Below are 72089 nucleotides of genomic sequence, written 5' to 3'. Positions count from 1 at the left end.
GAGGACCTGGACATTGACATTGCTACACCTGAAGGGGTGAAAAGACTTGGAGATGTCAAGCGCCAGTTCATTCTATGGCAGAAGAAATTTATCAAGTTTCCAGGCGAGGCGCCAACAAGTCCACCCCCCTACGGTGGTGGTGGTGGCGGTGGCGGTGGCGGTGACGGTGGCGGTGGCGGTGGTGGTGGTGGTGCTTCACCTAATACACCTCCTTCACGTCAGCCGACGCCGCCCCCCAGTCCTCATCCGGCGGGTGATCAGACACCGGTACTGCCCCCCAATCCACCTCCGGCGAAGAAGCAGAAGCAGTCCTGGGTTATTAACCCGGACCCTTATGTACCTAGAACCACAAAGATACCAGAGCCATCACTGAAGCCTCTCCCCACGAGGCCTTGGGAACGTAGTGCCGAGGAAGTCGACGCACACGCGGCTGCTGATTTAGAGAAATGGAAGGCGGCCTGCAAGAAGAAAAGAGAGCCCGAGCCCAAGCCAGTATTTTCTGATGAGCAAAAGAAGTGGGCTAAGTCATTTTTGAACACACCGTCCCAAGCCGCGAAGAATCTGCCTGACGACTATGCATGTGAACTAAAGAATCAGGCACGCATATTCAAGGAGAAGAATGAGAGGCCGATAAAGCGGAATTACAAAGTGCACAAAGCGGGAAACGAGTTGTTGCCCAGCTCGGGGAACAAAGTAAACAATCGATTGCCCCGCTTATAGTGACAGCCGCCGGTCCGGATGCCCCCGAAATCATAGAAGCTGTGGCAGCACAGGGATTGACTGTAACGAGTGCCAGAGAACAAGCGGCCAACTTAGGTATTACTCTTCGTGAACTGTTAGGCCTTGATGAGGCGCCAGTGAAGGAGGTAGTACTTACATATGTGAAGAATGGGCCTCTCGTCGAGCCTGCGCAGGAAGAGGATCTACCTCCACAAATGAAAGGTCTGCTGAACTGGTACAAGGGTTACATAAAACATAAAAACGCCAAAGATTATATTTATGCGGAAGTTGGATATGAGCATCACTTCAAACAATACTGTGTACAAATTCATCTGAGTGAATTGTTCCAGCTTTTCAATCTGCGCGAGCTCGACAAATCTATCATCAGTTGCTACGTTCTGTAAGTGATTTATTTCTACCCCATCTCGTTCATATTGCCTGCACTATATATATATATGTCCTAACTATATTGTTGTGTCCGCTATTATACATGCAGATTGAAGATTAAGGAATGCAGAGTAAGGAGCATCCATGATGTTGGGTTCATTGACCCACACATCGTTAATGGATATACGTTAAAGCATCACCCCGCCGACGTGGAGAAAGACCTGTGGCGGTTTCTTGATAAGCAGGAACTCAAAAGTGATATTCTATTTCCTTACCATTTTGGGTGAGTGTTTATGTCTTGAGCACATTCTCTTTTGTTTACTCCATGCATGGTATGTGGCCGGCTAATCGATGAGTTATGCATGACGATCGTGCATGTATCGTGTCCGCAGGTTCCACTGGATTCTGCTAGTAATTAAAATTGACAAATCAGAATGTCTCATCCACGACTCTCTGGATATGGATAAGGCGGAGTGGGCCGACATGAGACAAATGATTCAAAAGTAATTGTTTTCATTCATTTGCGCTCTATATCGATCGGCCTATTTCCTTCATTTCCTAATTAGGCTTCAAGTAATTAACTAATAACTCTCTTGTTCATTTAATTTTCTTTGCCTCGTAGGGTTTGGAGACGGTTCTCAGATACAAAGGTCGGTGAATTCAAAAAAGAGCTAAATTTCATGCGGTCAAAGGCTAAGAATGGTAGCGATATGCAGCCACCGGGAACCAATCTGTGTGGATACTATGTCTGTGAGATGATCCTGAGATACACCTCTGAGCGCGTTCCGAGTGATCTCAATGCTCAGAGGAATCACCTCCGGTCGATGCTTAGTCCAGAAGCTCGCTTCCGACCACTTCAAGAGGAACTAGCTGGATGGTTCAGGAGGGAAGTCCTCCATCCTAAAGGTGAACACCATTGCGACGACGTAGAACTATACATGCATTAAATTATGTATGGAAACTTGTTCAAACTTGTATATGGTCATCCGATGATATTGAATATATATTGTATATTCCTCTTGAATTCTTTTTGGTTATAATTTCAAATTTGTTTGAAATTGTACATTCATATGCATGTATATATGTAGTACCGTAGAATATGTAAAACTCCTTCAAAATTACAATAAAGCACAAAAAAATAAAACAATATACAAATTAAACACAAAATATGTTTAGGGGGGGGGGGGCAGGTTTAGGGGGGGCCGAAAACCCTAAACCTGCGGCGGCCTTTAGTCGCGGTTGGCCAGAAGAACCGCGACTAAAGGTCCTCCGCCCGGACGGCCGCCTGGCGCCCACGTGGACGGGCCTTTAGTCGCGGTTCGTAAGGAACCGCGACTAAAGGGGGGGGGGCCTTTAGTCGCGATACTTTGGTCGCGGTTGCGCAACCGCGGCTAATGGCAGTTGCGAACCGCGACCAAAGGCCCTTTTTCCACCAGTGACATAGTTTGAATCATTTTTTATTTTTTATCCGTTCAAACAATCAAGTCACCGTCATGCACCATTATTGCAGTACTCTTAACAAAGGTATTTGTGTTCAATGTTTGTTCTCGTATGTATTTAGATAAAACTTATTATATGTGCCATGGAATTATGTTGAATTGAAGTTAGGCATTCATTATAGATACATGTCTGAGCAACAACGCTTGGAGCAAGAACCAGAATCAATACATCAATAATCAATTAATACGGAGGATTATAAATCTAAAGATTGTCTTCTTATTAAATTATATTATATTAACAAAGAAGGAAATACAAATTATGAAAACAATCCCTAGGAAAATAACTCTGCCATTACGAAAGAAAGGAAAATAAGTTTGCAATCTTCTAGAAACACGGTTGGTTTTTTGTTAGTGGATGGTAACTAGATAATCAGATGAATTTAAAGTTCATGGTAAATATATTCATAAAGAAATTAAAGCATGATGCCCATATGTATTTTCCAGGATCACTGTACTAGGTCAAAATTGTAATTACTATTTGTTTGACATACTGTTAATGAGGATAAATGTTTTTTGTTTCTCTTTATAAAGTGAATTCATTTTTATTTGTGTCGGATTTAATATTATGTGGTTGTTCCTAGGTAGACCCTAATTACTAACTTGACTGCATCGTCCAATGTTTGAATTCTAGAACTAATACCAACAAGGAGCCGTCGAAATGTTGACTTGCATGCTCAACTAATATAACATTCGCCCAACTCAAAGACTGAAGTGTAATTTTGATATGGTCATTCATATGGTGGTTTTGTAGGAAACCTGACAATCACTTTTCACATGCTAAGACGATTAATATATTTTTGCATATCCATTATGGTGGTTATAAAACATAATATTTCAGGACGTAATACAAATTTCAATAATTTTATTTACCAATCACTTTCAACATGCCAAAAGATGATGCCCTCGCATTTGCGAGGGCCACTTTGCTAGTTGCTACAGTAGTAACAAGCACCTTGACTCAAATATAAAACAAAAATTGCAGAAAAAAATAATGGGTTGTCTCCCATAAGCGCTTTTCTTTAACGCCTTTCAGCTAGGCGCAGAAAGTGTAAATCAAGTAACATCAAGAGAAGAAGCATCAACATCATAATTTTCCTTAAAAACACAACTTGTTGCAAAAGGTATCTTAGATGCTCCATTATCTAAATTTCTCATAGTGGTACTAAGGGTTTTATCAATTTTAAGCTCATAATGATTCTTTGGCTTTGGCATCTTAGGGACATACATGAACTTTTGCTCCTTACCCACATAAGCTTTCTCCTTAAACTTAAGAGAAGAAAAAGTTGAACCCAAGGTTCCCATAGCTTCTTCAAGTTCACCAATCCTATGGGTTTGATTATCATGGATAGCACAAGTTTCTAAGACAGCAATTCTTTCATTAATTCCTCCTAGGGATTTATCAAGTTTATCAGTATTATCAAGTAATATTCCCAATTTAGTCTCAACACTTGGAAGACTTTTCTCTATGGCCTCCAACTTTTTCATGACATCCTCAAGAGAGATTTCAATTTTATCTTCATTAATAGGTGGTATTCACCCTAGACTCTCAATGATGCAACTAGCTTCTAAAGCAGGAGTACCTAGGAAATTACCCCCTGTAAGAGTATCAAGAACATACCTATTCAAGCTAGAGATACCAACATAAAAGTTCCTAAGGAGGGTAATAGTCGAGTGTTTCTTAGTGCACCTATGATGAGCATCACTAATTCTATACCAAGCATCTTTAAAACTTTCTCCCCCTTGTTGCTTAAACGAACGAACTTCAACTTCTGGACTACTCATTTTAGCAATAAAAAAGCAAAATCGAATTGAATAAAGTAAAACAAGTAACTAATTTTTTTGTGTTTTGATATAAAGAAAGCAAACAAGACAGAAAATAAAATAAAGCAAGACAATAAACAAAGTAAAGAGATTGGGTGTGAGAGACTCCCCTTGCAGCGTGTCTTGATCTCCCCGGCAACGGCGCCAGAAAAGTAGCTGCTTATGACGGTAAAGCACACGTCCGTTGGGAACCCCAAGAGGAAGGTATGATGAGTACAGCAGGGAGTTTTCCCTCAGTAAGAAACCAAGGTTATCAAACCAGTAGGAGATGAAGACCACGTGAAGGTTGTTGGCGAAGGAGTGTAGTGCGGCGCAACACCAGGAATTCCGGTGCCAACGTGGAACCTACACAACACAATCAAACTACTTTGCCCCAACTTAACAGTGAGGTTGTCAATCTCACCGGCTTGCTGAAAACAAAGGATTAAACGTATGGTGTGGAAAATGATGTTTGCTTGCAGAAAACAAAAGAGAACAATGATTGCAGTAGGTTGTATTTCAGATGTAAAAGAATGGACCGGGGTCCACAGTTCACTAGTGGTGTCTCTCCAATAAGATAAATAACATGTTGGGTAAACAAATTACAGTTGGGCAATTGACAAATAGAGAGGGCATAACAATGCACATACATATCATGATGACTACTATGAGATTTACTTAGGGCATTACGACAAAGAACATAGACCGACATCCAGCATGCATCTATGCCTAAAAAGTCCACCTTCGGGTTAGCATCCGCACCCCTTCCAAAGATTAAGTTGCAAGCAACAGACAATTGCATTAAGTACTGTGCGTAATGTAAACAATACAAATATCCTTAGACAAAGCATTGATGTTTTATCCATAGTGGCAACAGCACATCCACAACCTTAGGGGTTGCTGTCACTCCCCCAGATTCAATGGAGACATGAACCCACTATCTAGCATAAATACCCCCTCTTGGAGTTACAAGTATCAACTTGGCCAGAGCCTCTACTAGCAACGGAGAGCATGCAAGATCATAAATAACACATATATGATAGATCAATAATCAACTTGACATAGTATTCCATATTCATCGGATCCCAACAAACACAACATGTAGCATTATAAATAGATGATCTTGATCATGATAGGCAGCTCACAAGATCTAAACATGATAGCACAAGAGGAGAAGACAACCATCTAGCTAATGCTATGGATCCGTAGTCCAAGGATGAACTACTCACGCATCAGTCCGGAGGCGGGCATGGTGATGAAGAGATGATTCCCCTCTCCGGCAGGGTGTCGGAGGAGATCTTCTGAACCCCCCCCCCCCCCCCCCGAGTTAGGGTTGACGGTGGCGGCGTCTCTGGAACTATTCTGGTGTTTTGGCTCTCGGTGCTAGGGTTTTCTGGGACGAAGGAATAAATAGGCGAAGGGGCAGCGTCGGGGGAGCCATGGGGCTCCCTCCCCACGTCTTGGCGCGGCAGTGGGGCCCCCCGCGCCGCCCTATGGTGTGGGCCCCCTGCTGGCATTCCTCGACTCTTCTTCGGTCTTCTGGAACACTCCGTGGAAAATAGGGCCGTGGGCTTTTGTTTCGTCCAATTCCGAGAATATTTGTAAACCAGCTTTTCTGAAATCAAAAACAGCAGAAAACATGAACTGGCACAGTGGCATCTTGTTAATAGGTTAGTCCCAGAAAATGCATAAAAACATTATAAAGTGTGAATAAATCATGTAGGTATTGTCATAAACTTAGCATGGAACATAAGAAATTATAGATACGTTGGAGACGTATCACGAAGTGTCTTGTACTAGGTCACGGTCGGGCTTTTATACTGCCTCACTCGCCCCGGATAAGGAATGCTATCCACCGTTCAAATCCGCCCCAGAATCGGCACCTGGAAATCAACGGCCCGGATTTGCGGCGGAGTTAGCTGCGCGGCCGTTAACTAGCCGTTACTCGTCACGTCAAGCATCAACTGCAGCGCAATGGCTCGCGCCTCGGTCAATGTGAAACTAGTCGTTGAGACTGCCACGTGTGTCCCCTGGAAAATTCGCGCCGACTGACATGCGTCGACTGGCTTACACCGACTGGCTGACACCGAATGGTTCTCCCCAACTGACATACACCGACTGACTAACATCGACTGGCACGCACCGACTGGACAACTCCGACTGGCTCATTTCGACTAAAGGTTGGAATCTTGTTTATTTCTTCTGTTTCAGGAGCTCGCCGATGATCCACCTCGACCCATCGCCATGCCTCTTCGTGCCTTGCCTCAATCTCATGCCGAATCCACGACGAGCTCGGGGACTACTTATGGGGATATGACCAAGGGGGTGTACCTTTAGTCTCACTTGTCGCAGGAGAGAAGGCCCAAGAAGGGGTCCAGTCGGTTAGGGCGACTGGGCCTAGAACCCTGGAGCGACTGGGTTTAAACCCCAGGGACGGCGAGTGGATCAAAGGCCCACGCGACTGAAGCTTAGTTTCCTTGGGCGTGGGATAATGAATCCCGGCTATATAGCAAGTGATATGATTAGGACTAATCCGCTTGTAACCCTAGATCGGGGGTTCCTACATAAACCCCCGAGCTAAACCCTATAAGACACACAATCCGAGATCGCATCTCACCACCATTCCTCTCAGCGACAAGCCGACTGAGCCCCCCATTGTAATCTCCACGGAGTAATAGATCTAGCAGGACGAGGCCTTTTAATCTCCGGAGGGGCTGAACCTGGGTAAAACCTTGCGTCTTGTGCACCTCGCTCCGCAGATGGCTACGTCACCTTGCCCACGCATCAACGAAGTACTACACCATGTAGCATCTGCCGTGGTCACATCCACGACATGTTGTGTACCTGAGAATGAACAACATGCTATTATAAGAGATTGTTATGATAGTCCCTATGGAGGGGATCATGCAGGAGATCGAACAGGTGCAAAGGTACAATGTGGTTTTTATTGGCCTACTTTATTAAAGATTGTGTTGAATATGTAAAGAGTAAGAAATATTGGTAGGAGAAATGAAATGCCTATGAAATTAATTGTTTACTTGCATTGCTAACAATGCACATCGTTTTCGCAGATTGCAACAGAGAAGACGCAAATAAATAAGGTGATGATAGTCATATGATTGCAAACTCATAAGATTTAGTTGTTTACTTGCATTCCTAACAATGCACATCTTTTCGCAAATTATAAGAAGCCTAACCTGAAAGAAAATATTACTCCAAACCAGCAAACACCTCTATAGAGCCCTGCAAACAAAATAGTTGCTGCGCACAACACGTTACAAAATTCCCGAATGTATAGAGCATTGGTAAGTCACAAACATGTGCAAATTGGTACTAGTACATACTGTTTTTTGCTTCACTCACACTATAGCCTAGCTGCACCTTCTTCTTATGTTTCACTATGTGTTGTTGCTGCGTTGACTCACAACTACTGTTTTGTCTTCAGCCACACTAACACCTAGCTGCACCTGCTGCTTATGTTACACCATGTGTTGTTGCTGCGTTGACTGATAACTTCAACAAACAACAGATATGTGCTAGTTAGGGACATGAACTTAACTTTCCTTTATTCTTGATTGCAAGATGGACAAGCAAATGCAAATGGAAATGGAAATGGAAATAATTAGATGCACTCGATTTTACATAACCTACATTAGGAGAACTACGATATATTTGAGTTTTATTTGATCCATATTAGCTATGAGAATTATGATTTGTATGAATATACATATTGTACGTACGGTTTTGAATATTTTAATGCAATACCCGTATTTTTTGTTTCCTCTATTTTATTTTTATTTTTGACGTGGCAATAGGTTATTACAACATAAAATGTAGTGTTGCGTCAAGTCTCAGACGCTACGACTACCTATTTTGTTCACATGTTGTGATAACTTGGCACCACGAACAAGGATTTTATTTAAATAGTTTTTCTCCACTAGCATTCTGGCCGTTGTGATAGAGTGGCGCAACGAATAGTTTAAACTATCGCTCTTGTTTGTAGCTACTAATATTTAGGCCGTTGCGACTACTATTTGGCGCCACCAAAATAATTTCTGCTGAAATAAAGTATCGCCACGGAAGTTTCCATTGTCGCATTATTTTGTCGCTTCAACTAATTTGGCCGTCACGATACCAGAAAATTCTTTTACCACGACTGAGTTGTTTGTGGCTATTCATTTTTTCCACGCATATAAGGTTTGTTGACATAGTTTCTTGCCACCAAAATATTTTTTGTTGAAATAAATTATGGCCACGGATTTTTTCATTGTCGCAGTAGTTTGTCGCTTCAACTAATTTGGCCGTCGCGATACCAGAAAACTCTTTTACCATGATTGAGTTGTTTGTGGCCATTCATTGTTTCCACGCATATAAGGTTTGTTGACATAGTTTCTTGCCACCAAAATTATTTGTGTTGAAATAAATTATGGCCACGGATTTTTTCCATTGTCGCATTAGTTTGTCGCTTCAACTAATTTGGCCGTCGCGATAATCATAGATGACGGATAAATAATTGTCATCCATTGTAGGTTTGACAATGACAAACAAATGTAATCTGTCACCAGAAAGTAATCTATGACGGAGATTCCATGACGAACCTAATGACGGACACATTTTGTCATCCGAGAGTAATACATGACAAATTTGGTATATTAGGTGACAAAAGTTGTTTGTCATTAAAAATAATATGTGGCGTAGTGAATTATTATTTGCCACTTAAGCCATTTGATGTGTGGGGTTTTGACTTTATGGGACCTTTCCCAGCCTCAAAGACAAACCATACTCATATTTTGGTTGCAGTGGATTATGTTACAAAGTGAGTGGGAGAAATTCCAACCATAAGTGCAGATCATGCCACAACAATGAAGATGCTAAAGGACATCATTTTCCCCAGGTTTGGTATTCCCAGGTTTTTAATTACTGGTGGTGGTTCTCACTTCATGCATGGTATTCTTAGGAAACATTAGCAAAATATGATGTTAATCATAGAGTTGCATCTCCTTATCATCCTCAAACAAGTGGACAAGTTGAACTAAGTAATAGGGAAATTAAACTCATTTTAGAAAAGACAGTTAATAGGTCTAGGTATGATTGGCCACTTAAAATTAATGATGCATTATGGGCTTATAGAACTACTTTTAAAAACCCTATGGGAATGTCTCCTTATAGAATTGTTTATGAAAAAGCTTGGCATTTACCTGTGGAATTAGAACATAAAGCTAGATGGGTTGTTAATCAGTTGAACTTTGATTTTAAAACTGCGGGAGAGAAGAGAATTCTTGATTTAAACCTGCTAGATGAATGGAGAAATGAAGCTTATGAAAGTGCTAGGATGTTTAAAGAGAAAGTTAAAATTTGGCACGATAAGAAAATTAAAAGGAAAGAATTCAAAGTAGGTGATCAAGTTCTATTATACAACTCTCGTTTCAACTTTTCTGTAGGAAAGTTGGCTTCAAAATGGCAAGGACCAACTGATACAGGAGGTGTACCGTTCAGGAGCTATCCATCTTCACGGTGATATGAAAGGTAAACCCCATGTAGTCAATGAATAACGCCTAAAAAATTATATTGCAGGAAAGAGTTTCATCGGAATGGTGCAAGAGTTGAATTTATGGACACCAGAAGAGGTAATTGCGAAGAATTCTACAGTTTCAGAAACCCTAAATCAATAAAAGGTAATTTTTGTGTTCGCAGCTGACAAGGGATTAACTTGTCAATGCCTACAAGTTGTAGACTAGGGTTTTGTTGGAAGTAGAGGGCAAGTAGATCTCGAGGGTTTCAGCCGGAAAAGTACCCGACTGCTATGAAAACTAGGGTTGTGTTGACAATGATTCGATTCTCTCTTTGTCCCTCGACCCCCCCCCCCCCCTTTATATAGGAGGCGGAGCCGAGGGTTTCGTATTACACAAGTTTACAGATTGCGGGAGACTCTTTGAGTTCAACCCGTAAAATTACAAATCTCTTTATTCCTAATACAATTCTATCTTTCCTTAACAATAACTAATTGGGCTTCCGAACTTCATATTCTTCGACTCGTGGGCCTTCAGTAAACCTCGGGTACCATCTTCGGCAGGCCCATCGGGGATGCCTATGTCAGCAGCTTTCTCGGAATTACGTAAGATTTTACGGGAGTAATTTTTATGGAAATTAACGTGTGGGACAAGAAACTTGGAAGGAAAGGAGCGCCTAGGAGGAAAAGGGAACACCCCATGCGGCTAGATTCCCTGGCCGTGTGCGCCTACCCCTTTTTCCCTTCGGAGTCCCGTTCCGTCTCGTTTTGGACTCCGGCGCTTCGTTTTGACCTAAAAACCGTCGACATATACCCCTTTTTGCTGATCTAATCTCGCACCGAGAGCTTTTGAGCATCTTTGTTTTCGTTGTTTCTGTTTGTTAGGGTTTTAGCCATGTCTTCGGGAGACTCTTTCAAATGCTCCTCCATGGACAAGGATGATGATGCACTCGATGGGAACAGACCCACGTCCATGTGGAGGAGGAATAGGAAGAGGAAGAATGACGAGAGTGCTCCTCGGCAATGCCCACCATGAGGGGCTTAGGGTTGACGAAATCCTGCAGGCTAGCACGAGACATCGGATACCAAACAAATGGGGAGAGAGATTTACCTAGGTTCGGGGCCCTCGATGAGGTAAAACCCTTACTTCCTGCTTGTCTGATCTTGATTATTGAATATCGGGTTACAATGGGGAAGCCGATAGGCTGCTATGTTCAACTCGCCGGGAGGCAAGGATTCTATGGTTTGTTCTCTAAGTTGTGGTGGTTACGTACTGTTGTTGTGTTCTTCGGCAGGCCCTCTCCTGGCCTTTATATAGCAGGCCAGGTCCCGATAGTCCTGTCCAAACTCGACTAGGTTACAATGAAATCTAATAGTCTTTCCTTTAACGATGTCTTCTTGTCTTGTTCATCAAGAATTCATCTTCTGGTAGGCCTCCTTTGTTGGAATCGACGTATGGTCCACCTTAGTCTTTGGGCAATCTTCATGGACCTCTAGTTGGGCCAAGGAAGGTAGCCTAATGTCAGGTACTTGAAGGGTAATGCCCACATCATCTTCTCTGTCCACAAATAAGTATTTTTTTTTAACTTGAGAGCTATGAGCTAACCTCGTCGACTGTTGGGTTGTAGGCTAGCTAGCTCGAAAGTGACTCTTTTGAGATCAACCGTGATGTCATAGATCATAATGCTCTGATATGCTTATCATGCTAACCTGTAGGAGCCCCACACAAGTCGATGGAGTCACGGTTAGACAACTTGAATACATAGTGCATGCAGCAATAGGCTATAGTATTATTAGGATGCATCTCCCATATGTATCATGATCTCTTTATCGAAAAAAATGTATCATGATCTCTATTTGTTCTATAACACGTATTTGTGCTTTATTTTATCTGTCCTTATCTTTTTTATCCCATTTGTGCATGCACGACTTCAAGTAAAACCTTGGCTCTAACCTATTTCCATCTATTTATAAAAATCCACAAAAGATGACTGGTCCAGGAAACAAGTAATTCTATAAAGTTCGCAAACACTCGTTCATAGTGATCTTACCCAAACAAGTACTTTTAGGTACTCGTATTCGAGAAACAAAGGTCTTTAGAGAAAAATAAATCGTATCATACTGCTATATGGCTTGGGTCAGGGCCAGAAGGGATTCCAGGCTCCGTACTAAGGGAATGCAATTACACATATATTTAATTAATATATTTTCTTTATCCCGTAAAAAATATATAATGTACTGCACACTGTTTGCGGTGTTAGGCGTCAAAACTTGCGTTTCCTTTTCTGAATCGTCAAAAGTTGTGTTAAATCTCTGTCAAGAACTCAAGGTGCTACTAAAATGGTCTTATGTGCATATCTGCAGTTAAATTAGGTTTTAAACCAAAACCTAACTGAAATTTAGGGTTAACTAAATTCTCCGTTTTCTAGTTCTAAGTCACTTTGGCGTCTCATTAAAGGCGAAAGATTTTTCAGTGGAAGACGATGTTTCCGTCGACAGCGAGGCGTCTGTGGTGACTTCGTCAATCTCAAGACCCGTCGGATGAAATTTCTTGGATGCAGTCTCTCGGAGGTGCTCATATGGGTAGGGTGTGTGTGTGCGTGCATTCATAGGGGTGAGTGTATATACGTATATGTGAGCGTCTACGTCTGTATTCTCAAAAAAAAAGTTTTATGTCCTAATTTCGTTTTTTTTTTGGAGAAAAGTCCTAATTTCAGTTTCGAGTATTAAATACTACGTTCAATACAAGGCTTAAGGCTTTTTTTTTGGAAAAATCAAAGCAAGTAAAGTTTGATTTTTTTTAGAATAATCTATCAATAAATATGATATTTTGTAGATAGCACATTAAAATATATTTCATTATCTATCTAATAATATTAATTTTGTATTTGACATGTTAATGATTTTTTCTAAAAAATTAGTCAAGCTTAACATAGTTTGACTTTCTGAAAAAAATATTGGTATTAATCCTTGGGATGGAGGTAGTATTCAATAACCATATTATCTCTTTCCTGAGTGAAATGAAAACAAATTCTTTTGTTCAGACCGAACGCCCCCCTACCCATATGGGCCACCTGAGCAAGTTTGTTTATGGGCATCCAGGCATCCGAGCCCGTCATATTTGGGCCTGAGTGCTGAGTAAGTTATTCTCTTCCGGGTATGGCCCATTTGACAAAGCGCGTGCGTGTGCAGTGCGCTCCTCGTCCTGCCACGGCTTCCTGGAGCACGGCGGTCACCATCGCCTGGCCTCGCCGTCGCCGGCCACCACCACAGACAGGTACTGACACTTGCCCTCACAGATTTCATACTTATCCCCCGTACTCTCTGTTCTATTTTGTCAGATCCCGCCCTAGATGCTTCTGGGCCTTAGATAGATTGCGAGGTTCTTGGCTTCTTGCTAAATTAGGGATAAGATCCCACTGTTTTCTTTGTGCTGGTTAATTGGAGCCAAAAAGCCATTTGCGGGTTGAGGGGGAGCGAGCCAAGGAACCGGCAGAGCAGCAACTAGGGTTGTTAATTTGTTTAGGTAGGAGGGGGCGTGGCCATGGCCGGGGAACGATCTGTTCCGCCGGCAGCGGCGAGGGTGGTGGTGGCGATGAAGGGCCACCCTGGCTCCGGAAAGTCCACGGCGGCGCTCGCCATCGCCTCCGCGCTCCGGTGCCCGCTCCTGGACAAGGACGACGTGCGGGACTGCACCCTGCACCTGGAGGGCGCCGCCGGCGGCAGCGGCATGCTCAACGAGCTCTCCTACGCCGTGCTGTGGAGGTTGGCCGAGAGGCAGCTCCAGCTCGGCTTGTCTGTCGTCCTCGACTCCCCGCTTTCACGTCGTGCGCATCTCGACATGCTGGCCCGCCTGCCCGCCACACTTGTTGTCGTCGTGGAATGCCGACCGGGCGACGAAGGTGTGTGGCGCCGCAGGCTGGAGGAGCGTGGGGGTGCTTTGGCCAATGGTGGTGGTGATGGGTGGCATAAGCCAAAGACCTGGGCCGAGCTGGAAAGTCTTGTTGAGGGTTACCAAGGTTGCACAGACTATGAAATTGGGGATGTTCCGAGGATCGTCGTAGATACAACAGACCCGGCGTTCGGTGCAGAGGAAATTGCTGCCAGGGTTGTGGACTTTATTAGGTCTCTTCTACCCCGTGCATATTAGGTATGCTGTTAACTGTTGCAACTGTATTGGTGAAGATAAGGTTCATGTGAGAATCAAGTCAAGTTTTACATAAGGATTTCATGTCTGAATGTTGAAATGATGTACGTACTGTATAGGTTTGGATGTACATATGATTTCCTTTTTCATTTGTCCCTCCTCCATCTTTTCTTTTGAACCTCTGATGGTAATATTCGCCCTCTGTTTATGGTTGTAGCTCAAAGGTGCCCCGAAATGATCCACCTATGTATGTTACTGATTTTGAAGCGCTTTTTGGCTTCCTCCAGTGAAATGGCATCTCCATAAAGGAGATTACAGTGCTAGATCAGTACACAACAATTTCCCCATTGTAATACCTGCTTTATCTCATCATTTTTTTATTCTAACATGATTCCTGTAGAGGACTCCATAATGCATTGCTAGGAATTAGGAATCTTTGTGGAAATTGTTAACCTGTTATTGTCAATCAGGGTTTGCTCCTGTTTATATCAATCCATCTTTGTGTATCTGCTGAAAGTAAAAAAAAAAAAATTCATATGTAAGCGTACAGTCATAACGTTTCAGTGGCTGTTTCACAACAAAAGTTGATGACAAAAGAATATCCAAAAAAAAAAATTAATTTCACCGGATTCTGAATGCGTAACAATTTGCGTTCTTCTCGGGTTCTTGATGGACATAAGACGTTAGCAGCTTTTAACTTTAATGTTTGGTACCGTTGTCAAGTTGCATAAGGCTGACAAGAACTTGTTTGCTACAGCACTATGCATTTTTATTGTAACACGATTCTGTAGAGGCCTCCATAATGCATTACCAGCAATCAGGGATCTTTGAGGAAATTGTTAACTTGTTATAGTCAATCAGGGTTTGCTCTTGTTGGTATCATTCCATCTATGGTTGTGCTGGAAATTAAAAAAAAATCATCTGTAGACATACAGTCGTAACATTTAAGGGGCTGTTTTAGAAACCGAAGTTGACGACAAGCGACTACAACAACAACAACCAAGCCTTTCAGTCCCAAACAAGTTGGGGTAGGCTAGAGTTGAAACCCATAAGATCTCGAAGCCAAGTCATGGTTCCGGAACGTGGATAGCTAACTTCCACGCACCCCTGTCCATGGCTAAATCTTTGTCGATATTCCAAACCTTCAGGTCTCTCTTAACGGACTCCTCCCATGTCAAGTTTGGTCTACCACGACCCCTCTTAACATTCTCGGCACGCTTTAGCCGTCCGCTATGCACTGGCGCTTCCGGGGGCCTCCGTTGGATATGTCCAAACCATTTGAGACGATGTTGGACCAGCTTCTCTTCAATCGGTGCTACCCCAACTCTCTCCCGTATATCGTCATTCCGTACCCGATCCTTTCTTTTGTGGTCACATATCCATCTCAACATGCGCATCTCTGCTACACTTAACTGTTGGATATGTCGTCTCTTCGTTGGCCAACACTCCGCGCCATACAACATCGCAGGTCAGATAGCTGTCCTATAAAACCTGCCTTTTAGTTTTTGTGGCACTCTCTTGTCACAGAGTACGCTAGAAGCTTGGCGCCACTTCATCCAACCAGCCTTGATTCGGTGGCCCACATCTTCATCGATATCGCCATCCTTCTGCAACATGGACCCCAAATATCGAAAAGTGGCTCTCTCCGGTACCACCTGCCCACCAAGGCTAACCTCTCCCTCCTCGTGCCTAGTAGAACTGAAACTGCACCTCATGTATTCAGTTTTAGTTCTACTAAGCCTAAAACCTTTCGATTCTAGAGTTCGCCTCCACAACTCTAACTTTCTATTAACCCCCGTTCGGCTATCATCGACTAGCACCACATCATCCGCAAAGAGCATACACCATGGGATATCTCCTTGTATATCCCTTGTGACCTCATCCATCACCAAATCAAAAAGATAAGGGCTCAAAGACGACAAGCGACTATCTACAAAAAAAATTAGTTGTTCACAGATCAGATGTTCAGATTCTGATTGTGTAACATACTGCTTTCTGCTTCTGGGGTTCACGATGGGCATAGACGTTAGCAGCTTTCAATTTTCAGTGTCGTACCATTATCAGATTGCATAAGTCTGCCTAGAACTTGTTTGCTAACGTCTTATGCCCATAAAAGTATTTCTTTTGTTTTCCTCCTGTGCAATGACTTCTCCATAAGTGAGATTACAATGCCAGATCAGTACACTGTACACAATATATTTTTCCATAGTGATAGCTGTTTTATCTCATCAATGTTTATTCTAACCTGATTCCTGTAGAGGACTCCATTATGTATTTCTAGGAATTAGGAATCTTTGTGAAAACTGTTAGCCTATTATTGCCAACCAGGGCTTGCTGATGTTGATATCACTTCATCTTTGTGTTCATGCTGGAAGTAAAAGAATGATCATAATATGTACACTTACAGTCATAACACTTCAGTGGCTATTTTAGAAACCAAAGTTGATGTCAAAAGGATAACTACATTTTTTTTACTTCATTTCATCACAGCTCAGATGCTCGGATTTTGAATGCGTAACACACTGTTTTCTTCTTGTGGGGTTTGCGATGGACATGAGACCTTAGCACCCTTTACTTTTCATGTTTGGTACGATGGCCAAAATTGATACATCTGTGAAGGACTTGTTTGCAACAGCACCATGTACTTTATCCTATGATAAAAATCCTAGTCATATCAAATAAGCTATACTTCAGTTTTCCTTCCAAAAAGATAACCAGATCATGTTATTTTAGCGATTCCGGACTTGTTTGATTTACACAAAAGGCCATACTATTTATTTTTACTTCATTCCGTCACAGCTTAGATGCTGAGATTCTGAATGTGTAACATACTGCTTTCTTCTTCTGGGGTTTGTGATGGACATGAGACCTTAGCACCCTTTACTTTTCGTGTTTGGTACGATTGTCAAAATTGATATATCTGTCAAGAACTTGTTTGCAACAGCACCATGTACTTTTTCATTTGATAAAAATCCTAGTCATATCAAATAAGCTATACTTCAGCTTTTCTTCAAAAAAGATAACCAGATCATGTTATTTTAGCAATTTTGGACTTGTTTGATTTACTGAAAGGCCATACTATTTATTTGTACCTCAAAAGTGTTTTATTTTGTTTTTCCATCACAAAGGAATTGTTTATTTAGAGAACTTAAGTATGCATTATTGCTGTCTACATTCATCTGGATACAACGTGGATCATTAGCTTAACCATTCTATCAAGCGCTAGTGTAATTAAGGTCTGTTAGAGTTCTAGGATGTGTAATGTGGACAGGTAAGACCATAAGAAACCAGGCAAACAAATTAATGCGGGCAATGCTTTTGTGAATACCTAGCCCCAAACTATGCATTCCAGTAGTAAGTTCATCAGAAATCAAGCAAACAAATTGATGTGGGCAATGCTTCTGTGAATAAGTAGCCCCAAGTATGCATTCCAGCCCAAGCAAACTATCAGTCCAGTGCCGTGTTGTTGGTTCGGTGTACTATCTTGTAATGTTGAAACTGTATTAGTGCATTTCTTGTTTGTGGAGATCCGACAGAGACCAGAAATAACTTGTTTATTGTGTTTTATCAGTTCTGGGTCCTAGATGGCATCTTCTACTCTAAAACCAGGTGTGCCTGTTACTTTGCAAGAGCTAGAGCCATCCTCAGAGATGTTCAAGCAAGGGGCATCCCTCCGAGTAACAGGAATGTATGTGCAGTGCTACTTTTTTTGAAGCCACCCAGCGAAGCTGGTGCTTCTTTTGACTTCTGAACATTATTACAAGTTCAAACTCTGCTAACATTCTTTCCTTGCAATTATTTAGCCTCCATTCATATGATGTCGACTCTGCGGTTGCCGTTATTCAAGATGGCAGCGCGAAGCTCAAGGTCGACACTCAACACCTGAGAGACATCAGTTTCCGCTGTAGTTCGACATACCAGTTCATCGGCGAACTCCTTATCCAGCCAAACAGCGATGTAGTTATTTCTCCTTGTCCAGCTTTTCTCAATCAATCTGTCTTGTACCATTGGAATGATGCTATATCATTTTACCTCGAACAGGCAATTCTACAAGCACGAGTGGGCAGGAATGTTGACGGTCTCGACCTGAACCTTTACCAGCAGTCTTTGATCATCCGACGGCAACATGAGGCCAAACTACTGAGCTCCAGGAGGGCATGATGATCCAAAGCTGTGTAACCAGGCTGACCACCTTAGCTCAGTTCTTGAAGTGTGTAGCACATGAGAGCAGGATCACCTAACACGTGCTGCTGTGCTTCAGTTCGGTAGATCATTAGTGCAAACCTACAAAATAGTAGTACTGTACTAGTAGTTGTTAACTGAATCCCTGAGCACGGGTTATTCCTCTAGACCACCTCATTATCAAGGCTTTTAAGCTCTGCAGCCTATGAGCTCATATTATTTGAGGGTCCACATATCAATTTCAGATTGTTCCGTGGGCTGGCATTCTCTTGCAGCAGAGGTGATCACAGATCGAGTGACATCCTATTATTGTGAACAGGTAGGAACCTGACAGTCTGTGTATCGAGGAAAACTGCATGGATAGATGGATCCGAATATGCCAGGCCTACCTACCTTTTAACTTTTCAATCTATTTAGTTATGCTGCTTCAAACTACAGCTGGAGCTTTGGCATGATCATTGCGGAGCAATTGTTTTTATGTGATTTTTGTCGGCAGTCTTTGTAGTATGATGTAGTATAATATAGATAACACTGTTTTGTCGGTTGGGCATGTTTAACACGATGGTTTGTGTGTCTTTCCACCCCTTGCACATGGAAGATTGATCGTATTCTCTTAAATATTCCATGATGATTGATTATAATGCAAGTTCCTACCAGGTGCTAATACAATTTGTTCTATATATCAAGGGTAGGATCAAACAGGCACAGGGAGAGGCAGAATTATTGATTGGTCCATGAACGCTACCCATTTTGGGGGAATTCCTCTTTATCAAAAACCATGTAACATCATAAACAACAAACGAAAGAACCAAAAAGAAGAAGAAAAAAATATTTTTCTATACATCGATGTTGACCTCCAGTATAAACAAATTTGCATCCACATTTTCCTCTACTAGTTTCGTGACGGCCCAACAACCAGCAGCTCTGCGGTCTTCCTCCTCGTGGCTCAACTCCACGCATGATATTTGGTTTCTGTTCATCTATCACCCTCAGGAAGCGCAGGAGCAGGTATACATACATATGCGTCCACCCGCTATTGCCATCATCAGCCCTCGTCTAGTACTCGCAGCTGGTGAAGCGTGATCGGCGAACGAAGACGCCCATCATCTGGCACGCCCCTTCCAACAACCTCCCTGAAAATCAAAGAGAAGAAAAGATGGTCAGACAATGAGCATCACAAACTTGTGTATAAACAGTGGCACCAGGCAGATACCAACAGTATTAAAAAAAAGGCTAATGAGGTGCATAGTTGTGTCTATGACTTCCAGTCGTTGGTGCTAATCGGTGGTGTGTACCCTTCTCGCGTGTGTACAGGTGACTTGTCACACATCAGCATTGGATGCCCAATGATCCCGTGCTGGTTGGAGACAAGGAGTGAGCACCAAACATACTCCTCCCATCTCTATGTCATGCTACATTGCTACCTTTTGTTTTATGCCTTGCTTCCCTTCTTCCCTAAAATTGTTTTGTCCGAAATGTTGCAAACATTCCAGATTTCCAGATGGTTATATAACTAGCTACATGGCTCGCTTCAGCCTCCAGCAGAAAATAAAATACTCCCTCACTCCGTCCTAAAAGAGGAATTTGCATATTTGTCTGTCTAAATTTAGAGAAATATGAGATTATTTTTTGTTGAGACAGACACCGACAACCTCAAGGCGGGGCAGAGCAAAAAATATTGCACGACCACTGATGAGGAGGGCCCGCAAGCCAGCCAGTACGGACAGCTGTAGTGGCAGCGATGATCTCCTCGGTGCGCGGGCCACAGGATTGATCCCGTGGGACTGACAGCATGGGGCCAGCTAGCTCAGCTATGCTCCCATGTCCCATCACTACCACTTGAGGTTGAGCCGTCGATGTCAATGCACAGCTCAGAGCTCGCTGTCTCCCCGTACAAAGCGGTGCGCGCACCCACACGCACGCGGTTTCTTCAACCTCCCGACGCACCGTTTTCACCGAATCGAATGACGTGCTTCAGTAAAATTTTCATTCATCAGCATCTAGTACTACGCCGTTCTCTTCGGTACCAAGTCACGGCTCTTAACTTCACCACTAAATGCCGCCGGGACCACCGGAAGCTTTTGTCTTTCTGTCCCACTAGTGGCTCGACGTGGAACTCTACGGGTTAATTAACGCCACAGATTGTGCTGCTCTTTGCTTGCATTGCCGGCAATGGCGAATGCGACTAGCAGGACGAGCAGCCCGCGATGGCGACCCGCCACCGACACACCCGCTCAACTCTACTCTACATTTATTACCGGGTTGATTTATGATACCATAGTATCTTAAGCTAACTAATTAAGTAGTGTGAATAACGCGAGCAGAGGTTAGTGTGTACTGACCTCGTCGGAGCTTGGACTTGGCGGTGCCGGTGACGGCGGGGGCCCTCCTAGCGGGCGCGGCTTCGACAGCGCCGCCGGTCTTGGCGGTGTCGTCGACAGGCGGGAAGAGCACGGCGTCGATGCCCTGCACGGAGATCCTGCCGTCGGTGTAGATGTCCGGGTCGAAGAGGTAGGCGGAGCCCTCGCCGTGGCCGAACTTGACGGAGCCGTCGGCCTCCCTGGCGGTGACCTTCTGCGGCAGCCTCAACGTGTCGTACCTGACAGTCCCGAACCTCCTCACCGCGTTGTACATGCTCTCCTCCGTCTGGTACTCGGGCACCATGTGGTAGTAGAGGATGTTCTCTGGCGACCCTGGCTCGCTGAGCTGGTCGGTGGTGAGCCGCGCCATGGCCTCGTCGTTGGGCGCCAGCACCGTGAGCACGTACCCCTCGGACACCAGCCGCCCCATCTCGGTGGCCAGCGAGGTGAGGTTCACCAGGATGTCGGCCAGCTCGTTGTACCCGCCGTAGAGGACGAGGGTCTGGATGAAGTCCTTCACCTGGCTGTGCCCGTCGAAGTGGGCCTTCCCGGAGTTGGGCCCGGGCGCGGGCGCCGGCGCGATGGAGGGCCCGGGCGCCATGGCGTCCCACACGGGCAGCACGGGCGGCGCGCCGAGGGGCACGGGCGGGGCGGGCTTCTTCAGCCGGTGCGTCCTCGGGTCCACCTCGGGCGCCCCCGTGGGGAGCACCGCCGAGATCGCCGCCAGGCTGCGCCGCCGGTTGAAGTCCTCCTGCACGGACCGTGGGACCAGGAGCCGCTCGATGCCGTGGATCACGCCGTCGGGCCGCACCACCGCGTCGGGTTTTGTCACCGCCGCCGCGCCGACGAGCATGCTGTTTTCAGCGTCGGCGGAGAGCTCGAGGTGCTCGCCGGAGAGCGTCATCCGCGCGGTGGAGGCGGCGCCGGCGGCGGGCCAGGCGCCCGAGGCGGAGTGGAGGCGGGAGGGGAGGACGTGGAAGAGGAGGAGGCGCTGGAGGGAGCGCAGGTTGCGGGGCTCGAGGAGGAAGGCGCGGAACTCCGGGTCCAGGTCCTGCTCCAGGGCCTGGTTTCTCGGGGCGAAGATGGTGACGTTGCCACGGCCCACGGCGTCCTCCAGGGACTGCAGCAGCAGCGCCTTCTCCACCAGCTCCGCCAGCTCCGTGTAGTGCGAGTCCAGCAGCGCCACCAGCACGGAGTTGGAGTTCACCCCCACCGTGGAGCTGTTGCTGCTGCTGCCGGCGCCACCCGCCGCCGACTGGGAGGAGGGCAATGCGGGCTGCTTCTGCTGCTGCTGCTGCTGCTCCGGCACCACATCCGCGGTGGCCGCGGAGAGAACCAGGAAGAGGAGGACAGCGCCGTAGAGCGGCGCGCCCATGGCGGCGGGTTCTGGCAGCTGGCTCGGGATTAGGTGCGGTCGGTGCTGCGTTTGCGGTGGTGGGAGATGGAGAAGGAACAGAGGGAGTGAGAAGTGGAGGTGGGGTTTACTGCTTGCTACTTGAGGAGAGAGAGAGTAGAGCTGGGTGGTTGTTTATAAGTGAAGGGAACGCGTGGTGGGTGGCAGGCTGGCAGGTGGGTCCGACCGGGAAGTGTCGGTGTGCGGCGCTTCACGGTGTGCAGCGACGGGGATGTTTCGCTACCCGTGAGTTGAAGACGTGTATTTCGTTTCCAGTTTTTAAATTTTTTGTTTGCCTTTTGTATTTGCTAGCGTGAAGGAACTTTTGGCCTCTCTTTATATCGGGTGGTTGCGTTTGCGTGGCCTTTGGCCTTTGACTTTGCTTTTGGCTTACTCGCGCTGTTTGTTGAGCTCTATTGGCATCTCGCCTTGCCGTTCCCTGCACTGCACACCCTGTAGCTTTCGTGCACCATCACCAAAGCCCAAAGGAGGTGGTGAAAAGCTGGACATGTCCTTGTTACTTTTTGCATTTCTCGTCTACGACCTGCTTTCTAGAGAACAAAAATGGTACAAAAGACTAATAACACAAAATCTGTATTTTGCATATGCCTACATATTCTTCACATCATTTGTTGATCTCCACAAAAATAGCCAGCATTTATTATTGTCATTGGAAAATTACAATATGTTCTTGGAAAAACCAAGAAAAATACTCCATCTGTCCTATGAAAGTTGTCGAAGATTTATCTAAATTCGAATGTACCTAACACTAAATAGCACCTAGATACATCTAAAATTTAACAAATCTCAGACAAGTTTCATTAGACGGAGGGAGTACAAAAAATTACTAAATAGTATACTATAGTACATAAACAATTTTTATCATGCCACAAATAATATTGGAAAAATCATGACAAGTACAAACAATTACTAAATAATAATTAAAATCGATAAACAACTTTTCCAGTCAATAAATAATATCTAAAAAATTACTGAGCAATATAGTACAATCCAAGAATAATTTTTGCAGTCCGTAATATTGGAAAAATCATGAAAAATACAAAATGGACTGAATATTATATTACAATCCATAAACATTTTTCTTGTTCATAAGTAATAATGGAAAAACATGGAAAATACAAACAGGGACCGAATAATTAAGGAAAATGCAAGAAAAAATCAGTGCAACTCATACCTTGTGCTTGTCACTCATTTCTGTGAATGGAAAAAAATGTTTGAAATGTTGACACCGTCCCTTGGAGTGGTTAGAAACCACTCCGCAGAATCGGTGCACTCAACCTCACATAAGCACATTGTAATGAAAAATATGTAGTCGATCAATTGTCACAACTGTTAATAATTACCTTTTGCACTTGGTTCTTATGTGGCAACCATCCACACAAATCAAGGGTATGCACCCTTCCAAGAAGCCCCTTTTGCATGCAAACTAGTCCAGTTTAGTTTAAACACATGATTGTCCATGCCAACATGAGGATTGAAACATGAAATTTTTTCTGCAATTGCTCTTCATATCCTAGCATCAAATTCAGTGAAGTGTTTTGTAATGCTGCATCATCCTCCAATTCAAATTCATTGGCATGCTCATTGTGATATAGTACCTCTTTGTTAATATTGTGAGTGGAAAAAAATCATCATCTCTATCTTCCAAATCATAGTCACTATCAGCAAAGCTGGAATCAGATTCACCATTGGTTGTCTTTGTATGGAGCCTGTATTACTTCGGTTAGGAAATTTTCTGCATGGTCTTCTTCTCATTTGCTTCCTTCTTCTACTGAACTGCTAGCTACACCTAAACCTAATGCCATCAATGCTAATCTAATTCCTTCACCTGCTGCAACATTCCTGGGTTTCTTCAGTACTCGATCATCCCTCAAATGTTTGTAGGAAATTTTTGTAACAAATTAGGAGAGACAATATTTTCTTCCCTGTTGTGGATTCAATAATGTCCACAAGGTCAGTGTCACATTTAATGCACTAAAATCCATCTAGTAGGTCTTTCCTTGTCTTCTGCCACTATACCTACAACATACCATCCATCTCGCATCTAAGATGCTTCAAGAAATCTTCAATCCAACACAGTGAAAAAGTTTCACATCTACAATTTTAAAAGAAATATGTAGTCCCATTGTCATAACTCATAAATCAAATTATCCCTTAAACCACGGAAAAATCCATGATGGTTCAACTGAATTGAAAACAAGTCTTTATTTTCCCATCATTATATACAAAAACATGTAGAAACTAAAGTTACAGTACTATACACAATCTACCTTATTCCACTAGCATTGATCATAACACTATACTTATTAACACTGGAAAATCAACACATTCAAGGTAGAAAATGAACACGGTAACCACATTCATAACAGAAGATTTAGTTACACTAGAAAACCAACATACTAGAAATGTTAATGATTTCAGTGTTGCATTTGCTGCACTATCCACACACATATGTAAATCAAAACAGTCACAAATTCAAAGTTCAGAGAAGAGTAGCATGGCACTGCAACTTTCAGATTCAGAGAAACATGGCACTACTAACTTGAGGGCAAACCACATTCTATGTGAAACATGATAATACGTCAACATCAAAGCCTTTTTCCCAAGAAAGTAAGGTGTCTTGTTTCTACTGTTCAGAAGTGTAGCTTTGAAATTGACTGAAAATCAATGCTGGTATAAGACAAAATGGAGGGAGATTCTTGCGTGCTACCAACATAAGCGACGGGGCATGAAAAAATATGCAACAAAATATGTGCCCCTTTGTGATTTGTAGAGCGGCTGTCCTAGTGGGGACTATCTTTTGGGTCACCAGAAATCCCATAGGCTTACATGCAATTTCCCTGAGCTACCTAGGTGCCAACGTGGCTGCCATGTGTACAATGCGTGCTACATGGGATTGATTTTGCACTAATTTGCAACTATTGGAACTAAAATACACCTAAATGATAATTATGTGGATGGTGTAATTAATTCTTTCATTTTTTGAGCTCTCTGAAAAGTTATTTCACTGTTTATAGAGTGGTACTCCCTCCGTCCAAAAAAATATGTATAGATATATCTAAATTTGGACTAATTTGTTATACTTATCAATTTTCAGAACGAGGGTGTATTAGAAATAATGGTATTCTTAATTCTACGGGCGGTGGGTATATGTTGGATCGATGTGCATTTGCGAACTGCCTAGTGCCAATCCTAGATGTTGACAGGCCAGCGGATCTTGCTACGCACAGCTTGGTTACATGTGTATGAATCTTTGGGCCACGCGGATTAGTCAAAGAATGGAGCCACATGACCGATCTCGGCGTCGGCGACCCATCTGTACATGATTAACACGCGAACCTGCTAAATGAAATTCTGTCATGAGACCCATATGATTAACAAACGAATATTTAGTTGGAGAGTTGGTCTCGTGCACCTGTGCTGGACCGCACAGTTTCTTTTACTATTCCCAAGTCCTAAACAGCGCACCAGCTGCATCATTAAGTACAAAGCTCTTACATATAACAATGTAGGTACCTTCGCAAGCAATCATGGCCGAGGAGCATGATCCAGGGAACGGAGCCACTCCGCTTCTTGGCCGCGGGAAGCTTTTTGTGTATTTGTATTTCGTAAGTGGAAATATTTTTAGGTTTACTAGTTTTATTTATACCTATGTCTAAATTCAGATATACCTACACACTAAAGAGTGTTTAGATATACTTTAGTGCATAGATACATTACATCTAAATCTAGGTGTCGTCTTGAGTTCCAATAAATAGTGGACTATTCAATTACGACGTCCATAGGTATCCACTATTATTGGACCTGATGTCTAGTTCATGTCCGTGTTGAATGAAGCCTAGTCCAATCAGGTCTAATGTATTTCAAGTCCAAAGTCCGTGGATTTTATAAATCTAGTTCCAGATTTAGGTGTTGGCAGGAGGTCGAGCGAGGCATGACGCTGGTGGAACCGTGGGGTTCGAGTCCACGGCGGGGCGATGGCGACTACAAATTCAGTGACCACAGTTGGAAGTTCCTGTGCGTGGAATTTAGGTTTGGGGAGTGGGTTTGGGACCTCTTTGTGGAGAGGGATGGATGATTTTTAGGTCTTCCAAAAAATAGGGATAAAGTTCAATAGGAACTCTACAAGACTCTGTTTTGACTCATTTTTGTATGGTGTGAGTGTGCGACGGTTTTAGGGGTTCGTGCTAATACAGGAATACTAGTGGACCTTTTATGAATTTTTGAGTACCGCTAGTAAAGGCCCACATTCAGAAAGATCACCTTGGTGAAGCGCGGGTGCTCTGGTGTTGGCATGTCCCACGATGGGTGTACTTCCAAATGTGAAGTACTTACATATTTCCGCAAGTGTAATTTTAAAATGTGCATCTAGGTGTGTAGTTTCAACGTAAAATGGAAGTACCATTACATGGACAATGGAGTACAAGTATAGACAAAACAAAGTACAAGTACATAGAAAAAGGAAGTACAAGTATCGATAAAAAAGGGGTATATGAACACATAAAAAGGAGTACAAGTACACAAAAGAAAGTACAAGTATACAGAAAATGGAGTACACGTACAATAAAAAATGGAGCATTGGTACTACAACGAAAACTACTTACGCCTGAACTCGGGGTAAAAGCATGCTAGTTTTGTAGTTACAAATAAATTTCATCAATATCTATAAATGTAGAATCTAATTTTGAAGATCTCGTCCTCGGGAGCTCAATGACGTGAGATCTGGCGAGATCAGGTTCTCGGCCTGTTGCTGATGTTCGTCGTTATCCACGACGGTGCTGGTGATGGGTTTGTAGCATAGAAAACAAAAACATTATATCGCCAAAAACCAAGAATCAGTCTACTAGATGAAAGAAAAGAGATAGATTAAAGTCTTACCCTTGAAGAACCAAAGTGGAAACGAGATCAGATCTCGTGGATAATGTAGTCGTACATTTGCCGATCTCAGTACTGTGATGAAGACCCATATGGAGCTGCAAGCGGGCAGCACATACGCACTCGAGAACACGTATGATGTTGATGAAGACGTCATCTTCCCGTTCCAGCAGGCAACAAAAGTGATAGATCCTCCCAGAAATTCCAGCAACATGGCGGAGTGGTGGTGGAGGAAAATTCCTGCAGGGATTTGTCAATCCTGCACAAGAGAAGAGGAGGGGAGAGACAACGGCTAGGGTTTAGGGGTAGAAGGGTGTGGCCGCCCCTTTTCCCTCACCTCTATTTATAGAGGGATGGTGTGGCTAGGATTGGCCCTTGCCCCCTTCCCTCTAGGGCCAACGCATTGGGGGGGGGGTGCAACTTGTGACATCCTGTCCCAGGGATCAGAAGGATTGATAGGATACTCATACCAACAAGTTGCAACTTCTTTTCGGAAGCTCATTCCCAAAGAACTTCGAGGTTAAGCGTGCTTGGCCCGGAGCAATTTGAGGATGAGTGACCGACCATGAATTACTTCCCGAGTGCGCAGAAAAGACATGTGTTGATTTGTGGGGCTAGTCTAGAGATCCTAGAGAGCTGTCAGGGTAACAGGCCCGACCAGGGGTTGGCCAGGGTGCTACATTTGGTATCAGATCCAACCTTCGCAGTTACACGGGCGTGTGCGGGTCAAGGATTCGGGCATGTGGCACATGGCTGGTGTGGCCTGGCGGGGCCAGGGCCGGCTCTGGCCCAGGGCAAGAAGTGCGACGGCCCGGGGCCCAACCAAAACTGGGGCCCATTTTTTCTGGCACAGTGTATATAGGAAAAGGTAGAAGAAAAAAAATTAGGCTCATCTAGCATGCACGCAGCCTAAATTGGGCCCATGTAAAGAGCTCGCCCTGGGGCCCTGCAAATCCTAGATCCGGCCCTGGGCGGGGCACACGGCATGACACATGTGCCGACACTAGATGCACAGATGTGTGCCAATAGGGGAAGTTCCTGTCTTGGGGCTGATCAGCGAGGGCATCGATCTTCTACGGGAGATGAGTGTGACATCATGGCCCAGGGCTCAATAGGATTGATAGGATACTCATACCAACAAGTTGCAACTTCTTTTCTATAAGTTCATTCCCAAAGAACTTTGATGTTAAGTGTGCTTGGCCTGGAGCGATTTGAGGATGGGTGACCAATCGGGAATTCCTTCCCGGGTGCGCACGAGTGATGACAAAGTGCGCAGAAAAGACAAGACACATGTTGGTTTGTGGGGACAATCTAGAGATCCTAGAGAGTTGCCAAGGGTAATAGGCTCGGCAGGGGGTGGTCATCGTGTTACACAACTCGCCCCCAAGTTGTATCCCCCTTTTAGGGATTTGATCTTATCCCTATGGGGTGGCTGGCTAGGCCTTGAGGGCTGGTGCGCCTAGCCCATTAGGGTTGGGCTGCACCCTTCATCTCATGTGGCCCCTCCTGGGTCAGTGGGCCCATAGGTGGCCCCTCCAGAACCTTCTAGAAAGCCTCCGGCAGGACACCAAAAAATTCTCGAACTTCTTTGAAACCTGGAAAGCAACTTCCCATATATGAATCATATTCTCAGACTATTCCGAACCTCCTCGTGATATCCTGGATCCAATTCGAGACTCCAAACAACATTCGGTCTCCAACTCGAATTCTCGTATCTACCCTAAGCACCATCGAACCTTAAGTGTCACCATACAGTTCGCGAATGATGCAAACATGATCGTCTCTCCGATCAATAACCAACAAAGGGACCTAGAGATCCGTAATAGCTCCTACATATTAACGATGACATTGTGATTGAGTGAACCATACACATTATGATCAATTCCATTGGTATCGTGATACTTTACTTATTCGAGGTTCGGTGGTTGGTATCGTCCATACCTAGTTCAATCTCATTACCGATAAGTACTCTTTACTCGTTCCATCATATGACATCCCTTGTGGCCTAATCACCTGCTTGCAGGCTAATTGGAGGCTATCTCACCGAGAGGACCCATAGTATATCTCTTCGTCATTTGGATGGACAAATCCCACTCTTGATCCATGAGCCTGAACTATCACTTTCAGAATACCCAATGCCAATTTTATAATCACCCAGTTATGGTGTGACATTTGATATCATCAAAGTATTCCTTTGGTGTTAGTGATTGACATGATCTCATGGTCTAAGGATTACATTACTATGTATTTGAGAGCTACAACAAAACAAACTTAATGAATTGATCTTATTTCCATGCTTACTGTGGGTGTGTGTCCACCATATCATTCTCCTAATAACATGATCTTGATATTAACAACATCAATTCATGTCCAGGAAACCCTTGATCATCGATTAATCAAGAAGCTATTTAAACGAGAGGCTTACTAGGGACTCATGTTTGTTTAAAAAACATACATATATTAATGTTTCTGATTAATACATTTATAGCATGAGACATAAACATTTATCATAAACACAAAGATATAACAACAACCACTTTATTATTGCCCCTCGGGCATATCTTCAATAGTTGGGGACTCTGGGCGAGGTGGTTGTTCTGGAGCTAGGATGTTGGTACGGAGTAGGTGGATCTATCGTTATTCCCCGACTTCTTCAATGTAATACGGTGGATCTTGGTCCAAGACAACACGATGACGTCGCTCGGTTGACATGCCACAACAACATGTGCACCGCTGCTTGTAGAAGGCATGTTCATCGACTCACTAAGACTCGTTAGCGATGGTGCTTCTTTGGATCTGGCAATGGTGGAGACTCGGTGTTTCTTCCAACATGCATTATTGGAGTTTGGCAGCGGCCGACGGCTTCAGCGAGTGCAAGAAACCCTACAAGTAGTTTTGTAATTTTCTTTTCTTAAGGGTTCTATCCGCAAAGTTTTTAGGACGACTGTTTTCTCCCGGTGTGTCTGTTAGTTTCCACTTTTTTTTTCATGTAACTTGATTTTCTATTAAATGTGGCACCACCGAGCAGCTCAACATTCTCAATCCAGGCACTTGCAACAGAGTTGAAGTCTAAATAGAAAGAAGTTGCATGAGCAAAACCAACACCGAGATCATACAAGTTGAACGTCGATGTGTCTTACCATGCCGATGGATCATGGACAATAGAAGCAGTCATGTGGAATCACAGGAGAAGCAATCGCTGGCATGTGTCCTGATACTATTCTTAGTGTTGCGACTGTCGAAGCTCTGGCTCTTTTACGAGGTGTGGAGTTCCTTGAACAACTAGAAAGGACAAACATGTGTATCGAGTCCGATTCTTTGGAGCTGATCCAAGCATGCAATGGTGAGATCGAGGCTTGGAGCCCATATTCCCTGATCATGACAGAGTGCTTCACAAAAGTTAGCATATTGAGAGGAATCTCGTTTCAGCATTGTCCGAGGGAGGCAAACGAGGTAGCGCATCAATTAGCTAGGAATGCTTATACGTCCAAACAACATTTAGCTTGGGATGGTGATTCTCTGGGATTCATCAAACCGTTTGTATTGAATGATGTAACTATACTCTATGCAATAAAGCGCCATCAGGCTTTCCTTAAAAAAACTTGATTTTCTATTAATGAAACATTGGTTGCTCTAAAAAAACAAGGTTGGCCCTTTTCTAGAAATTTTGTGTATTTCCACTAGTGTGACTCTCTAATGTATACTAGATTTAGATGTGCGCCTTGGCGCACGACCCCGTAGATCTCGTGTGAATATTTATTTCGATAAAAATAACCGCTAATATAATACTCTCTCAAAATCGTTAATTTAATCAATATAATATAAAATTTAGACTATAAAAAATATATCATTAAAAAGCATAACATCTAAACTTTTAAACTGTGTAATGATATATTTTTTATAGTACATATCGTGTATTACATTGGTTAAATTAGCGACCTAGAGATACGCTCAGGACCTATAAACGGAGATGGAGGTAGTAATACATTTCTTAGATTTTATAAAAATATTGTAGGTAGAAGGATTGCCAATTTGTGTCAGATGACTACAGTCAAGCAGATGCCACACTTGCAAACATCTCATGTCCTCCAGTACACACTGAGCGTAAGCCCTACCAGGCTTTGATGTTGTGGTGTTAACGGAAAAAGAAACATTCACGACTGGGAGAGATGACACCCTCACGTAAAGTATCAGGAGATGCAAGCAATCTGCACTCCAGTGTTGAGATCTACTCCCTCCGATCAGATTAAATCAACGAAGTGGTAACGATGGCATCAACTATTGTGGGGCACGCCTTGGCGCGCGACCTCGTCTTCTGTGACGATGACACCCAAGCAACAAATAAAGTATAAACAACTACCCACTCATTTTACTGGATACACATAAGAATTATCAGCTAATAAAGATGACAAGTATAGCAGCTTGTATATGAAAGTCATTAAGTCAAAACAAACGGCAAAATAGAGAAACACACCACATATTTGTGCCGAAAGAAGGAGAAATACATTACATATAGGTACAAATACATGGTTCTAAGATAGGAGTAGTACCATGTGAGTTCATAGCAGAGCTAGCTGCTCCATTATTTACATATATATAGTGTAAGATGAAACATCAAACTTTAGTGACATGATTATCACAGAGATCACTACGCATAACGAAACATCAGAAGTACGGAGTAGCTAGCATAGAAGGAAAACTTTCTTGATAATTCATAGGCAGTCCATCAGAGTCATTGTCGTAGACCTCAGTCCCAACGGATCATTTTATCTTCATCTAACCCATATTACCCAAGGAACTGCTTAGCTTCGTTGAATTCATATCTAGTCTCGCACGGATATGCCTCGTAAAGATACATCCCCAACTCTTTCTGGGTGAAAAAATGACAAGTGAGGCGCTACCATAAAGATTGTTTCATGACTCCTTTCGGAGAGTAGAATAAGCACAATCCTATCAACGGACATGAAGACTTCCAAAGAAAGTATTGAAGGTAAAACAATGAAATAATTTAAACTAACCTCATACTCATGAATCCTCAGCATGCCGAATTGTGACAGCAATGCAATAGCTTCTCCAATGGCAGGAGTCCTAGCCTCAATTTTTTTCAATATACAACATAGTTAGAGACTTAGAATCAAACAAAAAAAGAATCTTACGTGTGTCCTTTTTAGCTGCACAACATGAAGCAAAGGCCAACATGTAACGACTTTAAATAAGGGATTTTTTGTTGAAGAAAACAAGAATAGAAACTGTAGATCGATTAAAACTACAACAAATATTTACTCCTGCAAACAAACCATTTGGTGGTGATGGTCCATTTGCTATAAGAGATCACACCAATTGGCTAATTGGGATAGCCAATTCTAAACCCCGTAATCAAAACTCAGCATAACAGAATAAAGAGCACTCTTAAAGATCAAAGTATGAACATCCCTCCTCTGTTTCGAGCAACCATACGATATAAAGTGCAATTTGATTGAATATGTACATGCTACACTCATGTCAGATAAGTGCACCTTATCTCTAGTCAGACGAACAGTTGACAAAGATTTTGGGTACAATGGTGATCATATTTATAGTAAGATAATTAAATATGGTTGTATTCTAATGACATGTGCACAAAGCTAATGTAATAATTTTGAAATAAACCTATGACAAAGCCACTCGGTGATCCGAAAAGAACCAAATTGGAGGTTAACTGACTGTCTGACTCCGCCTTCCCAATTTGTGATGGATTAACCATAGGATTTCTGACTGATTTATCACTGCTTGAAACCATTACCATTACTGTCACTTGAATCTACTCCCCCGGTCATTTTTAATCGGCGTGGAGGAGTTCAGTGCACCCACCTAGATTAGTGCAGTGACCGTGTGTCGATTAATAGGGAATAGGGACCAGAGGTAGTACCTGCCAAGCCTTAGTAACTCAACCATCATGCTTAAGGAGAGCCAGAAGATTCCTCGAAGACCCCTTTCGTTGAATAAACTGGAACATACCCTTGGAACCCAAGGAGTTAGCTGCACGCTGGGTTCTGTATTCCTCATCCACTACAGAAACAATATTTGTGTCGAGATCATACACCTGTTCCCCGGCTTCTCGCCTGCAAAGACAACTGAAAACTGTAGCATGGATGGCCTCCACACTCTGATTAATATTGAGAACTGCTCGTATGTAGAGTGGTACTATTGTCTATTGGCAATCTGAAAAGCGCGGTACCACTTCAGAGTTACTACTTTCCCAAGTCCCAATGCAAGGCGCTTGCGGCCGGAACCTGACAGGCCTACCGCCTTGCCGAATCATTCCATACTCCACCTAATCAACCTCACTGTTTCGCATGACCGTGACTGCCTGACTGTCCCCTTCTCTTTCTCCCGTCGATGCATTCTCTCCTCCTATCAGTGGTGCTCCTTGCCCTTCTGAATACTCAATTCGTTCTGACCATATACTCTAGTTCGCAATTTGTTGCCGCTTTCTGTCAATTTCTCGCATGCAAGTAAGTGGATAATCTAGCAAGAAAAAAGAAAACTTATAGCTTGCATATAGTTTCAGATTGTAAACTTGCTCCCAAATACCCAAACAATTCTGGAAAGATAATGAAGAATAAAACCTGCAACTTGTAGGTACTCTCATATGGCAAACTTCCTACCAGCTCCCAATACAACGCTGCAAAATGAAACAATTGTCGTATTAGCAATCCAAAATCAAGGATCATGGTCCAGAAATTATAAAACTAAGAAAGCAAACAATATAGGTATATACAGTAAATATCATGAGAAGCGAAATACATTTTGGGATGCTTTGCTCCCATTGAAATGTTAGCCCTGCCTGGAAAGCATTGATGCCAAGAATATGATTGTTGATTACCAGCAGCGAGATCAGATGCCACTCAAACCCTTCTTGCCTACAGGAAAATAAAATAAAGCAGTTGTTAATTCCCAGTGAGGTATAAATTATAGTGAAGCTACTAATGAATACATCAAGAAACAGCACATGCCCTTCCTCTTCCTCAAAATAAATAACAACCAACATAGAACATTGGAGTGCAGAATGTCTACTCTTCAAATTTAATGATCATTCTACAAAAATAGAGTACATTCCATTGCTCACCATTTTTACTGTCTCAATGGTATTTTAGAGTAGACCATTGCTCACCATACTATGCATAATGGGAGAAACTGGAAAGAAACATAGATTAATTACTAACGCTTACCTAATGTAGCCAATTTACTTTCAGAAGAAGGATCAAATGGGCCATTATCAGATCACCCAAACCTGAAATCCACCATGAGTCATGCATACATTAGGTAAAGCATTTAATACAATCAGGTTTTCAAATTAGTTAACTATAAATTATCCATATAAACCACGAGAGAACTCCATTAGTCATAGAGTATGCATACATTTTCCAGAGGGAGAGGGAGAGGGAGAGGACTACTTGAGGCTAGCTTATCATCATTATTGTAATCTGCACATATCAGAGCACATTAAATTCGTGGAAAAAAGATAAACTCCATACTATATCTGAAATAATGCGAAAATATCAAGTAGGCTTTTATAGATAAACACCTGAAAGAGTTCTATATGCCTGAACTACACTTGTGATACTCGAGGTCACTTGATTTATATCTGAACCATATTATATCTGAACTACTTGAGGCCACTCAACCTACTTGTTGAATCATAATAATAATTACATTCAAATAATCTTACGGAATCAGCAATGGAAATACTCCAATACAGATAAATAGAAAACAATTGAGAAGAAAAATAGTCCAAACTCGAAAGTGACCATGTTCTCCGCCACCAATTCTATATTGGACAGAAATTGGTTCTGCCTACCAATATAGAAAACCATGTTATGGTCGACTATACCCCAACTGATATGTTATGCCAAGAATATAAAAAACAAGTATGAGCATTAACCAAAAAAATACCATAACCTTGAAATTATTCCAGTCTCAGAATAGCTGATCCTTGCAACACTTGATGACCTAGTCATAACATGTAGTCAGGTTCTTGAAATCTTAAACCTCAAACATGAACAAAAACACAATTATTCCAACGGATATGAAAACATTTTACAATAGAAATGCTTAAGCACTAAGATTCTGGGTCCTCAAGTTCAGTTGCTCAACCGACAAAAAGATTCTGGGTCCTCAAGTACATGCTAGGCCTTATGAAAATGTATTGGCAAGTGAAAACTAATTCTGGATCCTCAAGTTCAGTTGCTCAACCGACAAAAAGAACTCAAGTACAAAAGTATTGGTCTACTCCCTGGCCTAACAGTGGCATGATTACAATATATCCGTATTCACACAAGCACACAATAGAATGACAACATGCAGAGCAATGCTAGAGCAGTTCTAACTTTCAGGATATGCATTTACTAAATTTTCAGAGATGCTCATGCATGTCACTTCGGTAAAACAGCAAACGTGAGCATGTGCTAGCAGGTAGTGTTCTCGTGGAGGATAAATAATTACAGTTGCTTGCTAGAAAAATAAGCCTACAATAAGTTACAAATCCGGAAATAGGTTTTACTGAATATAAAAATGAATATGCTGTGGATTTCGAGTTGCATGAGCAAGAGCCTGAATCTGGTTATGTTGCCATACTAAGGAAGTGATGCTGCAGTATACACATTTACACAGAAACCAAATATTCATTCCTTACCTGGGCATGTAACTATAGTTATAATTTCCCATCCTCCCTCCAATAATTTTTAAGCCCCATAATTTAAGCACCCAAATTCTATGAAGAAAAGAATCAAATAAAATAGACGACGTGAACTTAAAGAAGGAAATTTCCACAATGTTTACCTAAACTTGTCCCTGTGGTCTTGCTGGCTTAGTCGATCATGTTGTCATTGTGACCAGAATCTATAGGTAGTAGAGCACCACAAGTTCATAGCAAAAAAGAAAACCTCGCTGGCTTAGTCGATCATGTTGTCATTGTGACCAGAATCTATAGGTAGTAGAGCACCACAAGTTCATAGCAAAAAAGAAAACCTCCACATTATATCTGAGGGAATTTATACTAATGACTAAACTGCAGAAATTGTAAAGTAATTATTGCAGAAACCTCTATTTAGCTAATATCCATGTATACCTAAAAAAATGTAACCAATACACCGGCATTTCTCATCGGTATCACTAAAGCACTGAACATTTAGCAACTTCCTAGTCGAATAAATTGTGAACTATAATCAACAATATTCTCATAATTTATGTTGTTGAGCCCAGGTGAGCAATCTGGAGGGTGCATGGTTTTTTCACAACCCTTAGCACTCTCCTCTAATGCTAAAGTTGCATAAGATAGTGAGGGAAATTTGTAGACTAATTCCATGAAATAAACCCAATCGGAACAATCTTTAAGTAGAAATACCATGAAAACGTTACCAATGCACTCTGGCTTGAGTGAAGGTGACATGTGCAACCTGAAGAAATACATCCCAGCCAACCAGTAATCCATCGTCCTTTCATCTGTCATCTGCAGTGCATGTTCAACCAAAGTAAACAACTTGAAACGAAAATATATGATTCATTAATAAAATAAAGGCATAACTATTTATAAAGGTGAATATGCCAAAAATGTAGTTATTAATTAGTGACTATCGTTGATCACCAGCAAACAGAATCTAAAACGATGCACGTGTCACCTGCAGCTCCTTCTCACAAATAAGCACACAAATATACATAAATCAATAAGAAGCCATGAAACAGAATCTAAAACGATTTTGGAAGAGGGGAATCATGGATACTTATGATATTACGCTATGCTCCAGATCCAGCCCGCTCCAGCTCTCAGCATGCCATGACAGAAATTCGCTTAACCAAAGCTCATGTTAATCAGTTCAACTGAGAAGAACCAAATAAGGCACTGCCAAAAACCTGAGAATATAAATATTAAACTTGTCTAGTTAAGTACATAATTATATTTTCAAATCTGGCCTGGTCACTCGGCTGATATAGTGTAAGTGAGCGATGGCAATTGCACTGACCGCCCTTTTTACAATAGTTACTCTAATCAGTTAATCGAGAAACAAGCTACATTCTTGATTCGTATTTTCATAGCATATTAAGGTAAAACTAAAGAAAACAAAGAGCTTATATTGAGAAACCAATATAATTTCAGTATTTGTGTAATAGTATGTTGGGATATCAAGCAATTGAGAACTGCCGACAAAAAATTCTTACAAATAACGATGTTATGATATTTTTCAAAAGAAATAGGAATTAAAATAAGCAAGCCTTGATTTAGCATCCAGGAAAGATCGGTGAGTAAAACCACAAAAACCAGTAACCATCTTTGAAATGTTCAATAGACTGCAGGAAGAAATTAGTAACTACAAACCATTCCAGTAAGACAAAGAATAAACTGCTATTCTGATGCATGTGAATACGGGAAGGGACGAGACAGTATAATTGTTCCTGATTGAGTTCCTCTTCTTATGGTTGTGCATCTCCCTTAGTTTTCTGGGACAGTGGCTTGCGCCTATGAATATCTTACACAACGAATAAGAAACGAACAAGAAACGAACAGTGATGTTATCTTTGCAGCTCACATAAATCACTGAACCAAACTTTCTACCAATTTGCTACCTGTGGAATAAATAAGAAACTAAGTAGACAACTTAGGAGCTGAATGGAATGAGCTTACTGTAGCTGGAGGCTATTATCTGGGTGTGATTCTCTCATCACAATCATCGGCCAGTGATGCTCCGCGCCACAGTAGGTCTCCTCTTCCTCCTCGCTTGGACTATATTGTCCTCCTTTCAATCTCCCTCTATGCATCTTCCTCTTCCCCTCCGGTTCTCACTTGCTGCAGCAGACCAACCAAACAACACATGAACACACAAGAAATAAAAGGAATACTGGAGAGAATAAAAAAGTACTAACACTGGAAATATTATGATACTATGTAAGCTCAAATCACCTAGTGGAGGAAGATTTTCATTGCTATTCATTGAGCGGACCTAAGACCTGAAAGAAATTGCAACAAGAAAAGTCCACCAAGATTAAAATACTCCATTTGATATTATTGTTTCTTATAAACCATTCAATTACCTAAACGAAATAGCCTACCGAAGCCTGAAAAAGGGGAATGGAGAAACAAAAAAAACAATCTTATGAAAAGAGGTAAGAACTATGTTAAAATTCTCTCCTGTAAGCTTTCAATTTTTTTGGGTGCGGTTAAAATTAAACCATGCAACTCAAAAGCTAACAAAGCTCCATTATGGACATATATATATATATAGTATATAGTACATCAAGCACACGATTTCTGATTGCGTAGGAGGTATTGAACATAAATTAGAATTAGGAAAATGCTATGTTTTCCTCATAATAAACTTGGCCATGCATATCATCGATTTCTAAATCTAAATATGACATGAAGCATTCCTTTTGAAAACCATTTCGATCATTGGACCACTACCGTCGCAGCAACATATATTCCTCCCATGTCCTAAACTAAAAGAAATAAGGAGTATTTGAAGAAGCAAAAGAGAAGAATCACTTACTCCGTGATATTGGAGCATCACTCAAGAAGTGTGCTTTTCTCGTTGGTTTCCCATGCCACCTGTACAAAGCAACATAACATCATTTTTAGCATGGACCATTTTGAGAAAAATGAGATATGTGCCACTGAAGAATGGAGCTAGCTAGCTGAAAAAATACTGATGCAATCTTGTAGTAACGAAATTTTAGAGAAACAAAAAGAGAGACCACGAGGTAAATATGAATTAGAAACTTCTAATTTTCTTCACTACACAAATTGTAAAACTGAGAGATGTGGGGAGTGAGAGGGAGAACAGAAGAGCACCAATCACACGATGTACTTACGAAGTGTCCCTACTTCCCTTGTGAGAGGGACCTCACAAGAAAGAACCAAGCCACAATGTTTCTGGCTCCTCCACATCTCTGCCTACTCCACTTTTGTAGTCTTGCTGCTCCATCTTTTTTTCCCGTCCTCTTACTCCTCCTAGTTCTCACCGGTGTCTTCTGCTGAGCACCACCAAGGTGACCCCTGGAAAAGACACGAGGATGCACATGAAGGGGCTGGGATGAATAAAAATTTGATGTAAATTAAAGAGCAATCAAAAGGAAGTATCAAAAAACAAAAATATAGAACAAATCTGGAACGAAATAGAACACCAGAAGTCACAAATCTCAGACAAACCAAAAGGAAGTCTCATAGAATCTCAAATCTGGGACGAAATAGAACAGAAGAACGAGCAAATCATAGAGAAAAAAAGGAAATCTTATAGAATCTCAAATCTGGGACGAAATACAACACAAGAGCAAACAAATATGAGACAAACCAAATCTCTTCTCTGTGACAGCACGATGTGCACCAGCTCCTCCCAGCGACGGCATGGCGCGTGGCGGCGACGCTGCTCCCGCCGGCCACCACCTGCCCGTCCAGAGATGGCCACGCTGGGAGGACGCGGTCGATGACGCCAGCCGGAGAGGAGACCAGTGGCGGAGAGCGGGAGCTAGGGAGGCGGCGACGTTGCTCCCGCCGGCCACCACCTGCCCATCCAGAGACGGCCGCGCTGGGAGGACGCCGCCGATGACGCCAGCCGGAGAGGAGACCAGTGGCGGAGAACGGGAGCTAGGGAGGCGGCGGCTGCGGGAGCTGGGGAGGCAGTGGCTGCGGGATTGGGGAGGATTGGGATAGGGTTTGTGGCCTGGGCACTTTTTTTGTCTCTCCTCGCACGACTCCACGTCCAACTGCTGCATGACGCGTGGCCCAATCGACGGAAAGCTAGCGAGGCGAGCGACCCAACCCGTGCAAGCGACGTGCTTGGCGTGGATAGCCTCAGAGAGCCCCATGGGGGTGCAGCAAATTAAAGAGCAATCAAAAGGAAGTATCAAAAAACAAAAATATAGAACAAATCTGGAACGAAATAGAACACCAGAAGTCACAAATCTCAGACAAACCAAAAGGAAGTCTCATAGAATCTCAAATCTGGGACGAAATAGAACAGAAGAACGAGCAAATCATAGAGAAAAAAAGGAAATCTTATAGAATCTCAAATCTGGGACGAAATACAACACAAGAGCAAACAAATATGAGACAAACCAAATCTCTTCTCTGTGACAGCACGATGTGCACCAGCTCCTCCCAGCGACGGCATGGCGCGTGGCGGCGACGCTGCTCCCGCCGGCCACCACCTGCCCGTCCAGAGACGGCCACGCCGGGAGGACGCGGCCGATGACGCCACGGAGAGGAGACCAAGGTGGAGGAGAGCGGGAGCTAGGGAGGCGGCGACGTTGCTCCCGCCGGCCACCACCTGCCCATCCAGAGACGGCCGCGGCCGGGAGGACGCCGCCGATGACGCGCCGAGAGGAGACCGGTGGCGGAGAATCCGGGAGCTAGGGAGGCGGCGGGCTGCGTGAGTCCGGGAGGCGATGGGTCGCGGGATTGGGGAGGATTGGGATAGGGTTTGTGGCCTGGGCACTATTTTTGTCTCTCCTCGCACGACTCCACGTCCAACTGCTGCATGACGCGTGGCCCAATCGACGGAAAGCTAGCGAGGCGAGCGACCCAACCCGTGCAAGCGACGTGCTTGGCGTGGATAGCCTCAGAGAGCCCCATGGGGGTGCAGCAATCATACCTTTAGATTCACCAGCCAATGTAGCCCAGCCCAGCAACACAAAAAGGCCCTACAACTGAAGACAGAGCATCTTCGAAACAGATGTCAGGCAAATATGATACTCACAGTTAACGTCTCTTTATAATTTATGAAAGGGGGAAAGGGCCTCTTTTATTGAAGTAGTAGAACTTTATAAAGAGTCAAGGCATCAAAATTTCCTCCTCAATTATCAGATCAAATTGCACTTTTCAGCCAGGTAAAAAGACGTCGCCCACTCAGTAGAGACTAGAGACAGAGAGTTGATTTCAGTTTGGTTGAAAGGTTCAGTTTGGGCCTGTGTAGCTTGAGCTATGCACATCCAAAACGTTCAAAGGCCGAGGCCGAACGGCTTGCAAACGGAAAAGAGAAAATGACACGCGGCTGCTAATACTGGCAATACTGCCACCGGTAGTGCAGCTTGTTGCACAAATTGGTACAGTAGAACATTTGTAACTTGGGTGGCAACTAGGGCAGAAATCAATAGAACCTTCGAGAAGTTGCATGCATGCTTTGCCTCGATCGATCAGTCATCGGCTGCGTAGAGGTGCGCCGGCAGTCTGGGCTCCGGGAGAGCAACGAGCGGCACCTTCCGTCGCGTAGACAGCCCGAAGAGCTCTTCCATGCTCACGTCCTCCGGCGACACCCCGTCAGGCAGCCGCCACGCGAACCCGTGCAGCAGGTTCGCCAAACCGGCGCCGACAACCTTCATTGCCAGGCCGTGCGCCGGGCAAATACGCCGCCCGGCGCCGAACGGCAGCAGCTCGAAGTGCTGCCCGCGCACGTCCACCGCGCTCCCGATGAACCGTTCCGGCAGGAACTCGTTGGGCCGGTCGGGCCACGACGCCGGGTCTCGCGCAATGGCCCACACGTTCACTAGCACGCGCGCGCCGGCGGGGATGTCGTAGCCGGCGACCACCGTGTGCTCTCGGGCCATGTGCGGGACGAGGAGAGGGCCCACCGGGTGCAGCCGCATCGTCTCCTTGACGACGGCGTCGATGTAGGGGAGGTGCTCCAGGTCGCGCTCCTCGACCCATCGGCCGCGACCCACGACACGGTCGAGCTCCTCGGTGGCGGCAGCTGCGGCGTCCGGCCTGCGGAGGAGCTCCGATAGGGCCCATTCCATGGTCACCGCCGAGCTCTCCGTGCCTCCTGCTATGATGTCCTGGATGAACGCCTTTACGCCGTCGCGCGTGAGCCTGGCCTCCGACGACGACGTCCCAACCGTCTCGTCCTCTTCCTCAGCGAGCTGCAGCAGCACGTCGACAAGGTCCTTCGACGCCGCCGCAGGCTTGGCTGCTGCGGTGTATGTCGTAGCCTCACGCCGCCGTCGCCGCTCCTCGTCGTGGTCGTCGAGAATCCTTTCGAGGAACCGGTCATACACCTTGCTCAGCCGCTTCATGCTCCTACCACAGCCCTGCACGTCGAGCCATCCGAGCCAGGGCACCCACTCACCTACGTTGCTTACGGCGCCAGTCACCGTGAACGCCTCGTCCAGCGTACGACGGAACGCCTCGCCGTCAGCGCTGCCATAGCAGCCGGACCACTTCCCTCCGACGGCCATGCGCAGCACGTTCCGCAGCGTGGCGTCCGCCAGATGCTCTCTGACTTCGACAGCACGGCCGGCTCGCTCGAACAGGCCGCGCATGAGCGCCCGGAGCTCCTGCGTCCGGATGTACTCGTAGGAGTCGACGCGGCGCGTGGAGAAGAGCTCGGTGGCGCAGAGCCTGCGTGCCATGCGCCAGTACGCCCCGTAGGGTGTGTGCACTATGCCACGGTAGCCGTACGCGGCATGCTCGCCAGCGGTGGTGCGCGGCCGGTCGGCGAAGACGAGGTCGTGGGTCTTGAGAACGAGCCTGGCGGTGTCCGCAGAAGATGCGACGACGGCGTGGTAGGAGCCTAGGCGGAGGTGCATGAGCGGGCCGTGGCGCGCGGCGAGTGCGGCCAGCGCGCGGTGCGGCGGAATCGCGCCGGCCAGGGCACCTAGGCTGCCGAGTACCGGCCACCCTCGCGGGCCTGGCGGGAGGTTTAAGGCCTTACGGCTGCCACACCGGAAGAAGACGTAGCTGCTGAGGACGATGATGACCAAGGCGAAGGCGAAGGCCATGTACAGTGTGTGTGTCAGCTCCATTAGAGGAAACTAACTACTAGGTCACTAGCTGCTGAGGACGATGATGGCCAATGCGAAGACGATGTTGTACATATAAGCAACATCTTGAGAGTAGTTTGTGATGAAAGGTTGCGTGTCCTGCGTACTGCTAACTAGTGATTGGCTGCAACATATTTTCGATCCAAGAAAAATGTGTAGATGAAAAATTGGGTTCCAGGACGCGGCCTGCCACAAAAATGTACTACGTACTATCTGTGTTTGTCCAAACGTATATGTGAAATGACTTTGTCCCATGTAGATGGCATATAATTTAGCCAAGCATCTCCAACCAGACTAGTGCACAAGTGACATGTCTAGCGAAACAGGGGCGTCGCGAGTGGCATCGGCACCTACGACAAGTTCATATGCATACACGACCTCGACTTTATTCAACTGTCTGTGTTAGACAACAGAGATACAAGAACAAATTGATTAGACTAGTCACAATGAAAAGTATCATAGACTAGTATCATACATATGATACTAGTTTATGATACAACACCTACAATGCATAACATTATGAATTAGTATCATAGTTCCATTCTATTTAATGTTTTGTAGAATCTCAATGCAAATATGTGTACATGATATGTTTGCCACTAAAATTTCTAGTTTTACGTGCTATGATACCGTATCTACCTATCACTAGTGGAGAAGAGGTCTTTGGTTCCAAGCAAATGTCTCAGTTCTGAACCAAACCAGGACCAATGGGGTGCATTGGTCCCGGTTCGTTTGGCCCAGGGCGACCTCACTCGCTGGAGCCTGTCCGTTAGTGGCCTTTGGTCCCGGTTTGTACTAAAAACCGGGACTAAAGGGTCGGCGGCAGGGCGCGGCAGACCGTGTCAGGCGTGGGAAACCTTTAGTCCCGGTTTGTAATACAAACCGGGTCCAAAGGCCCACCTTTTGGACCCGGTTTGTATTACAAACCGGGACAAAGTCCCCAATCTGGCTATATAACCTTGCCCCTGCCCAAGTGTGAGCCACACTTAGCCATTTTTTCACTTTCTTCACAAGAGGGGTGTATTGCTTTGCTCTCTTCTTCACATGCACAAGAGGTGTTCGATGAAATGCTTAAGAAGATTTGCCACTTGAGTTTACACAAATCAAGCCACACTTAACTTGCTTTTTTCTTCTCCATCGAGGTTAACAACTTTATCCTTTTCATCTGTAATTGATAAAATGCATGTGTATATATACATCGTGATGTTCTGTAATGGTTTTGATCAGCTTAATTATATCATGCAGATGAATCGGCAATGGATGTACATTGACCGACGCTTTGACGAGTTCACTTCGGGCCTGAGTAATTTAATGGCCGTGGCGGAGGCAAACAAACATGGTGGCTTCATGTATTGTCCATGTGTTGACTGCAAGAATACCGTAAATTACGCTCACTCGAGTACCATTCACGGCCACCTTCTGCGATCCGGTTTCATGCCCAGTTACTATTGTTGGACCAAGCACGGAGAAAGAGGGGTTATGATGGAAGACAATGAAGAAGAGGAAGAGGATGATGACGGTTATTCCAATTTCCCTGAATACAATGATACTGCAGAAGGCAATGAAGACAATGAAGTAGAAGATCAAGAGGCACCAGATGAGCCTGCTGATGATGATCTTGGTCGGGCCATTGCTGATGCAAGGAGAGAATGTGAAACTGAAAAGGAAAGGTTGGCCTTCGACAAGATGATAGAAGATCACAACAAATTGTTATACCCTAGTTGCGAAGATGGCCATAAAAAGCTAGGCAGCACACTGGAATTGTTGCAATGGAAGACAGAGAACGGTGTCACTGACTCAGGATTTGGAAAGTTGCTGACAATAATTAAGAGGAAGCTTCCAAGGGGTAACGAATTGCCCGCCAGTACGTATGAAGCGAAGAAGATTGTCTGCCCTCTAGGATTAGATGTGCAAAAGATACATGCATGCATTAATAACTGCATCCTCTACCGCGATGAGTACGAGAATTTGGATGCATGTCCGGTGTGCACTGCATTGCGGTATAAGATCAGACGAGATGACCCTGGTGATGTTGAGGGCGAGCGCCCCGGGAAGAGGGTTCCTGCCAAGGTTATGTGGTATGCTCCTATAATACCACGGTTGAAACGTTTGTTCAGAAATAAAGAGCATGCTAGGTTGTTGCGATGGCACAAAGAAGACCATAAGAAAGACGTGATGTTGAGGCACCCTGCTGATGGATCCCAATGGAGAAAAATCGATAGAGAGTTCCCAAACTTTGCACAGGATGCAAGGAACTTAAGGTTTGGTCTAAGTACAGATGGCATGAATCCTTTTGGAGAGCAGAGCTGCAGCCATAGCACCTGGCCTGTGACTCTTTGTATATATAACCTTCCTCCTTGGTTGTGCATGAAGCGGAAGTTCATTATGATGCCAGTGCTCATACAAGGCCCGAAGCAACCCGGGAACGACATTGATGTGTACCTGAAGCCATTAGTCGAAGAACTTCTACAGTTGTGGTCCATATCATGTGTACCTGTGTGGGATGAGCACAAGCAGGAAGAATTTGACCTACGAGCGCTGCTTTTCGTAACCATCAATGACTGGCCTGCTCTTGGTAACATTTCAGGACAGTCAAACAAGGGATACAATGCATGCACGCACTGTTTACATGAGCTCGAAGGTGATTATTTGGAAAAATGTAAGAAGGTCGTGTACCTGGGGCATCGTCGATTTCTTAGGCATACCCATCCCGTAAGAAAGAAAGGCAAGCATTACAACGGTGAGGCTGATCACCGGAGGAAGCCTCCCCATCGTGATGGTGTTGATATATTTGGTATGGTCAAGGATCTAGATGTAATATATGGAAAGGGTCCTGGCGGACGGTCTGTTCCGAATGACGCTGCCGGACACGCGCCCATGTGGAAGAAGAAATCTATATTTTGGGATCTACCCTATTGGGAAGTCTTAGAGGTCCGCTCTTCAATCGATGTGATGCACGTGACGAAGAATCTTTGCGTGAACCTGCTACGCTTTACGGGCGTGTACGGAAGACAAAAAGATACACCGAAGCACGGAGGACCAAAGCAACGTAGGAAAGACCCCAAAAAGCGCATGAGAGAGATAAAGGACGTCATTACTCCAGCTACGCTCTTACAAAAGCAGAGAAGGAAATATTTTTGAATGTCTCGAGCAGTATCAAGGTCCCGTCCGGCTTCTCCTCCAATATAAAGGGAATAATAAATATGGAGAAGAAAACATTCCGTAACACGAAGTCTCATCACTATCACGTGATAATGACACAGTTGCTTCCGATTGCATTGAGGGGGCTTCTACCGGAAAATGTTCGACTGCCCATTGTGAAGCTATGTGCATTCCTCAATGCAATTTCTCAGAAGGTAATAAATCCAGAAATTATACCGAGGTTGCAGAATGATGTGGTCCAATGTCTCGTTAGTTTTGATCTGGTGTTCCCACCATCCTTCTTCAATATTATGACACATCTCCTCGTTCACCTGATCGATGAGATTTCCATTCTCGGTCCTGTGTTTTTACACAATATGTTCCCCTTCGAGAGGTTCATGGGAGTCTTAAAGAAATATGTTCATAACCGTGCTAGGCCAGAAGGAAGCATCTCCAAGGGCTATGGAACAGAGGAGGTCATTGAATTCTGTGTTGAATTTATTCCTGACCTTAAGCCGATTGGTGTTCCTGAATCGCGGCATGAAGGGAGAGTAAGTGGAAAAGGCACGCTAGGAAGGAAATCAATGATATGTAGGGACGGGATTTCTTTGACTCAAGCACACTACACAGTTCTACAAAGTTCTACCTTGGTGGCTCCGTATATCGGTGTACACAAGAACTTTGTACGCTCCTAACCCGGCGATCGAACGATTGGATTAGACGTGAACACATGTCGACTTTCGGCGGTTGGTTGCAAAAACATCTCCTGAATAACATTGATATTGAAGATCAGCTGTACTTGCTAGCCCAGACACCATCTTCGACTGTAGTGACTTTCCAAGGGTACGAGATAAATGGGAATACATTTTACACGATCGCCCAAGATAAAAAGAGCACCAACCAAAACAGTGGTGTCCGATTTGATGCAATAATGAATGAATGCCCAAATGACACATATTATGGTTACATAGAGGATATATGGGAACCTGACTATGGACCTTTTTTTAAGGTCCCTTTGTTTAGGTGCAAATGGGTCAACAAAACAGGAGGCGGGGTTCAGGTAGACAAGTTGTATGGAATGACAACAGTGGATCTCAACAATCTTGGGTATAGAGACGAACCATTCGTCCTAGCCAAGGATGTGGCCCAGGTTTTCTATGTGAAGGATATGTCTACCAAACCAAGAAAAAGGAAACATAAGGAAACAAATACATCAAACGATGAGCCAAAGCGCCACATAGTTCTTTCTGGAAAAAAGAAACATCGTGGGAGTGGAGGACAAGACAGAAATGTCAGAAGATTATAATAAGTGGCAGGCAGCTGAGGCGGAACTGACCAGGAAAGGGATCAGATTAGGGACACACGGTTGGACCGAACGGTCGAATGAGTGGTTCTACGGGATTGGGGGAACGTTGCATCCAGAAACAGGGAAGTGCATCTATAAGAAAGCTCATCTAAAGTTTCCCATTGAAGCCCTGGAACAAGCACATAAGGACGTGGAGGAGGGGAGGTTCCAGCCCGAAAGAGAGAACGATGAGCTGACACACGCCCTTGGGAACAAAGAACACGGCGGACGAACACGAGGCACAAAAGGCTCCGTTCCGTGGAAGTATGGCTTTCCTGCGGAAAGGAAGAGATTTCCTGATAAAAGCCATGAGAGGAGAAAGGCAAGGGAAACAGACCGCATAGCGTCCTTAGAGGAGGGTATGAGCACCATGAAAGCCCAATTAACCATAGTAACCCAAGTACTTACATCCCAGATGGCTCAGGGGCAGGTTGTAGATCCTGCATTGCTCAATGCTATCGTCCCACTGCAATCTCAACAACACCGGAAAAGCAGCGTGGCTTCCAGTCAGCCGGTGGATAATGATGATGATGACCAGGTGGTCGAGCCTCCTCGCTACCCCCCCGTGGATGATCTCACTGAGAGCCGTCCTTGTGAGCTGCATGTTAAAGTTTTCAACCTATCCTTCAAGGCGGCGGTCGGCATCCTCTTACCTACAAGGTCTTACCATTGCCGTCCGGTCCAAGACGACTTTGCTGTTGTGATGGTGGATGAAGTGTTGAGAGATTATGAGGGGTTGGTGCTTGAGCACCCTGCAGGTGAAGATGGGGAAATCAAAGAACTGGGAGAAGCCTGTAGAACCACCGTGCAATGGCGGAAGGAGAACATTGTGTTTCCAGGTGAGAAGCCACCAAGCAGGCCACCTCGTCCGCTTCCTCCGCCACCTGCGCAGTCTCCTCCACGTGATGATTCTCCTCTGCGCGATGATGATTCCCCTGTGCATGAGCAGTCTCCTCCGCGTGAAAATACTCCGCCACCTCCTCCTCCTTGTCAGGAGACTCCGCCGCCTCCACCTAAGCAAAAGAGGAAGCTAACCGCGATACCTCCTACAGCTCCGAAGAGATCATCAACTCCGATGAGGGCACAGACTCCAGAGTTGTTACCACATGAGCAGACTGAAGAGCAGAAGGCGTTTCTTGCGCCGAAGAAGATGTTTATTCCACCGCATACAGTGAAGCACTTTGCCGAGACGAGAATGAAGAGACCTGAGCTGAGATGTGATTATGACCGCTCTCTTGGACAGTCCTCTAGAGTGAGCAAAGCAAAACAAAGTCGCCTAGCTTGGACAGCAGGACATTCAGTCCATACCCCACTTCGTCGTGCAGCCCTATGATGATCCAGAGACAGCATCGATGATCGAACGGGAGGCTAGAGCTCAGGGAGCATCAGTTGAGTACGAAGATTACTATCCAACGGCTCAAGTCGTAAACAAGTATAGATACGGATCTGATCTTGTCAAACCTGGCGAGCTCGCGCGTCTAGGGACTCGGATGCGAAGGTTGCATGAATGGTACCTGAAATCCTGTCGAAGAGGTGATCGCTACCTCACGGTGTATCTTAGAGATGAGCATTACTTCCGGGGGCGGGAGGAGATAAACCTTGAGTTAGAAGAACTGTTTCAGTTATTCAATCAAGACGCCCTCGACAAAGCTGTCATTAGTTGCTACTGCATGTAAGTGATTTATTTATGTAATTAAGTCTGTAGCTCAGCTCATTCATTTGCACTAACAATTATCCTCACTATATTCTTTGTGTACGCTATATATTTAATTATGGAGAATGAAGAAGCTCGAATGCAAAAGAGGCAAGCTCCTCGAGCTGGGGTTCATTGACCCAGACATAGTTCATGAAGTTACGGTTCTACAGTACCCCAAGGACACAGAGGACAACATGCTAATGTTTTTAGTGAAGCAAGCAAACAAAGAGGATATATTCTTTCCCTACAACTTCAAGTGAGTGTTATATATAACATACATTATGCTTGTGCAGCTTCCACTTTATTCTCGTAATCATTGAGCTATGCTTGTGCAGATTCCACTTTATTCTTCTAATCATTGATCTTCACAAAGGAGTCGTAAATGTCATGGACTCGAAACGTAAAGAACATGCGGAATGGGCGGACATGGCTGCCATCCTCCAGAGGTAATTTCAATCAATTTCGTATTGGCATCTTCATCTGTTCTAATTCGACGATATCATCAACTAATCAATAACTCATTTACTCATTATTTTTTGCCGGGCAGGGCTTGGAAACGGTTCATCAATACTGTTCCGGGTAAATGAAAACCGGAGCTTACATTTAAAGATTACCCTGTAAGTAGTACTATATATATATAGCTATGTCCGTGAAACTCTATATATGATATTTACTTTCAATACGATGCTTGATTATTAGTTTGATCGAACTATTTTTTCGTACTAGTTAAAATGCCCGTGCGTCGCTACGGGTACTCAAATTTCATTTTTCAATGCACATATATAGTTCAAAATACTTATGAAAAACTAAAAGAAATTAGAGATATCATAATTTATAATTATCAAAGAAACCAGTATTACTTATAGAAATATCTCTCATGTTAATTCAAAATCATTGGTTATTACAAGTCATGACACCAACAGAAAAAACATTTCTTTATAACAAAATCTCCTTGGCCGCTATCTCTAGGTCCTCTAGGAATTCCTTCAATTGCTCGACACCTCCTCTTCACCTTCAGCTTCAAAAACACTATCAAAGTGCTACCATACACCTTCAAGAACGAGCATATCTCCGTCCTCCTCCTGTTGCACCTGCGAGGGGAACAGAGGTCGCAGGGGTAAGATCTGTTGGTAGCAAATGGTAAAGTAAAGTAGATTAGAATCTGCCCAACCTGTACTTGAAAGTTTTGCATTTGATGTACCTTTGATCCTTGACCTGTATATAATAGATTGGAATCAAAATCAACCTCATATGCTCGTTTCTTTTTTTCCATACTGCATGCAATGCCTAATGGTATCCTAACAATAACAGTGTCAATAGTATGCAAGAAAGCGGACAGTCAAAGATAAATATTGTCCAGGAGCCACTAATTCTATACAACACGTATTCAAAATTGATGTGGTTGGCTAAAAATGAACCGGAGAGAAGGTGAAAATAAAACAGTTTCTTTCTACCTGTCTTGTAACGGTGACCAAGAGCTAACCAGGAAGCATAACGTGAATGTCAATTCAGGTGCAATCACATCTCTATACTACTCTATGTTTTGGAAGATTATAGTAGCATGATTTCATAAACAGACATGGAACTTGGGATATACTACTCTATGTTGCCTGGGGTATACTACTCTTGAATTCCTTTAGTTTTGGAAGAGCACTTATCCAAGGATCCTTGAATTCTGGTTCTATAAATCAACTGTACTGAAAATATAAAATAGAAGTAATAGGATACATGCATATCGTCTAATTTATTGGTGTCATGGTGTCATATAGTTGAACATACATATGACGAACGCTGGAAAAACCGAGTGCAAAAGAAAAATGAACGCGGTGTACGCGAGGCACCTGCTCCTTATTCGAGGAGTAGGCGTTGAGCTAGAGCACATGGGCGGTGAAGGCTAGGTGGCGGGCGTGTAGTTTCGGAGTCTCTGCACAACGTGCAACTCCTGGATCGCTTTTTAGGCATCTGAAGTCTGAATACCGGTACTCTTAAAAAAATAAAACATATGGGTTAGGAGCTAGGACTAATGGCTCCTCCAATCCCAGGAATAAAATAACAAGATAAACAATGCATATCTTCGCAACCTTTCCCCGAAAGTCAGCGGCCAAGTAGTAAACTTGTGATCAATTTCAACTCTATATCATTTGAAAAGAAAACAAGCAAGATTTTGCTGGCCAGCTATATAGTTTGCGTAGAAATTTATCAACAGATATTCTAATGATTATTGATTACCATTTTATCTGGCCAATTCGGAAGCAAAACCTAAAATAAGGTTTACCATTTTATTCAAGCAGCAATCGGCAACCTCACCCCACTCCGCCACCATTGCCACCATACCCCACTCCGCGAGACCGTGATTCACAAAAGGAGTATTTTCATAGCAAAAAAAATAATGTCATGAAATTCATTATAGAGATAGTGCCAGCATTCATGAACAGATTTACACATATTTTGACTGGTTCTAGTCTCCAAGAATGCATGTGTGATAGTCATTTATGAGCATGTACGAACTCACAGAATATACTCACTTAAATTCCATCAACATTACTCTTTGTCCATATTTACAAGAAAACACTCCTGAGAGAAACATACATTACAATCAGATGATGTTAGAAGTAATTTGATTATTTTAAAATTATCTAAATATGAATTAGCAATATAGGTTACGTTGTACATCAGTACATGAATGCTAAATCAGTTAACGGCTAATGCTTCAGTCCATCTCAAACGTTGACCAACGGGGGAATGATCCCTCCTTTGGCTATACGTTGTTAGGTAGAATGAGAGTCTCCCCGCAGATGGACGCGGATGGATGATAACCCGGTTTATTCGCCCCTCCTGCGAAATTACCGCGGATGGGGATTCGAACCCGGGTGGGCTTGCTGCGCACTCGCTTGCCTTCCCACTAAGCTAGAACTCAGTTCTCAATGCTTCAGTCCATCTCACACTCCTCACTCATATTCATTTCACAAACCTACCCAAATGAAGACTATATTTAGTACATAACACCTGCCTGGAAATTTGATTCAGTGAAAGAAGCTAAAATGCTCATCAACAAGAAAACTTATTTAGTGCAAGGGAACAAAGTCTGATTGCAAACCCGGATTAGCCCACGAAGGCCGAAGCTGCCGCGCCACACCTCACCATGTAGAGAGAAGAATTTGTGAGGGGGAGAAGAGTGCGTCACACACCATCACATCAGACCAATCTTGTCTAGCAGCGGTTCACCCGCTAGAAATCTTCGCACCGGCAAGATCCACCGCCGCCGCTAACGCCTCGGAGAACACTGCCGCATGTGCATCCCAAACCACCGCCGCCCTGAAAACCCGCGCGGCCCTGAGTCCTGTTGCGCTCCATACCTGCGTGAGGCGAGGCGAGCCTGTGGGCCGCCGAAGATGCCCCTGTAGTGTTGCCTGTCCACGCTCCTGTTGTGTGCAGCGTGCCCTTCCACACGACCATGGAATCCACCGGGTCCGGTCGTCTTCTTCCGACGACGAGTGTTGCATCCTCTCCAAGGCCTGCGACGTGATGTTGAGCCGTTGGTCGAGCGCCTCGAGATGGCGCATCGGTGCATCACTCTGCGTTCGCCTTGGCCCCCTCCTGGACCGCGGCGGCTATGGGGTTGACCTTTGAACTGAACATCTTGCAGCGTCTTCCTAGAAATGTTTGGCGTGATGTTGGCCAACCAGACCGTCTTGTTTATTATCTGTAAAACACACGGCATAAATCAGTAGCAAAGAATTTCTTCTACAAACCGTAAAGACAAAAAAACATAGACACATAGTGTTCATTCATCAGAATACATAACCATATGGCCACACATAAATTGGGGGGAAGGAGATGAAAGTGCAGCACAAACCAGAGGCGGTAGGTGGACTTTGATATTCTGGTAAGACATGACCTATATCTCTGTAGTATGTATATACTTCTTCATATGTTCCTTGTTGATTTGGAAGCAAACCAAGCTTTGAATGCGTGCAGGGAGAATTATCAAACTGTATGCCTACAAAAGTGTCAATAACTGCTTATTTGTCTTCAGATGACCAAGGATTAAGTTTGTAGTAGGCATACTTAGGATTGCATTAAAGGAAGCAGTAGAGATATTAAATAAATAACATCACAAAAGTCATTGGTCTACCTTCTGTTTAAGCTAAATATGAACCATTAATCTTGGCCCCAGGATGCAGGTTTTCCTTATAAAAAATGAATGGTACAATTTTCTCTATTGGCTGGCTGCTAAAATACTTTTTGAAGGGAACACGCAAATAAAACCTTTTGTTGAATTGTGGGTATAGAGAGGACAGCACAATGAACAATGGCAACTGCTATATCTATGTCTCCATTAGGAACCATCGCAACTGCACTGAAAAAATCTGAAAGGGTTAATGGAGATACATGCCGCACCAGCTCTAAACATTTAGTTTTTTCAATAGCCACTACTAAATGGTGAGAGCATATCATTGCCTCGCGCACACCACTGAACTTGTCCAGTTATTATCACATCTCCTAGTGAAGTAGTGCTCTTGTTATTCAGCAGATCTGTATCGCCGCCCTGGAGTTCCCAGTGTGCCATCGTGATCCGCGCCTTGATCACCCTCGGCTGGCGAACACGTGGTGACCAGCTATAAGTAACACATTTTTTTTCAATTTAGAAGCAATACGAAAAAATTCCATAAAAAGCAAGCAACAAATTAGAACGTGTAGAAGGATGTGTAGAAGTATGGGTCTGTGACAGAGTTCTCGATGTTTTTTTAATAACATTTGAGGGAGAGATCGCTGACAAAGTCAAAGGTGGTGAAGTCAGGATCATGTTCTTTGGAGAAGACTCCAAATTGAAGTGGACTTCCCCTGCCTCGCGATGTAATTGTTTTTTTATTCATAGAGGATTGACAATAATTGAGGATAAATCCCTCAAAGATTTAACAATAAAGGAAAAAGTATGTCACGCATAATACTTAAAGAGGGTATCAAGTGACTTGGCCTGGATGTAGAAAAACGAACTTGATGTTAGTGCACTGCGTGAGGAAGGGGCTCGTCTATTTATTGGCAGCGAGATACCACCATGGCATGTTGATTCACACCTGCATACATGACCCGGTCAAATTTGTGATTCCATTAACTGAAATTGCTGCAATCAACTACAAATTGGTAGAGTAACATAGTAGTCCTGGACATATCATAAATGGGCAACATAATGAAGAAAATGGAAAGATCCTGATTTACACCATGATTACGAATGGCCATGCCAAAAGACAGAAGTTGGACACAAAGAAACTGAATCTTAAGCTCAATCAGGTACAACTTAATTTGGGACAACACTGTTACAATGTTGAATCACAATTAGTGCAGCTGCAAATTCCAAATAAATAATTCAATACAGGGGATAAGCGTCACCTTCTTGGCGATGAACTTGGGGTAGTTGTACTCGACCAGCACTCCAGCAGCGTACAGAGAGATGTAATATCTTGCATGCCACGACGGCGACTCGAGGCGACGTAGCATGCAGCCAGCCTTGTCGCCTGCTGGAAACGCCATGTGCACTCGTACTAAGACCTACAGAATACACATCACACACACTGTCAAATGAACGGAATAACAGAATCATAAGTTCATGATGAATGCAGACTAACCGTGCACATATAAAAATTTACAAGCATGGTTTTTATGGAACTCAGATCAGGATCAAAAGTCATACATTATGTTTTCAATCTGTTCTCATAATTATTGTTGGAATTGGAAGCAAATCATCACACAAACTTAACATGAGGTGAACATGTCAGGAAAAAGCAAGAAAGAAATGGAAAACGTGTTGGAGTACTGAACCACACCAATACAGCAGGAAAGCTTCGATAGTCGTCGAAGATATAAAATCCATGTTTTTAGTCATGTTAATCTTGCAGCTGAAAGCAAGAAGTTAAATTCTTCTAATCTGTGGTGAAAACACAAAGGCAAAAGGAAAGAGTCATCCGTGGACTTCAATTAGGCTATAGGGAAGGAGTATTTAGGCTTTTTCATTGCTGCTAATGCTTTGACCATTCACGTCTAATCTTCCAATTATTAGCATTACTACTCCATATATGCTGCTTAAGAAAAATGTTCAGGTCAGATTCTACACATGACACTGCACGTATGACTGAACTAAAAAGATAAAATAGAAGACAGAAGGGATGAGCAGATCGAGGGGAGGAAGAAACGAAGGAGAGGAAAGGATTGGTCACCTGCCCGCCAGGAGTTCCCGTGCTGGTAGTTGCTGGAATAACCACCAGTTCGCGCATATCCCAGAGTCACCGGGGAGCTCTTGTGACAGGCGCCCGCCGTGTTAGAGCACAACATCACGCATCTAGTATTTGACATGAGAGAAAAAATAGATGAAGGCACAACATCGGAGAGGAAAGGCAGGTGTGGCGAGTGACGCACATGGTGGATGTCGGCAACGACGCCAGCGGCGCGGACTCCAGCGGCGCTTGACAGCCTCCTCCCGGCGATGATGGCACCCCTCGGCCTGGCTCCCATGATGCTGATTGGTTCGTTCCCTCGGCGGATGCTTCAAGCCAAGTAGGAGGCTGAATCGTGGGCTGGTAGGAGGCCGCTGGGTCGTCGACCGGCGGTGGACTGTGGTCGTCTTGTCGTTGGATTTTGAGGAGCGGAACGTCGATTGAAGCGCTCCCCATCTCGTTGAGAAGAAAAACCGCCCGGTCGATTAGCTGCATCAGATCGACCGCCTTGATGAGCGTCCCGTAGGAAAGTTTCCTGACCTTGTGTCAAGCTGACGATCTGGTCATCCGTTCGTCGAGCGCCGCATCCCTCTCGCTTTCGGTGCGGACGGGGCATCGTGCTTGGTGCAACTCGCCAAAGCGACTCCTCTGCGCTTGCCGGATCGAAGGGGCGGACGCAGATCGGCGGTGATGGGTTGAAGACCGAGTAGATGAATTTTTGGGAGATCGAGCAGGGGTAGGTGGATTCGGCGGAGTCGGCGGAGTCATTGGGCCTGGCCCATGTGGACGACGGTCGAGGAAGCGCGACGACGGAAGGAACGACGAAGCAATTGATGTATTGTGGTGGATGGCAGAATAAGAAACCACTTTAATTTTTTTAAGTAGTAGAGAAAGGTGTATGAGGCAGGAATCCGGGAATAACTTATGTGGATACTACGTCTGCAACTTCATTCGTGACATGGCCTGTCCCAAGGGTGGGGATGCCGCTATACACCACACTCGTGTACGATAACAAATTTTCACAATTAATCTTAGTACCATCAATTGTATTGAGTTCCATTCATATATATATAGGACATATTCATACTACACATGGGTGTAGTTACACCCACGCGTGTTTCTCATAATCTAGAGAGTATCTATCATACTGAATAGTATGTACATGTAGTATGAAGTATATAAAACTATTTTGAAAGTATATATACTACTTTGTAGGTAGTATGTACATGTTTTTACGTAGACTCATTTTTTACGTATACATATGCATATATTTCGGATATATAGTGCAAACTATGGGTTCACTTGCATTTTTTTCACCAAACTTGGTTTGGAGTATCTTAGATATAGTATACGAACATACTCAAACCGATAAAGTATCGTATATACTTCCGTACGGAATTATATAGATATGGGAGTAACTACACCCAGGGGTAGGAAGTATTTATCCTATATATATATATATATATATATATATATATTGATCTCCTTTTTTAAATATAGATGATACGCCTGCGGGACACTCTCATAACGGAGGATCAAATACGAGCAATTCAAGAGGAAATCGCGGGATTCTTTCTTACCGAGGTCATTGCCCCAGGTGGAGAGCACTATGCGAAGGTCATAGATATTGAGAAACTTCGTAGAGCCTAATAGATTTAGTAAAGAGATCCGACTAGCTTTATATTGTAAATATGCATGCATTACGTGTACTGTTGACGATGTCTATATATTCACGACGATTTTTTGTGGTTTCTTGAATGATATACATGCATTGCTGAAATCTGCCGCGGCAGAGAAACGCCCTGTTTCTCTGCCGCGGCAAAGAAACGCTGCTCCACCCTAAACCTGTGCCGCGGCAGAGAAATAGCAATTCTCTGCCGCGGCAGAGAACCTCCAGGCCTGGTTCGTGGGCGTTTCTCTGCCGCGGCAAAGAAACGCTGCTCCACCCTAAACCTGTGCCGCGGCAGAGAAATAGCAATTCTCTGCCGCGGCAGAGAACCTCCAGGCCTGGTTCGTACCACGAACCGGGACCAAAGGTCCTCCACCGCGAGCGCCCTGGCCGCACCACGTGGCGACGCCTTTAGGCCCGGTGCAACTTTGAACCGGGACTAAAGGGGGGACCCTTTAGTCCCGCCTTGTTGGTCCCGGTTTGGAAACCGGGACTGAAGGCCCAGACGAACCGGGCCTATAGCCCCGTTTTCCACTAGTGTATGATACTAATTTCACCTCTCTCATCATTAATTAATGTGCCACATAAGATTTTTACTTACATGGCATGCATGATACTACCTATGATACTCCCATTGTGGCTAGTCTTAGGCAGAAAAATGTACCCATAGCGGAATATTGGCTGCATGCATGGACCGACGACACTGCCAAATCGATCTAAAAAAAATCAGGGCCCGGAAAATTCCGTGTTTTTTTTATTTGACCCGCTAGATGTCGTATAAAGAAAAAGGAAGCTTGGACTATGTTGTGCAGTAGGGTTTTGATCCCAATAATGTTACTAACTTTATGAGAGGAGAAGTAAAGGGCAGACTGCTTGGTAGGCCAATCATGTTTCCTGGCTTCATTGATACAACACACGATGTTTGGCAGCTCGTATGAGGCCGATACGGTCAACTTGCACGCACGATTGATGAGGTTACCATCCACGAGTCTAGGGTTTAGGGTATTATAAGTAATTACACGAGCTTATGACCGCTCTAGATAACAAGGATGCCGATGATCAAGTCCTTCGGGCAACTGCCTTCACCGTGATCTGCGCTCTTTGGTGGAGCATCATAAACATCGACCCGCAGCGGCACATAGTAGGCTACCTACTACGATAAGAATTAGGAGTAAGCTCCTTCTGCCTCTTCACTTGTCTTGTACCCTTTATGGAGGTTGTTCTCGTATCCAGTCACAAGAGGTCCAACCTCCTTCCACGAACTGTGCACTCATGGCACTCTCCCATAGTAGACCATATACCAGTTAAACTTCTACCAAGATAGATCATAAGAAATAGATTAACGAGCATACCATTGCAAGACAAGCACTAAACATAAGCTAAGCCACATAAGCATGCATGATCATATAGGAAAAAACATCACAAAAGTTCAATCTACCAGCTAGCGTGATCATACAAACGATCACACTAGCTACTATGGTGTCATCCTACCACCACATCAAAAGAGGGTGAAATCCTACCACCCGTAACACCGAAAGTTTTTAGCATCATGTGAGGGGATAGTATATACAACCTCACATAATGTACATGCCCTGGCATAAGTGTTCATCAAGTCCTAGCTACTTCAAAATGTACAACCAACATTGTCGTCTTTTATCATGCATCCATCACCACCACCCCAGCAGAAGGGAGCACTAGTTGTAGTGGTGCTTTCCCAGCGAGGTCGTTGTAGGATAACGTTGCATAGGAAACAAAAAATTTCCTACCGCGAACACGCAATCCAAGCCAAGATGCAATCTAGAAGACGGTAGCAACGAGGGGATTATCGAGTCTCACCCTTGAAGAGATTCCAAAGCCTACAAGATGAGGCTCTTGTTGCTGCGGTAGACGTTCACTTGCCGCTTGAAAAAGCGCGTAGAAGATCTTGATCACGGCGCCACGAACGGGCAGCACCTCCGTACTCGGTCACACGTTCGGTTGTTGATGAAGACGACGTCCACCTCCCGTTCCAGCGGGCAGCGGAAGTAGTAGCTCCTCTTGAATCCGACAGCACGATGGTGTGGTGTCAGTGGTGGTGGAGAAATCCGGCGGAGCTTCGCTAAGCGTGCGGGATGTGGTGGAGGAGAGAGAGCCGCTAGGGTTTGGGAGAGGGGGGCGCCGGCCTCAAGGGGTGCGGCCACCTTGGTGGTTGTTGGGGTGGCCGGCCCCCTCCCCTTGCCCCTCATTATATAGGTGGAAGCCCCAAGTGTTGGACTACAAGTCTCCGAATAAGACCCGAACCAAAAACCTTCCATGTGATAGGGAAACCTACCCAAGGTGGGAATCCCACTTGGGGTGGGATTCCCCCCTTCCATGTGGGGGGGGGGGGGGGGGGGCCGGCCCCCATAGGGGAGTCCACTTGGGACTCCTACCCCTCTAGGGTTGGCCGGCCATGGGGGACTCCACCTTCCTTGGTGGTTTCTTCCGGACTTTTCTAGAACCTTCTAGAACCTTCCATAGAACCTTCCGGATCATTTTAAATCTCATAAAATGACTTCCTATATATGAATCTTATTCTCCGGACCATTCCGGAACTCCTCGTGATGTCCGGGATCTCATCCGGGACTCCGAACAAATATTCGAACTCCATTCCATATTCAAGTTCTACCATTTCAACATCCAACTTTAAGTGTGTCACCCTACGGTTCGTGAACTATGCGGACATGGTTGAGTACTCACTCCGACCAATAACCAATAGCGGGATCTGGAGATCCATAATGGCTCCCACATATTCAACGATGACTTTAGTGATCGAATGAACCATTCACATACGATACCAATTCCCTTTGTCACGCGATATTTTACTTGTCCGAGGTTTGATCATCGGTATCACTTCATACCTTGTTCAACCTCGTCTCCTGACAAGTACTCTTTACTCGTACCGTGGTATGTGGTCTCTTATGAACTCATTCATATGCTTGCAAGACATTAGACGACATTCCACCGAGAGGGCCCAGAGTATATCTTTCCGTCATCGGGATGGACAAATCCCACTGTTGATCCATATGCCTCAACTCATACTTTCCGGATACTTAATCCCACCTTTATAACCACCCATTTACGCAGTGGCGTTTGGTGTAATCAAAGTACCTTTCCGGTATAAGTGATTTACATGATCTCATGGTTATAAGGACTAGGTAACTATGTATCGAAAGCTTATAGCAAATAACTTAATGACGTGATCTTATGCTACGCTTAATTGGGTGTGTCCATTACATCATTCATATAATGATATAACCTTGTTATTAATAACATCCAATGTTCATGATTATGAAACTAATCATCCATTAATCAACAAGCTAGTTAAGAGGCATACTAGGGACTCTTTGTTGTCTACATATCACACATGTACTAATGTTTCGGTTAATACAATTATAGCATGATATATAAACATTTATCATAAACATAAAGATATAAATAATAACCACTTTATTATTGCCTCTAGGGCATATCTCCTTCAGTCTCCCACTTGCACTAGAGTCAATAATCTAGATTACATTGTAATATACCTAACACCCATGGCATTCTGGTGTTGGTCATGCTTTGCCCTAGGGAGAGCTTTAGTCAACGGATCTGCTACATTCAGATCAGTGTGTACTTTGCAAATCTTTACTTCTCCATCTTCGATGTACTCGCGAATCGAGTGGTAACGCAGCTTGATATGCTTCAGCCTCTTGTGTGACCTTGGCCCTTGTGCATTGGCGATGGCACCCATGTTATCACAGTAGATGATTAATGGGTCCAATGCACTAGGAACCACACCGAGCTCTACAATGAACCTCTTCATCCATACCGCTTCTGATGAAGCCTCTGAAGCCGCTATGTACTCGATTCTCGTTGAAGACTTCGCCACCATGCACCGCTTCGAGCTTGCCCACCCATCGCGGCACCATTCAATATAAACACGTACCCGCATCGTGACTTAGAGTCATCGGATCAGTGTTCCAACTTGCATCGGTGTAACCATTTACAACGAGCTCTTGGTCACCTCCATAATAAAGAAACATATCCTTAGTTCTTTTCAAGTACTTCAGGATATTCTTGACTGTCCAGTCTGTTCCATTCCCGGATCACTTTGATATCTGCTAGTCAAACTAATAGCATGTGCTATATCCGGTCTAGTACATAGCATGGCATACATGATAGATCCTACTGCCGAGGCATAGGGGATATTACTCATCCTTTCTCTTTCTTCTGCCGTAGCCGGTCCTTGAGTCTTACTCAAGACCTTGCCTGGTAACATAGGTAAGAACCCTTTCTTACTTTCGTCCATTCTAAACTTCTTTAGAATCTTGTCCAGGTATGTACTTTGTGATAGCCCTATTAGGCGTCTTGATCTATCTCTATAAATCTTGATGCCTAATATATACGATGCTTCACCAAGGTATTTTATTGAAAAACTATTATTCAAATAACCTTTTACACTGCTTAATAGTTCTATATCATTCCCAATCAATAATATGTCATCTACATATAATATCAGGAATGCTACAGAGCTCCTACTCACTTTCTTGTAAATACAGGCCTCTCCATGACACTGTATAAACTCGAAGTCTTTGATCACCTTATCAAAGCGTCGGTTCCAACTTCTTGATGCTTGCTTCAGTCCATAGATTGAACGCTGAAGTTTGCATACTTTGTCAGCATTTTTAGGATTGACAAAACCTTTGGGTTGTACCATATACAACTCTTCCTCAATGTCTCCATTAAGGAACGCCGTTTTGACATCCATCTGCCAAATCTCATAATCGAAAAATGCAGCTATTGCTAACAAAATCCTCACAGATTTTAGCTTCGCTACAGGTGAGAAAGTCTCATCATAGTCAACTCCTTGAATTTGTCGGAAACCCTTTGCGACAAGTCGAGCTTTATAGACAGTAATATTACCATCATCATCTGTTTTTCTCTTGAAGATCCATTTATTCTCGACAGCCTTTCGGCTATCAGGTAAGTCAACCAAAGTCCATACTTTGTTATCATACATGGATCCCATTTCGGATTTCATGGCTTCTTGCCATTTGTTGGAATCTGGGCTCATCATCGCTTCTTCATACGTCGCAGGATCCTCATCATTGTTATCCACAATCATGACATTTAGACAAGGATCATACCAATCAGGAGTGGCACGTTCCCTTGTCGATCTGCGAGGTTCAGTAGTTTCCTCGTTCGAAGTTTCATGATCATTATCATTAGCTTCCTCTGTTGCCGGTGTAGGCGGTACAGGTACAACTTCGATCGCGCTACTCTGATCAACGAGTATAGATTCATCAATCTCATCGAGTTCTACTTTTCTTCCAGTCACTTCTTTAGTGAGAAATTCTTTCTCAAGAAAGGTTTCGTTCTTAGCAACAAAGATTTTGCCTTCGGATTTGTGATAGAAAGTGTACCCTATAGTTTCCTTAGGGTATCCTATGAATACGCATTTCTCCGCTTTGGGTTCTAGCTTGTCCGGTTGTAACTTCTTTACATAGGCTTCGCAACCCCAAACTTTAAGGAACGACAGCTTAGGTTTCTTGTTAAACCATAATTCATACGGTGTCGTTTCAACGGATTTTGATGGTGCTCTATTTAAAGTGAATGCGGCTGTCTCTAATGCATAACTCCAAAATGATAATGGCAAATCAGTAAGAGACATCATAGAACGAACCATATCTAAGAGAGTTCGATTACGACGTTCGGACAAACCGTTTCGTTGTGGTGTTCCCGGCGGTGTCAATTGTGAAAGTATTCCGCATTTCTTTAAATGCATGCCAAACTCATAACTCAGATATTCACCTCCATGATCAGATCGTAGAAATTTAATCTTCTTGTTACGTTGATTTTCTACTTCACTTTGGAATTCCTTAAACTTCTCGAAAGTTTCGGATTTATGTTTCATGAAATAGATATACCCATATCTACTCAGATCATCTGTGAAGGTTAGAACATAACGATAACCACCGCGCGATGCTACACTCATTGGTCCGCACACATCGGTATGTATGATTTCCAATAAGTCGAGCTTCGCTCCATCATACCAGAAAATGGAGTTTTAGTCATTTTTCCCATTAGACATGCTTCGCATCTATCAAGTGACTCAAAGTCAAGTGATTCAAGTAATCCATCGGTATGGAGTTTCTTCATGCGTTTCACTCCAATATGACCAAGACGACAGTACCACATATAAGTAGAATTATCATTCAATTTAATTCGCTTAGCATCAATGTTATGTATATGCGTATCACTACTATCGAGATCTAACAGAAATAAGCCATTCTTTTCAGGTGCTCGACCATAAAAGATATTATTCATAAAAATAGAACAACCATTATTCTCAGACTTGAATGAATAACCGTCTTGCATTAAACAAGATCCAGATATAATGTTCATGCTCAACGCGGGTACAAAATAACAATTATTTAGGCTTAAAACTAATCCCGAAGGTAGATGTAGAGGAAGTGTGCCGACAGCGATCACATCGACTTTGGATCCGTTTCCAACGTGCATCGTCACTTCATCTTTCAGTAGTCTTCGTTTATTCTTTAGTTCCTGTTTCGAGTTACAAATATGAGCAACCGAACCAAGATCAAATACCTGTGTACTAGAACGAGAACCAGTGAGATAAACATCTATAACATGTATATCAGATATACCTTCTTTCTTCTTCTTGACAAGGCCGCTCTTCAGATCAGCCAGATACTTGGAGCAATTACGCTTCCAGTGTCCCTTCTCCTTGCAGTAATAGCACTCAACATCAGGCTTAGGGCTGTTCTTAGGTTTCATAGGAGGTGTGGCAGCTTTCTTGCCACCCTTCTTGAATTTTCCCTTAGACTTGCCCTGTTTCTTGAAACTGGTGGTCTTGTTGACCATCAACACTTGGTGCTCTTTCTTGATCTCAATCTCAAGACTTTTAGCATGCCAAAGAGTTCGTAACTCCTTGTTCATTTTCTGCATATTGTAGTTCATCACAAAGTTCTTGTAACTTGGTGGCGGTGATTGAAGGACACGATTAATCCCCGATCTGTTAGGAATCACTATTCCCAAGTCATCGAGTTTCTTCGCATGCCCGGTCATGGCGAGCATGTGCTCACTAATCTGAGCTGCCTTCTTCCATCATACAAATGAAGAAATGTTTCGATGCTTCATAGCATTCCACGGTCGCATGAGTCTCAAATATAGCTTTCAGCTCATTCATCAACTCATGAGGATCGTGGTGCTCAAAACGTTTTTGAAGATCGGATTCAGCATCGCACAGGATGGCACACTGAACTTGAGAGTACCGAGTTTTCCGAGTCTCGTAAACAGCTTTTACTTCATCGGTTTTAGTTTCTGCAGGAGGGTCACCTAGCGGTGCATCAAGCACATATTGCAGATTTCCACCAGAGAGGAAGATCCTCACATGACGGAACCAGTCGGTGAAGTTGCTACCGTTGCTCTTAATTTTTTCTTTCTCTAGGAACTGGTTAAAATTGATTGGGGACGCCATCTCTACAACATATATTTGCAAAAGTTTAGACTAAGTTTATGACAAATTGAGTTCAAATTTTAATTCAACATAATTAAAAATCTAGGTGAACTCCCACTCAAAACAATATCCCTCGCATTGTCTTAGTGATCACACGAACCAAATCCATCGCACCTAAGTCCGATCATCACGAGACAAGGTGTGATTTCAATGGCGAACACTCAAAATGTTCATCATATCAACCATATGATTCATGCTCTACCTTTCAGTATCACGTGTTCCGAGACCATGTCTGTACATGCTAGGCTCGTCAAGGCCACCTTAGTATCCGCATGTGCAAAACTGTCTTGCACCCGTTGTATGCACTTGTTGATTCTATCACACCCGATCATCACGAGATGCTTCGAAACGACAAGTCTTGGCAACGGTGCTACTAAGGATGAACACTTTATTATCTTGAGATTTTAGTGAGGGATCATCTTATAATGCTACCATCGCGATCTAAGCAAAATAAGATGCATAAAAGGATTAACATCACATGCAGTTCATATGTGATATGATATGGCCCTTTTGTCTTCGCGCCTTTGATCTTCATATCCAAAGCACGGACATGATCTCCATCATCTTCGGGCATGATCTCCATCATCGTCGGCGTAGCGTCAAGGTCAATGGCGCCGTCTTCATGATTGTCCTCCATGTAGCAACTATTACAACTACTTTGAAATACTACTCAACATGAAATTTAAAGACAACCATAAGGCTCCTGCCGGTTGCCACAATACAATAATGATCATCTCATACATATTCATCATCACATTATGGCCATATCACATCACCAAACCCTGCAAAAACAAGTTAGACGTCTCTAATTTGGTTTGCATATTTTACGTGATTTAGGGTTTTCGAGAGAGATCTAATCTACCTACGAACATGAACCACAACGTTGATACTAATGTTTTCAATAGAAGAGTAAATTGAATCTTCACTATAGTAGGAGAGACAGACACCCGCAAAGCCTCTTATGCAATACAAGTTGCATGTCGAACGAGGAACAGGTCTCATGAACGCGGTCATGTAAAGTTAGTCCAAGCCGCTTCATCCCACTATGCCACAAAGATGCAAAGTACTCAAACTAAAGATAACAAGAGCATCAACGCCCACAAAACCATTGTGTTCTACTCGTGCAACCATCTATGCATAGACACTGCTCTGATACCACTGTAGGATAACGTTGCATAGAAAACAAAAAATTTCCTACCGCGAACACGCAATCCAAGCCAAGATGCAATCTATAAGACGGTAGCAACGAGGGGATTATCGAGTCTCACCCTTGAAGAGATTCCAAAGCCTACAAGATGAGGCTCTTTTTGCTGCGGTAGACGTTCACTTGCCGCTTGCAAAAGCGCGTAGAAGATCTTGATCACGGCGCCACGAACGGGCAGCACCTCCGTACTCGGTCACACGTTCGGTTGTTGATGAAGACGACGTCCACCTCCCGTTCCAGCGGGCAGCAGAAGTAGTAGCTCCTCTTGAATCCGATAGCACGACGGCGTGGTGTCAGTGGTGGTGGAGAAATCCGGCGGAGCTTCGCTAAGCGTGCGGGATGTGGTGGAGGAGAGAGAGCCGCTAGGGTTTGGGAGAGGGGGGCGCCGGCCTCAAGGGGTGCGGCCACCTTGGTGGTTGTTGGGGTGGCTGGCCCCCTCCCCTTGCCCCTCATTATATAGGTGGAAGCCCCAAGTGTTGGACTACAAGTCTCCGAATAAGACCCGAACCAAAAACCTTCCATGTGATAGGGAAACCTACCCAAGGTGGGAATCCCACTTGGGGTGGGATTCCCCCCTTCCATGTGGGGGGGTGGCCGGCCCCCATAGGGGGAGTCCACTTGGGACTCCTCCCCCTCTAGAGTTGGCCGGCCATGGAGGTGGAGTCCCTTTGGGACTCCACCTTCCTTGGTGGTTTCTTCCGGACTTTTCTAGAACCTTCTAGAACCTTCCATAGAACCTTCCGGGTCATTTTAAATCTCATAAAATGACTTCCTATATATAAATCTTATTCTCCGGACCATTCCGGAACTCCTCGTGATGTCCGGGATCTCATCCGGGACTCCGAACAAATATTCGAACTCCATTCCATATTCAAGTTCTACCATTTCAACATCCAACTTTAAGTGTGTCACCCTACGGTTCGTGAACTATGCGGACATGGTTGAGTACTCACTCCGACCAATAACCAATAGCGGGATCTGGAGATCCATAATGGCTCCCACATATTCAACGATGACTTTAGTGATCGAATGAACCATTCACGTATGATACCAATTCCCTTTGTCACGCGATATTTTACTTGTCCGAGGTTTGATCATCGGTATCACTTCATACCTTGTTCAACCTCGTCTCCTGACAAGTACTCTTTACTCGTACCGTGGTATGTGGTCTCTTATGAACTCATTCATATGCTTGCAAGACATTAGACGACATTCCACCGAGAGGGCCCAGAGTATATCTATCCGTCATCGGGATGGACAAATCCCACTGTTGATCCATATGCCTCAACTCATACTTTCCGGATACTTAATCCCACCTTTATAACCACCCATTTACGCAGTGGCGTTTGGTGTAATCAAAGTACCTTTCCGGTATAAGTGATTTACATGATCTCATGGTCATAAGGACTAGGTAACTATGTATCGAAAGCTTATAGCAAATAACTTAATGACGTGATCTTATGCTACGCTTAATTGGGTGTGTCCATTACATCATTCATATAATGATATAACCTTGTTATTAATAACATCCAATGTTCATGATTATGAAACTAATCATCCATTAATCAACAAGCTAGTTAAGAGGCATACTAGGGACTCTTTGTTGTCTACATATCACACATGTACTAATGTTTCGGTTAATACAATTATAGCATGATATATAAACATTTATCATAAACATAAAGATATAAATAATAACCACTTTATTATTGCCTCTAGGGCATATCTCCTTCAGTCGTAAGCTTGCTTCTTGTGGTCCTCGGCTATCTAGACAACCCCGTTTGTCGGGGTTTTGGTATATATCCCAGAGAAACACGGGTACCTCGGCGAGACCCTTAAGGTTATCATACCACAGGGGGCTAGAAGCAATGCTCCAGGTCCACCACGGACATGGCAACGTCGGAGAATAGCGGTAATGGCACGATAGAGAGAGACACATACCCAGGTTCAGTGCCCTCGTGGTGAGGTAAAACCCATACATCATGTCTTGGAGTGGTATTGATATCTCTCCGAGAGGCAGTATGTTGTTTACAAGGTGGTGACTTTGTGAGCTCCTCCCTAGATCTAGATCTAATCTGCTCTGCTCTAGGTAGAAGACGATGGTATCTATAAGGGATTAACTGGTGATCAGGACAAAGATCCTTTCTGCTAGGGACTGCCTCTCCTTTTATAGTGGCACCAACCCTCCCCTCCTTGGAAACTTGGTAGAGGGGTAACCACAGGCGTGCCCTAGGAAGAGGAAAAATGTATGTAACTAAGCCCATGGACTTGGTCCATGGCCACACGAAGTGTCTTGGTCCACAGGGAGTGGTTGTGGACGATGTCGACACTCCCTACTGTACTGCACCGTCCACCCGAACCTTTAGGGAAGGGGGGCAACATCCATCCTGCTTTATGCATGCAAACTTGGAGCTTCTGTTATCTTTTGAGGTGTGTCATGGCTTGCGTCATGCATCTTGGCTTCGTCCCTATGCAACTGGCTTGCGAAGGGGTCTTGTACAACATATCCTGGCACCCCCTCGCGGAGGGAAGGTCTTCACGTCTCTTCAATCGACCAAGTCCTAGACCCCTCGCGAGCCACACTTAACTATCACTTTCTTATCAGTTAGTTCACTGAGAACATTCCACATGTAGCATATCAACATGCCTCATAATAGTCATATCAACAGGACTTGCTTTTAAAGTTTCAGAACTTTGAATAATTTGGAGTAAATGAACACTTGGATTGGAATAAAAAGAACATATTCCCGTTCATATAATCAATAAGTACTCTTGTGCTCCAATTCTTCTACTGACACATGCTTAAAAGGCACATATCAATAAGTACAACAATATGCAGTAAGGACAAGGTTTGAGTACCTTTTCACAGAAAAATCATGATCATCCCATAAGCTCGGTTGTGCAGCATGCTACCCGAATTACTCCATGTGTGGATATCATTAAAAGCACGAGACCGTATGCAAGGATTTGTGACAGAGGTGAAAAAAAAATGAAAAATCCAAAGACAAATCGGCTCATGGTTTAGCTATGGAGTAAATGCAAACACGAGAAAATTAACAACGCGCAGACTTTATTCTAGCGAAGTATGCAGATCTACGAGACGGTCGGCAATGTCTAGCTCAGGCAGATCGAGTACCACAACGCCACTGGAGCTCCGAAGCCGCCACAAGCACCACCACTGTGGTTGGAGCTCCGCCACCACCACCACCACTCGAGCTCTGCCGTGCCACCACCACCACCACCACGACCTATCCGGAGCAAAATCCCAACCTTTAGCTCAAACTCGGCGGAGCACCACCGAGCTCTATCATCAGCAGCACTGGATATCATCCAGCCACCACCGCCACTTGAGCTCCACTAGGCCGCCGCCACCGCGAGAGATCCAAAGGAAAATCCAAATTTTTAGCACCACGTCGGTGGGCACAAGAGGAAGAGGGCGCGACAACACGAGAGAGGGAGAGAGCGCTCGCGACACAAGAGAAGGAGAGGTCGGCGACATCGCGCACAAGGCAAAGGGTGTGGGACGGAGGGGGTGCCGTCGACAAGAGCAACGCGGGTGTGGAGTGGAGTTTGGTCGGGAAAAGGAGGGGCATTTTTGCAAAAAAATGGTCCAACACCTAACACTACGGGAAAACAACACTTTGCTGTGCAACGATTTGCATGGAAAAGAGCCCCATATGCACGGCAAAGCCTTTGCCGTGCGACGCCGCATGGAAAAGATCGCACGGCTGAAAGGATCGTATGCCGCACCTAGAGGGGGGTGAATAGGTGCTAACCAATTTTTAGTTATTTTTAAATTTAGGCTTGACACAAAGGTAAATTCTCTAGACATGCAACTATGTGAATTTACCTATATGACAAGGTTAACAACTAAGCAAGATATAGCTACGTAATATATAGGAGATATAATAGGATAGAGGTAACCGAGAGTGGAGCACACGAAGACACGGAGTTGATTCCCGTAGTTCCCTTCCTTTGCAAGAAGGTACGTCTACGTTTGGAGGAGTGTGGTTGCTATGAAAGCCAAACCAACGCCACGAAGGCTTCACTTAGGCCTCCTGTGAGCAACGCCACGGAGGCCTAGCACACTTCCACTAAGGGATTTCCTCGAGGCAGAAACCGGGCCTTTACAAGGTTCTTGGGGCACACATCCACAACCAAATTGGAGGCTCCCAAATCTGTAACAACACAACAATCAACAATAATACATCAACAACAAACAACTAGGGATCCAAAGAGGAACACTATCAAGGGGGCCCTCAAGCATATGAGGGGGAAATGAGAATCGCTTCGGTGAGGATGTAGATCGGGGTCTTCTCCTTCGAACCTCCAAAGATCAAGAGCTTTGGTTGGGTGGAGGAGAAGATCTTGCAAATCTTGTGTTCTTGAGGTGGCTCTAATGGTGGTGAAGCTTGGCAGATTTTTGTGCAATGATTGAGCAGGTTGGAAGGAAGAAGAAGGGGGTATAAATACTCCCTCTCAAAATCCAGCCGTTGGAGACTTTCGAGGGCCGGATAATCCGGCCTAAGTTGGGGCCGGATAATCCGGCCCCCCTGAAAAGTCCGGCCCTGGGAATTTGCAGGCAAAAGTCCGGCCAAAAATCCGGCCCATGTCCAGGGGGGTACTGAGCCACATCGCCAAAAGTCCTTAGCCGATTTTGGGGGGCCGGATATTTTGCAAATATCCGGCCTGATGAAAGTTTTTCTGCTTCCTTTTGTCTTGTTTTTCCACACAAGACACCCATATACATGTATATATATAATCTCTGCACCACTTCATCAAACATTAGTGTATCACATATATTGACATCAAACACTCCAACACATAATGTGAGAGTTGTTCTTTCAACTCCCCATTTTTGGTGTTTGATGACAATATAAAGATTTGCAAGAAAAAACACTATAGAGAACAAGCATGTTGGCAAAAGATAGAGGCATTCCCCCTAATTGTGTGCATACAGGTAATTTGCGTTTGAATACAAATGCACAACATATAGGTGTGAGGTGCCTCAACCCAAGAGATATCCAACATGAGCTCAAACAAGAGACATAGGCAGATATATAGATGAGACAAGGTGATAGAGATCATACCCATATGGAGATTTATAATACCGGATATATAAGTACCACACCATATCATAAACCTTGGTCTCAACATATAGAATTCCAAAAACCTTAACATAATGTCTCACAACCACACATAACACATAGTTTTGAACGAACAAACCAAGCCAAATAGTTCGAATAAATGACATAAAAGAGGACACAAGCTATAATGTAATAAAAGAGGACACAAGCTATAAAAGAATGGTAAACGCATATGCTTGTGCCCTACCCGAGCAAATCCCGTAGAGAAGGCCTAATAGAACACTTCTCCCCCTTTGGCATCGAGACGCCAAAAAGGGGAAAAGCGCGATGCTACGCGCCCCATGGAGATCACTCGGAGTCCTCCTCGGTGACATACTCATCATCACTGTCAGCAGCTGGAGGAGAGTCACGAGCGATGCTAGCCCTCTGAATACTCTGCTTAAGATCAGTCCATGGAATCTGGGAAGAGTGCCACCCACTGTAAGCTGGGTGAACTGGAGGCTGAGGCGGAGGTCCTTGCTCACCACTGAGCCTGTGAAGAATGACCGCCTGAGTATGCTGAATCTCTGAGCGCTGATGGCTGGCCTCATAGTTTTCCTTGTGAATCTCAATGTTCATGCACAGAACATTGCGCTGAAACCAAGTAAGCTTCTTCACTTTTTTCTGAATCACGGGCAATGTTCAAGAAATCGTTAATCTTAACTTATCGGCCAGCCTCAAAATGAAGATTAATCGCTTATCGTCCGATTAATTGATTTTATCGGTTGCCCATTTATCAGCTTAATTTTTTGTATATTCTAATTTGCAGCACTCAATTTTGTATAATATGCTATGTAAAAATAATATTGGAGCATTAAGCAGAAGTATTACCTTTATTATTTGCATTTGAATCAATCAAAATGAAAATTTTGAGCTAATGCACAGTTGTACAAGACCATAGGAAGAAAATAACGACTGCCATACAAAATTTCAGTGAAATTTCACGGACAATCAGCCGAAATATCTGTCACTAGAGTGAAAATCGTGCGAAATATCGGCCCTCAGACGGAAAATCGGCCGAAATATCGGTGCAGCGATAAATTAGCCGATATGATGAAATCTTATCGGTTACCACCCGATTCACGATAAATCGGCTGATAAATCGGTATCTCGGCCGATTTTTTGAACAGTGATCACGGGGTAGCAACATGGCGACCGGGTGCAAAGCCACTAGAGCGGGCATCTCCCATAAAAGAGCCAGAAGCAGGTGCAGCACGGGGAACTGGCGTCTTCTTGTAGGCTTTCTTGACAGTGTGACTCTCAGTAGGTAATCGACCCAAGTCTTCAGTAAGTGCAGCAGTGTTGTTGATGAGAAGCTGAATATATGGAGCATAGGGCATAATGGTCCGGGAGACCATGGCATCATGAATCTCATTAAAGATCACTACAAGAGAATTGGCATGTAGAGACACTATTTTGGTCCCGTAGAGACACTTAAATTGCTCCTACATAGTTATAGAGGCACTTTCCATAT

The 72089-nt window shown here is 44.1% G+C and overlaps 4 protein-coding genes, 2 long non-coding RNA genes and 1 other non-coding gene across 49 annotated transcripts; 2 read left to right on the top strand and 5 right to left on the bottom strand.

The window, feature by feature from the left end:
• Positions 1-13082: 13082 nt before the first annotated feature.
• On the top strand, positions 13083-18488 carry LOC127333836 (CST complex subunit TEN1). Its single transcript, XM_051360273.2, has 4 exons — positions 13083-13192; positions 17634-17750; positions 17866-18019; positions 18104-18488. The coding sequence occupies exons 2-4, from the start codon at positions 17647-17649 to the stop codon at positions 18221-18223; spliced, it is 378 nt and encodes a 125-aa protein (XP_051216233.1). The 5' UTR covers positions 13083-13192; positions 17634-17646; the 3' UTR covers positions 18224-18488.
• On the top strand, positions 13226-14278 carry LOC127333835 (uncharacterized). Its single transcript, XM_051360270.2, has one exon. The coding sequence runs from the start codon at positions 13460-13462 to the stop codon at positions 14063-14065; it is 606 nt and encodes a 201-aa protein (XP_051216230.1). The 5' UTR covers positions 13226-13459; the 3' UTR covers positions 14066-14278.
• A 483-nt stretch (positions 18489-18971) lies between the features above and the next one.
• LOC127333834 (fasciclin-like arabinogalactan protein 16) lies at positions 18972-22090 on the bottom strand. Its single transcript, XM_051360269.1, has 2 exons — positions 20587-22090; positions 18972-19377 (listed from the first exon to the last, which is right to left on the bottom strand). The coding sequence occupies exons 1-2, from the start codon at positions 21977-21979 to the stop codon at positions 19301-19303; spliced, it is 1470 nt and encodes a 489-aa protein (XP_051216229.1). The 5' UTR covers positions 21980-22090; the 3' UTR covers positions 18972-19300.
• A 9264-nt stretch (positions 22091-31354) lies between these two features.
• LOC127333837 (uncharacterized) lies at positions 31355-39580 on the bottom strand. 35 transcript variants are annotated; one of them, XR_007871588.2, is made up of 14 exons: positions 39217-39578; positions 38738-38921; positions 38416-38474; positions 37830-37876; positions 36279-37715; positions 35714-35773; positions 34835-34885; positions 34295-34359; positions 34105-34166; positions 33680-33795; positions 33502-33557; positions 32802-33400; positions 31912-31981; positions 31355-31763 (listed from the first exon to the last, which is right to left on the bottom strand). It is a non-coding gene; the product is annotated as an uncharacterized lncRNA (long non-coding RNA). The 35 variants fall into 35 exon arrangements; XR_007871589.2 differs by having other exon boundaries at positions 36293-37715; XR_007871564.2 differs by having other exon boundaries at positions 34295-34729; positions 35568-37715; positions 39217-39579.
• Positions 39581-40793: 1213 nt separating this feature from the next.
• LOC127333839 (trimethyltridecatetraene synthase-like) lies at positions 40794-42785 on the bottom strand. Its single transcript, XM_051360275.2, has one exon. The coding sequence runs from the start codon at positions 42659-42661 to the stop codon at positions 41057-41059; it is 1605 nt and encodes a 534-aa protein (XP_051216235.1). The 5' UTR covers positions 42662-42785; the 3' UTR covers positions 40794-41056.
• A 6914-nt stretch (positions 42786-49699) lies between these two features.
• LOC127333840 (uncharacterized) lies at positions 49700-55911 on the bottom strand. Of its 9 annotated transcripts, XR_007871598.2 has the most exons (8): positions 55276-55911; positions 55077-55198; positions 54253-54411; positions 53860-53939; positions 52718-52861; positions 50703-52564; positions 50033-50076; positions 49700-49952 (listed from the first exon to the last, which is right to left on the bottom strand). It is a non-coding gene; the product is annotated as an uncharacterized lncRNA (long non-coding RNA). The 9 variants fall into 9 exon arrangements; XR_007871591.2 differs by having other exon boundaries at positions 50033-52564; XR_007871595.2 differs by having other exon boundaries at positions 49700-49943; positions 50033-52564.
• Positions 51335-51444, bottom strand: LOC127337338 (small nucleolar RNA snoR103). The gene has a single exon (XR_007873749.1). It is a non-coding gene; the product is annotated as a small nucleolar RNA snoR103 (small nucleolar RNA).
• Positions 55912-72089: the final 16178 nt, after the last annotated feature.

Source organism: Lolium perenne, chromosome 2, assembly GCF_019359855.2.
Source record: "Lolium perenne isolate Kyuss_39 chromosome 2, Kyuss_2.0, whole genome shotgun sequence".
Lineage (NCBI taxonomy): Eukaryota > Viridiplantae > Streptophyta > Magnoliopsida > Poales > Poaceae > Lolium > Lolium perenne.
The sequence above is the reverse complement of the archived record's forward strand: the minus strand, read 5'-3'. Positions and strand labels throughout refer to the sequence as shown.

Bases quoted from the DNA above. Each gene is read 5' to 3' on its own strand.
- LOC127333835 (XM_051360270.2), top strand. From the start codon at position 13,460: ATGGCCGGGGAACGATCTGTTCCGCCGGCAGCGGCGAGGGTGGTGGTG.
- LOC127333836 (XM_051360273.2), top strand. From the start codon at position 17,647: ATGGCATCTTCTACTCTAAAACCAGGTGTGCCTGTTACTTTGCAAGAG. The intron at 17,751-17,865 runs GTATGTGCAGTG...GCAATTATTTAG, and splicing joins TCCCTCCGAGTAACAGGAAT to CCTCCATTCATATGATGTCG. The intron at 18,020-18,103 runs GTAGTTATTTCT...TACCTCGAACAG, and splicing joins TTATCCAGCCAAACAGCGAT to GCAATTCTACAAGCACGAGT.
- LOC127333834 (XM_051360269.1), bottom strand. From the start codon at position 21,979: ATGGGCGCGCCGCTCTACGGCGCTGTCCTCCTCTTCCTGGTTCTCTCC. The intron at 19,378-20,586 runs GTCAGTACACAC...TTTGATTTTCAG, and splicing joins CAAGTCCAAGCTCCGACGAG to GGAGGTTGTTGGAAGGGGCG.
- LOC127333839 (XM_051360275.2), bottom strand. From the start codon at position 42,661: ATGGAGCTGACACACACACTGTACATGGCCTTCGCCTTCGCCTTGGTC.